This window comes from Sminthopsis crassicaudata, chromosome 4 (assembly GCF_048593235.1).
Source record: "Sminthopsis crassicaudata isolate SCR6 chromosome 4, ASM4859323v1, whole genome shotgun sequence".
Taxonomy (NCBI): domain Eukaryota; kingdom Metazoa; phylum Chordata; class Mammalia; order Dasyuromorphia; family Dasyuridae; genus Sminthopsis; species Sminthopsis crassicaudata.
The window spans coordinates 306,161,866-306,233,954 of record NC_133620.1 but is presented as its reverse complement, the minus strand read 5'-3'; the positions used below and the strand labels follow the sequence as shown (position 1 = coordinate 306,233,954).

The 72,089-nt window shown below is 35.2% G+C and overlaps 1 protein-coding gene across 2 annotated transcripts; it reads right to left on the bottom strand.

Moving 5' to 3' along the window:
* Positions 1 to 20,828: 20,828 nt before the first annotated feature.
* LOC141541021 (uncharacterized) lies at positions 20,829 to 40,491 on the bottom strand. Of its 2 annotated transcripts, none has more exons than XM_074265077.1 (2): positions 40,340 to 40,491; positions 20,829 to 22,232 (listed from the first exon to the last, which is right to left on the bottom strand). In XM_074265077.1, the coding sequence occupies exon 2, from the start codon at positions 22,160 to 22,162 to the stop codon at positions 20,978 to 20,980; it is 1,185 nt and encodes a 394-aa protein (XP_074121178.1). In that variant the 5' UTR covers positions 22,163 to 22,232; positions 40,340 to 40,491; the 3' UTR covers positions 20,829 to 20,977. The 2 variants fall into 2 exon arrangements, with proteins under 2 accessions (XP_074121178.1, XP_074121179.1); XM_074265078.1 differs by having other exon boundaries at positions 40,044 to 40,359.
* Between the last annotated feature and the right edge of the window lie 31,598 nt (positions 40,492 to 72,089).

The following is a 72,089-nucleotide window of genomic DNA, read 5'->3' as shown; positions in this document are numbered from 1 at the left end:
CAATACTGCTTATAATGTTCCACTGTACTTTTCTGTAAGATTTTACAAAAAATTTTTGTCTATTAATATATCAGTTTCATTTTTGTGATGTTATTTGGTACATGCTATGTCCAGTGAAGAATCTGTGCATAAACCAAGAGAACAATGTGCACAGTAACAATGAAATTACGTGATGATCAATTGTGTTGGACTTGGCTCAACAATGTGAAGATTCAAGGCAGTTCCAATAGACTTGTGATGAAAAGTGCCATCTACATCCAGAGAGAGAACCATGGAGATTAAACATATATCGAAGTATTTTCATCTTTTTGTTGTTATTTGTTTGCTTGCTTGTTTCTTTTTTCTTTCTTATGTTTTTTTCCCCTTTTGATCTGATTTTTCTTGTGCAACATGACAATTTACATTTAGAAGAATTGCACATGTTTAACCTATGTCAGATTGCTTGCTTTCTGAAGGAGGAGGAAGGGAAGAATAGAGGGAAAAAATATGGAACATGAGTGTTAAAAATTATATTTGTGGGGGCGGAGCCAAGATGGAGGAGAAGAAACACACGACTCTGTGAACGTCCTCACTCCCTCACAACCAATTAGATAAATTAAGTCTCAAAATAAGCCCAGGACTGATAGATACCACAAGGACTGGAAGCACAACTTACCAGCTGAAGAGAATCTGGAGTTTCAACAGAAAAGGTCAGTCCACAGGGGAGGAAGAAGAGAGGCCAGCACAGACGGCTGGGTGCTAGCATACTCTGCCCATTGCGCTGGGAAGGGCTCTGGGATCAGAGAAGCCACTGAGGTAAAGGAATCTGGCACAGGCTGTTAGCTCTTCTCTGCTAATTATTTAGCAGTTCAGAAGAGAAAGCCAAAATATTTTAAAACTCAGATTAGATTTTCCCCGGACCCTGGAGGTGACTCAGCAGATCTCGGCACCAGGGGGTGTGGCCTCAGCTACCACCTGAGAATAGTTAAGAGATTGACAAGTGGGTGGATACGGCCCAAGGCAACACACACTGCCTTGTTTAGCTGGAGGGAGTGGAACTCAGCTCCAGGAAGTCCCAGAGAAGCGGAACCTTTGAACTAGGGACCTCGGTTTCTGGCAGACACTTCCAGTTTGAGCACAGGGGCTTTTCACGTCACCTGCTGCAGACATCCACTCTCCACCCGGACACATAGGCTGGGCTTTGTGCTGTCTTTACTGTTCAACGCCCTCCAGCACAGCAGTGCTAATCACCTTTGAGGCACTTCCAGGGAGGGGGTGGGGAACTCTCTCCCAGAGCTCTATCTTAGCTCAGGCGCAGGAGCCGCTGCATCCATCCGGTCTGGGAGGAAGCTGGTAAAGAAGTAAATAAATAATTTCCTACCCCAGGGACAGACCCCAAAAGATTTTTTAAATATGAGCAAAAAAGCCAGAAAAACTATAGATTCCTTCTATACAGAGAAAGAGCGGGTATCCAACCCTGAGGAAGTTAACAGCAGAGAGACAACAGATAACAACCTAAAGGGGAACGATTCCTGCCCCCCATCACATAACTCTCTCCTAGAAGAAACTCTTAAAAAATTAAGGGAGTTTGAAGAAAAATGGGGAAAGGAAAGGGAAGCTATGATAGAGAATAACAACGTCCTGAAATTGGAGTTGGAAAAAATAAAGAATTCACAGGAGATGCAGGGAAACAAAATTTATGAATTAGAAAAGGTTAAAAAATCACAGGAAAGTAGGATTTCTGAATTGGAAAAGATAAAAAAGGCTCAAGAAAATAGAATTTCTGAATTGGAAAAAGAAAATAATTCTCAAAAAAAAATTAGGGAAATGGAAAAAAATTCAATAGAGCAAAATAATTCATTTAAAAACGAAATTGGGCATTTACAAAAAGAACTAAAAACTGTGAAAGAAGAAAATAACTCCTTAAAAGTCAGGATGGAACAAATAGAAATGAATGATTCACAGAGAACCCAAGAATCAGTCAAACAAAACAAAAAAAATGAGAAGCTGGAGAACAACGTCAAATACTTACTGGGAAAATCTATAGACCTGGAAAATAGATCTAGGAGAGATAATCTGCGGATTATTGGACTTCCAGAAAACTATGACCAAAAAAAGAGCCTAGATTCTATTTTACAGGAAATTATCAAAGAGAACTGTCCAGAGATAATAGAAACAGAAGGGAAAGTAGATGGGGAAAGAATTCATCGAACTCCTTCTGAAATAGACCCTAAAAAAAGAACACCACGGAATATTGTGGCTAAGCTGCAGAATTACCACACAAAGGAGAGAATCCTGCAAGCAGCTAGAAAAAAACAATTTAAATACCAAGGTGCCACAATAAGGGTCACCCAAGATCTGGCTGCCTCCACATTAAAAGATAGAAGGGCCTGGAACCTGATATTCCGAAAGGCAAAAGATCAAGGACTGCAACCAAGAATGAACTACCCAGCTAAGTTTAGCATCTTTTTCCATGGAAGAAGGTGGTCATTCAATGAAACAGAGGAATTCTATATGTTTCTAAGAAAAAAGCCAGACTTAAACAAAAAATTTGATCTACATCCACAAGACTGAAGAGAAACAGAAAAAGGTACACAGAACCCTTGAGAACTGTAACTCTGTTGTGGGTATATAAAAAATACTCAAGGATAATTTGATTTTACTGATATAAAAGAAAAAAGGGGGGTGTAGTAAAGGGAAGGAGGTTGGTTCAGAAAAAGGGGAAGGAGTGATAAAAAGAGGGAAACTACATCCCAGGAAGAGACATAGAAAATACACCATATCTGAGGGAACTTAGTGAGGGGGAGAATCATTGTGTGAATCTTACTCTCATCAGGAGAGGCTCAAAGAGTAAATAATTAACATATTAGTTTTTCAAAGAATTTTCTCTCACCTCATTAAAAGGGGGGAGAGGAAAAGGGAAAAGGAAAAGGAGAATAAGTGAAGGGACTTGGAGGGAGGGGGGAGGGATCCTAAAAAAAAAAAAAAGAGGGAGGGTTGCGCGTCACAAGGGGGGTCTGTAAATTAAATATCGGGGAGGGGGATCAGGGGGGTCAAGGGAAAAAAGCATAATCTGGGGATAATACGATGGCAGGAAATACAGAATTAGTAATTTTAACTGTAAATGTAAATGGGATGAACGATCCCATCAAACGGAGACGGATAGCAGATTGGATCAAAAAGCAGAACCCTACAATATGTTGCCTACAGGAAACACACTTAAAGCAGGGAGATACATACAGAATAAAGGTAAAAGGTTGGAACAGAGCCTATTATGCTTCAGGTAAAGCCAAAAAAGCAGGGGTAGCTATCCTTATCTCAGATCAAGCAAAAGCAGAAGTAGATCTCGTTAAAAAAGATAAGGAAGGAAACTATATCCTGCTGAAAGGTAGCATAAATAATGAAGCCATATCAATACTAAACATATATGCACCAAGTGGTATAGCATCTAACTTTCTAAAGGAAAAGTTAAGAGAACTGCAAGAAGAAATAGACAGTAAAACTATAATAGTGGGAGATCTCAACCTTGCACTCTCAGATTTGGACAAATCAAACCACAAAACAAACAAGAAAGAAATTAAAAAAGTAAATAGAACATTAGAAAAACTAGGTATGTTACACCTTTGGAGAAAACTGAATGGCAATAGAAAGGAATATACTTTCTTCTCAGCAGTTCATGGATCCTATACAAAAATAGACCATATATTAGGACATAAAGATCTCAAAATTAAATGTAGGAAGGCAGAAATAATAAATGCGTTCTTCTCAGATCACAATGCAATAAAAGCTACATTCAGTAAAAAGTTAGGGGTAAATAGACCAAAAAGTAATTGGAAACTGAATAATCTCATCTTAAAGAATGACTGGGTGAAAGAGCAAATTATAGAAACAATTAACAATTTCACCCAAGATAATGACAATGATGAGACATCATATCAAAATCTTTGGGATGCAGCTAAAACAGTAATAAGGGGAAATTTTATATCTTTAGAGGCTTATTTGAAGAAAATAGAGAAAGAGAAGATTAATGAATTGGGCTTACAACTTAAAAGGCAAGAAAAAGACCAAATTATAAACCCCCAACCAAAAATTAAACTTGAAATACAAAAATTAAAAGGAGAAATCAATAATATTGAAAGTAAAAAAACTATTGAATTAATAAATAAAACCAAGAGTTGGTTTTATGAAAAAGCCAATAAAATAGATAAACCTTTGGTAAATTTGATCAAAAAAAAAGAAAGAGGAAAATCAAATTGATAGTCTTACAAATGAAAAGGGGGATCTTTCCACCAATGAAGAGGAAATTAGAGAAATAATAAGGAGTTACTTTGCCCAACTTTATGCCAATAAATTTGATAACTTAAGTGAAATGGATGACTTCCTCCAAAAATATAGGCTCCCTAGATTAACAGAGGAGGAGATAAATTGCTTAAATAGTCCCATTTCAGAAAAAGAAATAGAACAAGCTATTAATCAACTCCCCAGGAAAAAATCCCCAGGACCAGATGGATTCACATGTGAATTCTACCAAACATTTAAAGAACAATTAGCCCCAATGTTATATAAATTATTTGAAAAAATAGGGGATGAAGGAGTCCTACCAAACTCCTTTTATGACACAGACATGGTACTGATACCTAAACCTGGTAGATCGAAAACTGAGAAAGAAAATTATAGACCAATCTCCTTAATGAATATTGATGCTAAAATCTTAAATAAGATATTAGCAAAAAGACTTCAGAAAATCATCTCCAAGATAATACACTATGATCAAGTAGGATTTATTCCAGGAATGCAGGGATGGTTTAATATTAGGAAAACTATTAATATAATTGACCATATTAATAATCAAATTAATAAGAACCATATGATCATCTCAATAGATGCAGAAAAAGCATTTGACAAAATCCAACATCCATTCCTACTAAAAACTCTTGAGAGTATAGGAATAAATGGATTATTCCTTAGAATAATCAGGAGTATATATTTAAGACCGTCAGTAAGCATAATATGCAATAGAAATAAACTGCAACCTTTCCCAGTAAGATCAGGAGTGAAACAAGGTTGCCCACTATCACCATTACTATTCAATATAGTACTAGAAACGCTAGCCTCGGCAATAAGAGCCGAGAAAGAGATTCAAGGAATTAGAGTAGGAAATGAGGAAATTAAACTATCACTTTTTGCAGATGACATGATGGTATACTTAGAGAACCCCAAAGACTCTGCTAAAAAGCTACTAGAAATAATTCGAAATTTCAGCAAAGTGGCAGGATACAAAATAAATCCACATAAATCCTCGGCATTTTTATATATCACTAACAAAATGCAACAGCAAGAGATACAAAGAGAAATTCCATTCCAAACAAATGTTGAGAGTATAAAGTATTTGGGAATCCATCTACCAAAGAAAAGTCAGGAATTATATGAGAAAAATTACAAAACACTTGCCACAAAAATAAAGTCAGATTTAAATAATTGGAAAGACATTCAGTGCTCTTGAATAGGCTGAGCGAATATAATAAAGATGACAATACTCCCCAAACTAATCTATTTATTTAGTGCTACACCAATCAGACTCCCAAGAAACTATTTCAATGACCTAGAAAAAATAACAACAAAATTCATATGGAAGAATAAAATGTCGAGAATTGCAAGGGAACTAATGAAAAAAAAACTCAGAGGAAGGTGGTCTAAGTGTACCTGATCTAAAGCTATATTATATAGCAGCAGTCACCAAAACCATTTGGTATTGGCTAAGAAATAGTCCGGTAGATCAGTGGAACAGATTAGATACAAAGGACAAAAAAGGATACATATATAGCAACCTAATCTTTGACAAACCCAAAGATTCCAACATTAGGGATAAAAATTCATTATTCGGAAAAAACTGTTGGGAAAACTGGAAATTAGTATGGCAGAAATTAGATATGGATCCACACTTAACACCATATACCAAGATAAGATCAAAATGGATCCATGATTTAGGCATAAAGAGGGAGATAATAAATAGATTAGAGGAACAGAGGATAATCTACCTCTCAGACTTGTGGAGGAGGAAGGAATTTATGACCAGAGGAGAACTAGAGATCATTATTGATCACAAAATAGAAGATTTTGATTACATCAAACTAAAAAGTTTCTGTACATATAATACTAATGCAAACAAGATTAGAAGGGAAGTAACAAATTGGGAAAATATTTTTAAAAACAAAGGTTCTGACAAAGGTCTCATTTCCAAAATATATAGAGAACTGACCCTAATTTATAAGAAACCGAACCATTCTCCAATTGATAAATGGTCAAAGGATATGAACAGACAATTCTCAGAGGAAGAAATTGAAAGTATATCCACTCATATGAAAGAGTGTTCCAAATCACTACTGATCAGAGAAATGCAAATTAAGACCACTCTGAGATACCACTACACACCTGTCAGATTGGCTAAGATGACAGGAACAAATAATGATGAATGTTGGAGGGGATGTGGGGAAACTGGGACACTAATACATTGCTGGTGGAGTTGCGAAAGAATCCAGCCATTCTGGAGAGCAATCTGGAATTATGCCCAAAAAGTTATCAAACTGTGCATACCCTTTGACCCAGCAGCGCTACTACTGGGATTATATCCCAAAGAAATACTAAAGAGCGGAAAGAGAAATATATGTGCCAAAATGTTTGTGGCAGCTCTTTTTGTTGTAGCTAGAAACTGGAAGATGAATGGATGTCCATCAGTTGGAGAATGGTTGGGTAAATTGTGGTATATGAAGGTTATGGAATATTATTGCTCTGTAAGAAATGACCAGCAGGAGGAATACAGAGAGGCCTGGAGAGACTTAGGTCAACTGATGCTGAGTGAAATGAGCAGAACCAGAAGATCACTGTACACTTCAACAACAATACTGTATGAGGATGTATTCTGATGGAAGTGGAAATCTTCAACATAAAGAAAAACCAACTCACTTCCAGTTGATCAATGATGGACAGAGGTAGCTACACCCAGAGAAGAAACACTGGGAAGTGAATGTAAATTGTTAGCACTAATATCTGTCTGCCCAGGTTGCATGTACCTTCGGATTCTAATGTTTATTGTGCAACAAGAAAATGATATTCACACACATGTATTGTACCTAGACTATATTGTAACACATGTAAAATGTATGGGATTGCCTGTCATCGGGGGGAGGGAATAGAGGGAGGGAGGGATAATTTGGAAAAATGAATACAAGGGATAATATTATAAAAAATATATATATAATAAAAATTTAAAAAAATTTATATTTGTATAATTTTGGAAATATACTATTAAAAAAAGAATCTGTGCATAAGGAAAATTAATTTGGAAGCAGTGTGGAATATATATTGAGCAAGAACCAAGGAAGGAGGAAACATGGTTATTTAGCACCTCCTGTGTGTTAGGCATTGTGCTGAGTACTAAACAAATATTATTCCATTTTATCCTCACAACCACAGGAGGTACATAACTTAGTGAGAAAACTAAGACAGAAAGAAGTTAAATGACACACCCAAGATCACATAGCTAGCAAGTGTTTGAGATAAGATATGAACTTATTCTTCATGACTCCCAGCTTAGTGATCTATCTAGTGCCTCTATTATTATATTAACTGTAGGATCAATTAGTGTGCTATTATAGTAGTCCAAATTAAATGAGCACTAGATTAGGGCAATATTAATGGGAATAATGAGAGGAGCTAGAATTTAGAGAGATTTTTGGAGTAGAAGTTAAGATACTGTATAACTTTGTATGTGTGAGAGAATAGAGATGGAGAGGACTGCAAATGATATGGTGTCACAGAAATTGGGAAGTTAAGATAGGAGTAGGTTTTGGAGAATAACAATAATTTCAGTCTGGTTTGTATAGTACTCCAGGTGGAGATGTTCTGCAAGCTATTTGAAGTATGACTGAAGCTCAAGAGAAAGGTCTTAGATGGAGATAAAGATTTGAAAATCTCATAGTTTATTTAATCTATCAAAATAAAGATTAAAATGGTAAGTTTTAGAGAAGATGGCTTAAGAGAGAATTTTGGAAACTCTTAATATTAAGGGATTTAGAACAGGAGAAGGAGCAATTAAGGAGAAATGAGGAGAATCAGAGATGATGTCTTGAAGGATTAAATAGAAGAGAATATTCAGTTGAGAGGGGGGGTTCCACGGTAACAAAGCTTATAAAGAGATCAAGAAAGATGAATACTAAAAAGAAACTATTTTATTTATCTATTTACACATATTTGTTGTTTAGTCATTTTTAGACATATCCAATTTTTGTGACTGTATTTGGAGTTTTCTTGACAAAGATACTGAAATAGTTTGTCATTTCCTTTTCCAGCTTACTTTACAAATAGAATAAAACAGGTAAACAGGGTTACATGACTTGCAAAGCTAGTAAATGTCTGAAGCTAGAATTGAACTTGGGTTCTTCTGACTCCAGGCCCAATGTGTTATTCACTGTACTATGTAGCTGCCCCATTTATCAGTTGTGTTTTAAAGAAAAAATTCAGGAGAGATTATAAGGAATTGAGGAGGGAATAAGTGGCAAGGAATTAGAGATATAAGTACAGAGTTGGGGGGGGTTGTTGGTTGTTTTTTTTTTTTTAATTTGGCTTTTCAGTGCCCAGCTTAGCCTTATAAAATATATGAATGGATAGTTTTGCCACAGGTAATGTACTTTTATCTACTGGATAATAAGTAAGAGCTAGAATGATTGCATACAATGCTGGGCACTGAAAAGGCAAATCTTTTCATATCCTTCTTATTTAGACAGATAGAATAGAAACAATTCTTAATGTCTACAACCCAAAGAGGCCATTCTCTAGGCTATTGAGTAGGAGATAGAAGTCCATGATGAAGAGTTTCCATAGTTTCCATCTGTTCATTTACTTTTCTTAAATCAGTCAACATCCTCCATTTTCCAGATTTATTTCTTACAACAAATACAGGGAAATTCCAAGGACTTAGAGAAGGTTGTAAGTGTCCTTGCTCAAGGTGCTCCTGTATTTTATCTAATAAGGCCTGAATTTTATCTTTGGCTAAGGGCCACTGTTCTATGCACACTGGTGTATCAGTTTTCCATTGAACAGGTGAGAGCGTTGGCAGTAAGAAAAGCATTTCCAAAAGTAATATTATTCCATTATACGGATGATATGTTGGGATGTGCACCTGAGGTGCAAATGTTAGAAACATGTCTACAAAAGACCATAGAAACACTAAGAAACTAAAAATTGCACATAGCTCCAGAAAAAATTCAAAGACATGCTCCTTTTCTATATTTAGAATATGAAGTATACCCTAAGTACAAAAACTTTCCCTAAGTACAGAAAAGCTAAACACCTTAAATGACTTTCAGAAATTGATAGAGGATATCCAATGGATGCATTCAGTGTTGGGCTTGACTACTTATCAATTGCAAACATTATATGACATTTTAAGGGGAGACAGTGCTTTACACTCACCACATCAGCTTACAAAAGAAGCTCAAGAGGCTTTGAGAGAAGTTGAACTGGCTTTATCCAATGTGGTTGAAAGAGTCACTCAGAAACAAGCAAAACTAGGAGATCATTATACACTTCAACAATGATACTGTGTGAGGATGTATTCTGATGAAAGTGGATATCTTCAACATAGAGAAGAGCTAATCAAATTCCAATTGATCAATGATGGACAGAATCAGCTACACCCAAAAAAGGAACACTGGGAAATGAGTGTAAACTGTGAGCATTTTCTTTGTTTTTCTTCCCAAATTATTTTTACCTTCCAAATACAATTCTTCCTTTGCAACAACAACAACAAAATTTGGTTCTACCCCCAACCAAAAATTAAACTCGAAATACAAAAATTAAAAGGAGAAATCAATAAAATTGAAAGTAAAAAAACTATTGAATTAATAAATAAAACCAAGAGTTGGTTTTATGAAAAAGCCAATAAAATAGATAAACCTTTGGTAAATTTGATCAAAAAAAAGAAAGAGGAAAATCAAATTGATAGTCTTACAAATGAAAAGGGGGATCTTTCCACCAATGAAGAGGAAATTAGAGAAATAATAAGGAGTTACTTTGCCCAACTTTATGCCAATAAATTTGATAACTTAAGTGAAATGGATGACTTTCTCCAAAAATATAGGCTCCCTAGATTAACAGAGGAGGAGATAAATTGCTTAAATAGTCCCATTTCAGAAAAAGAAATAGAACAAGCTATTAATCAACTCCCCAGGAAAAAATCCCCAGGGCCAGATGGATTCACATGTGAATTCTACCAAACATTTAAAGAACAATTAGCCCCAATGTTATATAAATTATTTGAAAAAATAGGGGATGAAGGAGTCCTACCAAACTCCTTTTATGACACAGACATGGTACTGATACCTAAACCTGGTAGATCGAAAACTGAGAAAGAAAATTATAGACCAATCTCCTTAATGAATATTGATGCTAAAATCTTAAATAAGATATTAGCAAAAAGACTTCAGAAAATCATCTCCAAGATAATACACTATGATCAAGTAGGGTTTATTCCAGGAATGCAGGGCTGGTTTAATATTAGGAAAACTATTAATATAATTGACCATATTAATAATCAAATTAATAAGAACCATATGATCATCTCAATAGATGCAGAAAAAGCATTTGACAAAATCCAACATCCATTCCTACTAAAAACTCTTGAGAGTATAGGAATAAATGGATTATTCCTTAGAATAATCAGGAGTATATATTTAAGACCGTCAGTAAGCATAATATGCAATAGAAATAAACTGCAACCTTTCCCAGTAAGATCAGGAGTGAAACAAGGTTGCCCACTATCACCATTACTATTCAATATAGTACTAGAAACGCTAGCCTCGGCAATAAGAGCCGAGAAAGAGATTCAAGGAATTAGAGTAGGAAATGAGGAAATCAAACTATCACTTTTTGCAGATGACATGATGGTATACTTAGAGAACCCCAAAGACTCTGCTAAAAAGCTACTAGAAATAATTCAAAATTTCAGCAAAGTGGCAGGATACAAAATAAATCCACATAAATCCTCGGCATTTTTATATATCACTAACAAAATGCAACAGCAAGAGATACAAAGAGAAATTCCATTCCAAACAAATGTTGAGAGTATAAAATATTTGGGAATCCATCTACCAAAGAAAAGTCAGGAATTATATGAGAAAAATTACAAAACACTTGCCACAAAAATAAAGTCAGATTTAAATAATTGGAAAGACATTCAGTGCTCTTGGATAGGCCGAGCGAATATAATAAAGATGACAATACTCCCCAAACTAATCTATTTATTTAGTGCTATACCAATCAGACTCCCAAGAAACTATTTTAATGACCTAGAAAAAATAACAACAAAATTCATATGGAAGAATAAAAGGTCAAGAATTGCAAGGGAACTAATGAAAAAAAACTCAGAGGAAGGTGGTCTAAGTGTACCTGATCTAAAGCTATATTATATAGCAGCAGTCACCAAAACCATTTGGTATTGGCTACGAAATAGACCGGTAGATCAGTGGAACAGATTAGATACAAAGGACAAAAAAGGATACATCTATAGCAATCTAATCTTTGACAAACCCAAAGATTCCAACATAAGGGATAAAAATTCATTATTCGGAAAAAACTGTTGGGAAAACTGGAAATTAGTATGGCAGAAATTAGATATGGATCCACACTTAACACCATATACCAAGATAAGATCAAAATGGGTCCATGATTTAGGCATAAAGAGGGAGATAATAAATAGATTAGAGGAACAGAGGATAATCTACCTCTCAGACTTGTGGAGGAGGAAGGAATTTATGACCAGAGGAGAACTAGAGATCATTATTGATCACAAAATAGAAGATTTTGATTACATCAAACTAAAAAGTTTCTGTACAAATAATACTAATGCAAACAAGATTAGAAGGGAAGTAACAAATTGGGAAAATATTTTTAAAAACAAAGGTTCTGACAAAGGTCTCATTTCCAAAATATATAGAGAACTGACCCAAATTTATAAGAAACCGAACCATTCTCCAATTGATAAATGGTCAAAGGATATGAACAGACAATTCTCAGAGGAAGAAATTGAAACTATATCCACTCACATGAAAGAGTGTTCCAAATCACTACTGATCAGAGAAATGCAAATTAAGACCACTCTGAGATACCACTACACACCTGTCAGATTGGCTAAGATGACAGGAACAAATAATGACAAATGTTGGAGGGGATGTGGGAAAACTGGGACACTAATACATTGCTGGTGGAGTTGTGAAAGAATCCAGCCATTCTGGAGAGCAATCTGGAATTATGCCCAAAAAGTTATGAAACTGTGCATACCCTTTGACCCAGCAGCGCTACTACTGGGATTATATCCCAAAGAAATACTAAAGAGCGGAAAGAGACATATATGTGCCAAAATGTTTGTGGCAGCCCTTTTTGTTGTAGCTAGAAACTGGAGGATGAATGGATGTCCATCAGTTGGAGAATGGTTGGGTAAATTGTGGTATATGAAGGTTATGGAATATTATTGCTCGGTAAGAAATGACCAGCAGGAGGAATATAGAGAGGCCTGGAGAGACTTAAATCAACTGATGCTGAGTGAAATGAGCAGAACCAGAAGATCACTGTACACTTCAACAACAATGCTGTATGAGGATGTATTCTGATGGAAGTGGAAATCTTCAACATAAAGAAGATCCAACTCACTTCCAGTTGATCAATGATGGACAGAGGTAGCTGCACCCAGAGAAGAAACACTGGGAGGGGGATGAAAATTGTTAGCACTAATATCTGTCTGCCCAGGTTGCATGTACCTTCGGATTCTAATGTTTATTGTGCAACAAGAAAGTGATATTCGCACACATGTATTGTACCTAGACTATATTGTAACACATGTATAATGTATGGTATTGCCTGTCGTCGGGGGGAGGGAATAGAGGGAGGGGGGGTAAATTGGAAAAATGAATACAAGGGTTAATATTATAAAATATATATATATATATAATAAAAAAAAAAAAAAAAAAAAAAATTTGGTTCTGCACATATATATATATATATATATATATATATATTGTACCCAGGATATACTATAAGATATTTAATATGTATGGGAATGCCTGCCATCTAGGGGATGGAGTGTAGGGAAGGAGAGGAACAATTCGGAACAGAAGGGATAATGTTGTAAAAAAAATACCTATGCATATGTACTGTCAAAAAAATGTTATAATTATAAAATTAATTTAAAAAAAAAGAAAGACTCACTCAAAAAACCCTTGGAAATATCAGTTTTTGCTACACAAGAGTGTAGCCATAGCAGTCCTTCATCAAGGAGATAGTGTGATAGAGTGGGTAAACCTCCCAGCACAGCCACAACAAAGCCTTACTCCTTACCCAGTGCTTGTGGCTAGAATTTTATTAAAGGCCATTATGCCATCAGTACAATTATTTGGGATAAGACCTAACAAGATATACACCTTTTATACTAATTCACAAATTAATGTATGCTGTGAAACCATCCCAGAGTGACAAATTTTATTGGCCATGGTTCCAAATTTTACACATGGGTCTCCATTAAAGATAAGCAGATTATTATATAATTGGCAATGGATTCTTGAAGAAAAAGTTTCTGAAGTTCCTCTTAAAGGACCAACTATCTTTACAGATGCATCAAAACATAATATTTGTGCTGTATACTCTTGTGACTTAACTATAAAGAGAGTAGTCAGAACTTCATTTCAGTCCATTCAGCAGAATGCATTGTATGCAATCATTCTAGCTCTTACTTGTTATCCAGTAGATAAAAATATAATATTTGATTTGGTGTATTCAGTAGATATGATACAAAGAATTCCCACAGCCCAAATAAAATTTGTAGCCTCTATTATATATCAGCTCTTTAAGGAACTTCAAGAGGAAGTAAGAAAGCATCCAGGTAAGATTTATATCTTGCATGTCCACTCACATAGTGGACTTCTAGGTCCTATTTTTTTATGGTAATTCAAATGCAGATAGCCTTCTAACCACTTTGGCCAACATTCCTTTATTTCAGGCAGCCCAAAAATCTCATTCTAAATATCATCAGGCTGCTTGAACTTTACTTTTGCAATTTGGGATAACAGAAGAAGAAGCTAGGAGCATAGTAAAGCCTGTACAGTTCCACTATCTTTAGATAATCACCAAGTGATGTGGAGAGATCCAGAAAGTGGTGAATGGAAGGGACCAGATAGGTTAGCTGCTTGGAGGAGAGGGTTTGCTTTTATCTCTACAGATGGAAAAGGAGTCAGATGGGTGCCAACCAGCAGTATTCACCTTGTCCATCAGAGAGAGATGGAGTAGATCCTTGAAACAAAGAAGACCCAAGAAACATCCATCACTGACTGTGCCCACCACTGAAAGAGCATGGCAGTTATGGCAATTGATTCATGGACATCAAAAAAATTTAATGAGATTGATGCAGGACTTCAAAACCCTCAGGAATCATTGGATTCTGTGAGACACGATAAGATTGTTGCAAGACTTCAAAATCTGTAGGAATCACTGGATTCCCTAACATAAAAAGACTGTTGCAGGACTTCAAAAACTTGCAGGGATCATTGGATTCCCTGACATGTGAAGCAATGGACAATAGATTGGTTTTGGACTATTTCTTGGCTGCTGAAGTGGGCTATGTATGATTGTTATTTACATACCCTCCTTCTAGGACTTCTGTAAATCTTTTACAATATCATGTTGATTCATATTGTTTGTTATATCACTACTTTTTTTTGTACATATCTGTTTTTATGTTGTCTCTAGTAAGGTAAGACAAAACATAAAGGGAACAAGAAGAACATCAGTGTGTTTGGAGCTAGCGGCTGGAAAGTCAGATTGAAGCTTATTTATGAACTAATTGGTGGAATGTGGAATCAGATCAATAAAATTCTTTCCCTTTTTTTTTTTTTTTGATCAGAAAGCCAGTCACGGTGAGGCATAATTGTCACTTTCATTACCTCTATTTGTACCCACTTCTTTTCTTAACTTGCACTTTCATTGATAATCAAGGGTGGGAATGTAAATTCCTTGGGAGCAGGGATTGACTTTTGTAATCAGGTGTGATGATCTGAAATTTGAAAAGAATCTTTTCATACATATCAAAATAATTTTAGGATTACTTTTTATAAGGTATGAGGCAGCTAGGTGGTATAATGGTTAAAACCTGTTTAAGCATAGAGGGCATAGAATCAGGAAAAACTAAGCTCTTATTTGCTTTGTGACCCTGGGGAAATTGAGGTATACTGTGTCCCCTTTATTCTTTGTGAAAAGGGTGCTTCTGAGACTCAAACCCTCCTGGCCTCTGGGAGGAGTCCCACCTGAGTGGCCAACCATTCATGAGAGAAACTCCCAGATAAGTATAATCTCATTCAATTAGAAATCTTGGCCTGTGGCATGGCCAAGGCACTCTGGTGAGTTGAAGATTAGTCTCTTGTTCATCAGGAGATTGGCTCCTGGCAGGGAGCCAAAGTGATCCCATAAAATCACATGCTATGTGCCTATATTTTTGCAAAATTATCCTAAAAGGATTTTGCCCACTAAGAAACTTTGGGTTTGTGAATTCTTTCACAATGAATCTGCTGCATTGACCAGGGGGATCTCTCAACCCCCAATTCTCACATCTCAACAAAATCACTTAACTCACTTTCCTCATCTGTAAAACAATAATAGCACTTCTCTCCAAATATAATGTAAGGATCAAATGACATAATTGAAAAATGTTTAGGATTGTTGAGGAAAAAGACACCCCAACAAAATTAGGGAACTCCTAATTGGTGTCATGGGTTTGTTACTTACTCATAAGCATGAATTGATGAAGAGTGAAGCAAGCATAGTTAAGGAATAAATAACAAAGGAATCATCACAAAACAATCAAAAGTAAATGTTGCAAAATTACAATAAATAAGCATAACCTCAAAAAAATGAAAATATATTCTTTTCTAACTCTTTTGAAAAAGTGAAAGGTACATAGCTGTGGAACATAGCTTAGATTTTTTAGATTTTTAAGATGTATTGGTTGGTTTTGCTGATTTTTTTCCTTTTCTTTTTTCTTCAAAAATAGGTTATATGGGATGGTTTTCCAGGATGGAGGATATGTGGAGAAATTTTGGTCATATGAAAACAAAAGATTTCAATAAGAATTTTCTTTTAAAAAATCAGTCTTTCATAAGTATTTTCTGCCAGAAGCAGTCAGATTGTAAAATTCCTAATGGTTCTTGCCTGCTCGTAATGCTTGTAATTATCTTTCTTAAAAAGAAAAGGCAAGCATATAAAATTCCCAAAATTTGTCAAATTTGATGACTAATAATTTATATTGATTCATGTGGTCACAAATAGGTTCCCAAAGGAACCTACTATTGCTAAATGTAACAAAGCCTTAGGCAAGAAAATGAACAATTTTTTCTAAAAGCCTGTGGTACAGGTCATTTGAGTGCTGTGAGTTTTGTATGCTTTTGGGTCATTGTAATAACTTAAAAGTACACAGAAGAAAACAAAGTTCAGAAGTAAGCACAAACAGGTCAGTTTTGAAAGTAATGTATAGAATTTATTATGTACTTTAAGCAAGCAGTATTAAATGACAATTCAGTTTCATACGGAATCATTCTTGTGTTCTGCTATATAAATGGTGTTTTTGGTTTAAAATATTTTTAAGACAATAAAGAAAACACATTTTAAAAATTTCAAAAGGTTTAGCTAATGATTAGATGTAGATAATGAGAGAATTCAAAGATAAGGTTGGGATTTGGAGCCTAGATGGCAGAAGGGAGTTTGGGAGAAAAGATTAGGTCATTTTCAATAATCTATCTTTATCTTTTTTTCTCAAAATGACTATTCTGTGGTTTTTCACACCCTTGAAATACTTGACCCTCATACAATTTAGAAGAAAAGGGAGAGAAACAGCAAAAATGGAAAACCTGACTCTTGGAAAAATGCAAATTGACAATGGCTTACAAGTCTCAGACTAACTAGTGATTCTAATGAGCCACAATATGACAAATTAGAACCTCTGAATCACCTGAGTTTCACTTATAAGGCTAAAATATATGATTTCTGTATTTCATTTTCTGTAGTTCACTTTCTACTAGTCCCATGAGCACTTTTTCTTTGCCCTTAGTCTTATCAATTTCCATTAGCTTTTATACTAAAATGGGGATATTCCTGCTTTTCATACTACTATAAACAGATCCCAAAAAGCATATGAATGAATTCCCCCACCTAAAAAGCATGAGGAACATGAAAATAGGACACTCCGTGGATAGAACTATTATTTTTATACACAGTCCGGAGAATGTCCCCAGGGCAGAATTCGTCCCTACAATTCAGCTGCCTTCCACCATGTGGTGGTGAGTGAAATACTAGGCAGCTACCATGATGAATACTAACTCTCCCCAATATACTCCATTTAGCTTTGGTTCCATCTCAAATCTATTGGCTTAGGAGGTCTAGAATCATTCCATTTGTGAAGCAAATTCTGGGTTGATCTGGGCAATGTGCATCTTTGGTTTGAGTCACTTTTCATAATTCTTCAAGCTGGACAGACAGAAGGTTTTGCAATGGACCAAAAGAACCCTATGGTAATAGACTATGCCAAAAACACTTCCCTTGCAGCCTCCAAAGCCTTATACTACAAATTATTGCAACTAAAATTCTCTTATATATTTACAAAACATCTATTTTCAATCAATTTAAGAAGATAGGTGAGATATATTTTTCCTAATACAAGGTCATGGGCTCTCTTCCCCAGTTCTAAAGTACAAATTCTTCCAGGGGTTCTTTTTGTTTGTTTGTTTGTTTTGTTTTGTATTTGTTTTTTTAATAACTTTGTTGATTTGTTGACTCTCACCTACCTAGAAGCCTTTAAAAAAATTCACAGCAGAACCATCCATATAGATTACAAGGCTGAAGATCATTCCTAGGGGATACAACTTCAGATAAATGACACTTTAGTCTCTCTTTCCCTCCAACTTCCCAAATTATGATCTAAGCCTGAAAAGATGAGGGCCACAGAACTTGCTACATATATGAATTATGAAAATAAAGTGAAATATGTGTGAACTATGTAAATGACTGCTGTCATTGTTATGATTATCTAGTATACCAGAAGAAAAATTGTGAAATTTATTCTTCCTTCAGTCCTCAAATTCTGTCAATTTATGTCATGGTGATAAGAGAAATAGAGAGTGACATATTGTAGTAAATGGATCCATAAAACATATTATTGAGGTGTGCTGTTATCACTTTTTCAGCTGAGGAAGCTGAGGTTGAGAAATGCTAAATGGCCTGTATGGGGTTCCAAATCTATTAAGGTACAATTTATACTCAAGTATTACTGACTCCAAAATCTACCTGGCTGTCTTGATGACTGCTGATATTATTTCCCATTTCCCTTTCCCCTAGACTCTAAAATTCTTAAATCCCCAGATGATTTACAGTAATACTTTACCACAGTATAAAACAAATTCATTGGTGAAGATGGCAGTGTTTGCCTCATTAAAAAGAATTGCTTCCACCCATAAAGCAATAGACTTCTGACTTTAGTAGAGGTAAAGTCTAGGGTCTAGATCTTTCAGCAGAAGTGGTTAAAGAAACTAAAGTCACAACCCTGTAGAACTCACAGTTAGGCAGGGTTGAGAACCTAAAAATCATTCCTAGGATATACAAGTTCTAGTTGGAGGCTAGGTGCACCCTCCCTTGATGTTGGGACTTCTAAATATTAAATGGGTCCAAATCAATGGGAACATTAGGCAAAGGTTTAACTGATGTTCAGAATAACAGTGATCATCAGATGGTTTAAAATCCAGCTCTTTAATAATAGAGGGAGAAAGGTAAAGTCTAAGGTACCAACTATGATTAAAAATATCTCAAAGATTCTATAGAGAAATCACCCTACACTGATTTTGAAATGTTATATTCTATTAAAATATATCTTGATATAACTATTATCTTGGTAACTCCAAGATTTTCAATAGAAAGCTGTTTTCTAATCAATGCTTTGAATTAGAACTGATCAAAAAGTTCAGTTTCATATTGTGTATATGTGATGTGCAGAGCAAATAGCAAATGGAAATGGAAAAATGGGTCCTAAAAAAAAGTCAGAGGGAAATGGAACCAGGGGAATTTTTTATATAAAACTAATGAAAGATGCTCAAGCTATGTTTCATTTGATTCTATTCTAGTCTGTAGGCCTGAGAACAGATTAAGATCAATGAGGAAGCTACTACCTTTTATCAAAATATGATATATTTTTCAAATGGTGTATCTTACATAATGTTCTTTAAAGTTAATGGTTCACTGTTTTAACAGTTATGTTAAAAATATTATGCATGTAAATAAAAAGCCAACTTCAAAACCAAGAAAACCAGGATTCAAGTCATACTTTTGACATAGATTAGCTGTGTGAACCTGGGAAAATCACTTAATTTCTCAGTTTCCTAGGCAACTTTCTAAAACTGTAAGCTGCAATAAAAATGCCAACTTGAATTGGGAGAAGTTCCTCACCTGTGAGTTTCCTATACCAATTAAAACAAAAGTGCAAAATTTAACCCTGTTTTAATAATAATAATTTAACAGAACAGGATACTATTCAGTTTTAATCATTTCAAAAGGGATCTGGATAAAATGATCTAGACCCTGAACTCATGAACCAAAACAAAACACTACCATAGGCTCACTTTAATTGAAAGCCAAGTATGTAAGAGGAAATAAACCATTGTAAGAAAACCCTCAAATTTATAAAGCCCACTATGATACATGTCACATAGGATAGGACTAATATTAGGTCCTTAATATTTATTAAGTTCCTATTCACAAAATCATAGAATCGCTGACTTGGAAGGAACCTCAGAGGTCTTCTATTTCAACCCACATCTAACTAAGAATTCCATAAGTGGTTTGATAACAAGCCTTTGCTTAAAGACATCAAGTGAAGGGCAAACCCAGCATCTTTTTAGGGAGCCAATTAGACTTTGGTACAGTGCTTTTGGTACAACAAATTTGACACCAAATCTAAATCTGCCTCTTAATTTTTATTTATTGCTTTTGAAATTTCCTATTTTAGAGATGCTCTTCTAGTCTATACTCAGCACTGTTAGATCCTTAAGGAGTCTATAAATAATCTGTACAAACAATTCATGAACAACCATAACTAGCACAGCAGATATAGATCTCAATTGGCTATAGGAATGATGAGACAACAGTTGGAAGAAAAGATACACCTCCTGAATCATGGCTAGTGATTGTAGTATTTACAATAGTAACATAACATAGAGAGAAAGCAATGGAAGCCAAGACTAAGAAAATTAAGGGGTTTGTTAAAATATTAGAGACCAGATATTCTAATTGAAAGTAAAACACTGCATTAGAAAGCAGACAGATAAGCATAATTAGAGCATATATCTCAGGATACCTGAGATCAGGGAAGACCATTAGGGTAGGGACCAAATACATGAGTAAAAATTAAGGCATACACAGATAAAATAATATCAGAATCTCAATAGACAGGCAAATGAGAACCAAGACACAAAGATCAGGGGCAAAGTGTATAATTAAAAATTTGGGTGGGTATGCAGGCAGACAATCAAGAATCAGGAGATGTAAAGAAATCAAAGGAATAGGAAAAGATAGGAAAAAAAAAACAAATATATACATATATGTGTGTGTGTATGTGAGAAAGAGAGAGAGAGAGAGAAAGAGAGAGAGAGAGAGAAAGAGAGAGAGAGAGAGAGAGAGAGAGAGAGAGAGAGAGAGAGAGAGAGAGAGAGAGAGACAGTCAGATAGACAGACACAGTAATAAAGAGATCTTGTTTCTGATATACCTATTCCAGTTAGGAGGCTTTTTATTATATTTAATGATGGGACTGAAATCCAAGCAATAGGCCTAGAAGTAAATGCTATTAACAGCAAGTGTGTGAATGGAAAATTAGGAAAAATGATGAAAAACTTCCTTCCCCAAATTTTTATATTAACAGGATTATTCTATGGTATGAAGTTGCTGGTGTCGGAGCAGGACTGAGCTATTACCAAAGGCTTTTCCACATTCGTTACATTTATAGGGCTTCTCTCCAGTATGAATTCTGTGATGTTGAATAAGGTGTGTGCTCTGGCTAAAGGCTTTCCCACAATCACTGCATTCATAGGGCTTCTCTCCAGTATGAACTCGCTGATGTTTTGTAAGTGATGAGCTTTCAGGAAAAGCCTTCCCACATTCACTGCATTCATAGGGTTTCTCTCCAGTATGAATTCTCTGATGTTGAGTAAAGGTTGAGTGTGCAGTGAAGGCTTTTCCACATTCATTGCATTCATAAGGTTTTTCTCCAGTATGAGTTCTCTGATGTTGAGTTAAATGTGTACTACGGCTAAAAGCCTTACCACAATCATTACATTTATAGGGTTTCTCTCCAGTATGGATTCTCTGATGTTGAGTGAGAGATGAGAAATCACTAAAGGCTTTCCCACATTCATTACACTTGTAAGGTTTCTCTCCAGTATGAATTCTCTGATGTTGAGTAAAGGATGAACAATCACTGAAAGCTTTCCCACATTCATTACATTTATAGGGTTTCTCTCCAGTATGAATTCTCTGATGCTGAGTAAGAGATGAACTCACAGTAAATGATTTCCCACATTCATTACATTTATATGGTTTCTCTCCAGTATGAGTTCTTTGATGTTCAATAAGGGATGAGCTCTGACTGAAAGCTTTTCCACATTCCTTACATTTATAGGGTTTCTCTCCTGTGTGAATTCTCTGATGACGAATAAAGTTTGAGCGGTCACTAAAGATTTTTTCACAATCATTACACTTATAAGTTTTCTTCCCTGGACACATTTTTTGACATTTAATTAATTCTGAATGTTGTTTGTAGTTTCTTCCAAATGTGTCAAAACTACTAGATTTCTCTCCTATAGTAATTCTCTGATTAGTAATAAGTTTTGACTTCAGTGTAAAATTTTTCCTAATTTCATTAGATTTGTCATCTCTTTCTTCAGTTGGCATATTTTTTGTTACTGCCAATTGCCTGAAACCTTTCTTTTTGGAAAAGGATTTTTTCTGAATCTTGCTTGCAGGGTTTTGCTCCTGCCTCCCTAATTTGCTTTCCATTTCACATTCTTCAAAAATGGAAACTTGTGTAATGTCCTCACTGATTTTTTCCATTATTGACCTGGTGTAAATCTCTTTCTCAGGAAATATTTTTTCAATTGTCTTCCTACCTTGGTGTCCAAATCTAAAAAAAAAAATTGATAAAATGCAAATGTCATTTATTTTGTTTTTAGGGGAAAAATACTAGGTCAGTGGGAAGAAGATTGTATATGTGTACACATAGATAAGTTAATTTTCAATATCGAAATTAACATATGCTAGGAATGCTTTTCCAGAGAACTAAAAAGTCAGCAAAAATGACATAAAAAGGAAAATGATAGTTGTTAAAGGGGTGGAAAGTACTTTAGAACTGCATACAAAGAGATAGTAAACTATCTATACTCTTTGATCCAGTTATATCACTCCTACATCTTTATCCCAAAAAGATCAGAGAAAGAGAATAAGGAACCATATGCACAAAAATATTTATAGTAACTCTTTGTTATAACAAAGAAGGAAAATGTCTATCAATTAGAGAATAATTTAATATATGATATTTGAAATTAATGGAATAATATTGTACCATGCATGATTTGAGAAGACTCATAAAATTATACAGAATAAAGGAACAAAACAAGGAAGGCAATTTATTATGGTAACACTGAAAAGAAAAATAATTTTGAAAGATTTAAAATTCTGATCAATGCCATGATAACACATTATTTCAAGACCAATGACTACTCACTAACATACAATAATGGATTGAAGATTTTAGACATTTTTAAACATAGCAATTTGTTTTGCATGAGTATGCTATATTATGTTTTTTTGTTTTGTTTTGTTTTGTTTTGTTTTCCATTGGAAGCAGGGATTTTCCGGGAAGAGGAAAACTAATAGTGATAATTAAAAAGAAAAAGATCAAGGAAGTGTTTTTCCCCCACAAAGGAGAATAGACATTCAGAAGGAAACAGAGAGGAGGAAAGCTCTAAAAGTAACATGCAGAATTTATTTTATACTTTTTATACACCTACTGGTGAAGTATCATCAAAGTGGTTTTCATTAAAGTCTATGTCACTCCTCTATTCAATAAAGTTCAGTCACTCTTTTTCACTTTCAGGATATAAAACATTCTATTTGATATTCAAAGCTTTTTAAACCTATCCCCCTCCCTCATTTTCTAGTCTTACACATTCTACACGATGTGATTCTTGACATAGTAATTCTGGCCTCTTTGCTATTCCTCCAGCAAGACACTCCATCTTTTAGCTCCAAGTATTTTCTCTGATTGTCTCCCATGCCTGTAATGTTCTTCCTCCTCCACTGGTTTTCTTTTAGTTCCATATAGAATTAAAAGTGCCTTCCTTCTGTTAATTACTTCCTACTTATATACAGTTTACTTTGTATATATTTGTCTGCATGTTGTTTTCTCCATTAAAATATAAGTTTCCTAAGGGCAAGAAATATATTTTCATTTTTTTTGTGTCCCCAGCACTTAGCACAGTACTTCACACACAGTAGATGCTTAATAAATGTTTATTAATAATTTTAAGTGAGCTGTATAATAGAAATTCATAATTTCACATATAATTCTCTTTGTTCTACTTTCCATTTTCATTTTTTTATGTGTTAAGTTATATAACATAAGTTATATAACATTGTTAAAGAGCTAAAATAGAATTTCAGCTAAAATGGGATGGATGTTTAGAAAACAGCTTTCTTTTCCAATTCAAGGAAAATGTGTAGAGAGCATTGTCAGACTTATGAAAAGCCAAGGTTTGATTATAATTTGGGAGCAGATCACTGAACTTTTAGAAACTGTACAGTACACACCTCTTTGGTTCTCTATGGAAAAAGAATTGGATCTAGAGGAATGGAAACTAGTAGGAGAGCAACTACGTCAATTCTACAATGAAAATGGACCTGATTCAATTTCCAAAGATACACTTTAATACATATAATTTAATACAATTGGCTTTAGGAAATTATATAAGCTATAAGAAGAAAGAGCAGGAGAGGGAGAATCAAGTCAAACTAAGTGAAAAGGATGAAGAATCAGTTAAGAATGGAGTTAAGTACAATTTTAAGTATGGTGCTTCACATCAGGAGAAATTAGGTCATTCCCCATCCCCTGACCTACCTACTGAATAGGTGTTCAGATTTTCACATTCCTTCTTTGTCTGTCATAGGTTATATGCTCCTATACTCCCTCCAGGGAAGAACCCTCATGGTTTGAGACCTGATGAAATTTGGCAAATGGATGTGACCCATTATAAATCTTTTGGTCGTCTGTCTTTTATCCATGTTGTGGTAGATACCTTTTCAGGATCCACTTTTGCAATACCAGCAGCAAAAGAGAATGCCTGAGTGGTCACTGAATTCCTTATACAAGCATTTGCAATTATGGGTGTGCCACAAGCAATAAAAACAGATAATGGACCTGCATATACTTCTAAACATTTTGCACACTTTTGTGCACAGTACAAGATTTTGCACACTACTGGCATACCCTTTAGTCCTCAAGGACAGGCAATAGTAGAGAGGAAAAACAGAGACATTAAGATGCTCCTCCAAAATCAAAAGAAAGGGGGAGCCACAGGTAACCCTAGAGAACTTCTAAATCTAGCTCTTTATACTTTCTTGATAATTTATACTTTCTTTATAATTTCTTTTATTTATAATTTCTTTATACTTTCTTTATAATTTCTTGATTTTTGACAAAGATGCACTAGCACTGGCAGACAGGTTTTATAACCCACCTGGAAGGGCAGTGTCCAGTGCAAGCAGTTCCACTATCTTTAGATAATCACCAGGTGATGTGGAGAAACCCAGAAAGTGGTGAGTGGAAGGGACCAGATAGGTTAACTGCTTGGGGGAGAGGGTTTGCTTCTATCTCCACAGATGGAGAAGGAATCAAATGGGTGTCAATGAGCCATATTCACCTTGTCCATTGGAGAGACGGAGTAGACCCTTGAAATGAAGAAGACCCAAGAAATATCAGGTGGTTCCATCTGACTGTGCTCACCACTGAAAGAGCCTGGCAGTTATGGCATTTGACTCATGGACATCAAAAATTGTTGAACTTCAAAACTCTCAGGAATCATTGGAATCCCTGAGACATGAAAAGATAGTTGTAGGACTTGAAAATCCTCAGAAATCATTGGATTCTCTGAGACATGATAAGTAGCACTTGAAAGCCCTCAGGAATCATTAGATTTTTTGAGAAATGATAAAACTGTTGCAGGACTTCAAAAGATGCAGGAATCATTGGATTCCCTGACACGTGAAGCAATGGACAATATTTTGGGTTTTGGACTATCTCTTGGCTGCTGAAGAAGGCATATGTGTGACTGTTGTTTACTCCCCTTCTCCTCATCCACAGCCAAAGTGACTCTGGCCATTCCTTTCACTTCTCCCCTTACAGACCAAGAATAAAGAATAAGGACTTTTGTTTATCCTGACTTTGGCTGATTCTAAAGCATCCAGGGTGCTAACCCAGACTTCACACTAAGTAAATGGAACTTAGGAGTTTAGCATTGGTTTAATCCTACAACAAATGATGGTTTCCTAGTGATATAATGATTGGTGTATTCTCAGTGTGGAACATATAGGGAGGAGCTGTCAGGGCCAGAAAGGACAAGTGCACTAGAAGCTTTCTGAGGCTGAGACAGATTCATTCCATCATCCACCTTTGTTGTGGCTGGAGGCTCAAGCACAAACCTTTGGGAGTCAAGGAGATTCAGAAGCCAGAGAAAGCAGTCGGGCAGAACTAAGGAGGACAGAGAAGTGGTGACAGACTGTCCTGTGGAGAACACTGAAACATAGATCCAGAAGGCCTCCAGAAAACTAGCTGAGCACCAAACGAAGGAGATAAGACTTGGAAGGAGACAATAAAGGATTTGGACTTCTAGGGATTATTGAACTGAGACTGCCTCCAGAAGCCCCCCCCCCCTCCCAAGAACCCTGCTCCCAGAGAATATTACATTTTAGAGAAGAATATTACAAGTTTCCTTATCTGTAAAATGAGCTGGAGAAGGAAATGTCATGCTATGCTAGTACTTTTCCCAAGAACTCCCTCCACCAAAAGGCATAATAAAGAGATGGACATGAAAGAAAAGACCACTAATTTGTATATCAAATCTCCAAAACTCAAAGAAATAAAAAAAAGTACATTTGTATAATTGAGGTCAGAAACTGTTTCATTTTTCATCTTTGTATCCAGACCACCATCATAATTACCACCAGTGTACTAAACATAATACATGATTAATAAATATTTATTGTCATGAATTGGTAGAAATGTGTAAGGATAATTAATTAATTAGAATTAACAATTGGAAAAGAAAACTCATCTGAAAGAATGGAAGGTGTTAAATTAAAATAAAGTGAATGAAGATGAATTTATATCTAGACAAGGAATGGAGATGGACTATAAGAGGGTTGTGATAATGAGAAAAGGAAAGATCTAGTGGCTTTAAAACATCAAATGTTAAAAGTAACATAGAGATACCTTTACTCAGAAATAACAAACAAAACAATGAAAAAGGAGAAAATATTGTTCCAGTCTCTCTTCATGTTAATCATCATCCCAGCAAATTGGAAGAATATTGAAGAGGATATTTGGATCAAAATTTTAGAGATTCTACTGTACTGATCACTATTAAGTACTAACTATATGAAATGTCAAGAAGACTGACCATTTTCTCTTTCTTTGTGCTAGAAAAGTTATAAAATCCCAAGAAAATAAAGCTAGAGAATACAAAGCAATGAAAGAGACAAATTTTACTTGTATCTAGATACTGTTCTAGATACTCTTCTGTTAACATCAACTATCTAAATGTCTAATAGCTAGAATTCTCCCCTCTTCTTCCAAATGGAAAACCATCTCTGTCCTGGAAACTGGTAATATCAACAAATAACCTTCTAGGTTCAAATCAAGTTAAAAAGCATTTATTAAGTAATTACTATTTGCCAAGCATTGTACTTCAAAGATCTTTCAAAGAAAGTTCAAAAACAAAGCAAAAAAGAAAAATTTGCTCTCAAGAATATTAAAATCTGATAGGAGAGAAAACATGCAAACAGCTATGTATAAAGAAAATATTCACAGTATAAATTAGAGACAATTTTAGACAGAAAGTATTAGCTTTCTGTCTAATTCTTTGTTATTGCCTTTTAATGCTAATACTTTTCATCTAAAAGAAGCCAATAAAAGCTTCTTTAAGAAAATGAGATTACTAGCTAATATTTGAAGAAAACAAGGAAAATTTGGAGACAGAGATGGGGAGAGAAAGAATTCCAGACAGGAGAGACAATCAGTGATAATGAATGTAATTGAGAGATAGGAGTGTCTTTTTGAGTAATAGAAAGGAAGCCAGAATCACTGGATTGTAGAGTACGCTGAGAGGAGAAAAGTTCAAGAAGCCTGGAAAGACTTTTATTTTTTTTTTATTTTTTTTTTTTGAGGCTGGGGTTAAGTGACTTGCCCAGGGTCACACAGCTAGGAAGTGTTAAGTGTCTGAGACCACATTTGAACTCAGGTCTTCCTGACTTCAGGGATAGTGCTCTATCCACTGTGCCACCTAGCTGCCCCTGGAAGGACTTTTAAAAAATAGAATTTTATATGGAGAGTCACAGAAGTTTGTTAAAAGGAAGAGAGGCAGGAAATGATATGATCATACCTGAACTCTAAGATAGATCATTTTGATAACTGAGAGGAGAGAAAGACTTGAAGCAGGGATATTTAACAGCAGATTATTGCCATAGTTCAAGCTTGAAGTGATGAAAGTCTGTACCAGAGTGGTAGAAGTATCAAAGAAAAGGAGAGTGAATATATTAGAGATATCACAAAGAGAGAATTAACCGGACTTGGTAACTGATCCTATATGTTTGGATGACATACAGATAGTCTGTATAGGTAAATGGAAGGATTATGGTGCCCTTAATTATTAGTCAATAATCATTTATTAAACATTTACTATGTACCTGAATAAGAAATTAAAATTTCATATTAGAATTGTAAGCTCACTCAAATCTAACAGGCCTGAGCTTCTAAATTATGGGAATTTGACCATTCCATGAACTCTATATGTCCTTGACAGTAGATACCAGGAAGTAGCCATTCCTGGGAATGTCTATGCTTAGGGCGGTTGGCTTCCTCCCTGAGCATATACAATTGATAAGGAAATACGTCAAGGTATAGACAATATAGAATGGGTCAAAACACCAGATGGTCATGTATTTTTATAGATGTCAAGATAATATATGGAGTAAGTCAAAACACTAGAAGGTCACGTATTTCTATACATGTATACGTGCCAGACTTCTTGGCTGAAAGCCCTCTTTGTTTAAGAGAGGTATATAAGACTGAGAATCTTACATCTCCACTGAGTCTCATCCGTGGGGAGGATGCTCCGCCCAGAAAAATCTTTACACAATTCAAGTTGATTGAGGCTGAAATGGGACTCCCAGCCATTTGAGTTTTTGAGGTTCCCTTGAATTGGTGATGTATTCTCTTCCTCTATCTGCTATAATTGTCATGTTGTCAATTGTTCTTCTTTCTATTTGTTTGTTTGTGTAAATCTAAATTGTCTGTACCTTGTCTTGTTTGATTAAAACTTTTTATTTTCATTTTTTAATTGAACTTGAGAGCATCATTTATAGGAGCAAATCCGAACTTTTCTTTAAAATCATAATACATAAATTGGCGTAGTCGGCAGGATTCGCTGTATAAATGCCTCTCTTTAAGAAAAATTGACCTCTGTGTCTGTCTGTATATTTGTCTGCTTTGAATTTTGTTGTTGTTGTTGTTGTTGTTGTTGTTCTGTGTTAAAAGTTAGCAAGCTCATAAGATAAGAACAGCTTCTGTGTTACAGGCTTAGAAAAATATCAGGCTGAATTGGGGAAATTGGAATTCATCCAGAATAGTAATTCTTTCAGAGTGGTCTTAAATCATGGAATATCTAGGCATTCCCTGGGAAGGCAGAGAAATGCATTAAAATGGGCTTTGAAGTTTAGAGAAGCTCTGTTTGGATTCTGGGAGGGAAGAATGTTCAAGGTGAAACAAACTTCTCTCTGGCAGCGGGGGTCCTAGGAAAAGCCTCTAGTTTGTTTTGGTGATTTAAGAGCTTTGTTAAGTTTTAAAAACAATGATTAAGAAATTTGGGAATTGATTATTTTAATGTTACTTAATATAAAAATTGTTTGTGATTTTAAACTTTTTAATCTGTTGTACCAATTTGTAAGTAAAAGAAAAAAAAAAAACTTGGCTATTTTAAACTGGTGGGGAAGTTTTCTCTGAAAAGCAGATTTTCAAAGTCTGCTGAAGAAGAATAACGGCAATACAATCTTATCCGCTTAATACCACCTGGGAAGCTTCTTACTAGTGGCCTTGAAGCACTCAGGCAGAAGAAAGAAAGAAAAAGAAAAACTATTTGGTTTGCTTCTGAAACATTGGGTAATTTGTTATCATAATGGGTTATGAATCTTAAAGTTTAAAGTTTAGAAAAAAAAAGGTGATTTAAAGAAGGATTGATTAGTGGGAGCAAATGATTTCAAGAAGAAATCAGCGGGGGAAAAGAAGGAACTGGTTGGAAAGGGGAGTCACGGAGAGATGACTGTGAGACAGGATGTGTTTTTGCAGGGGGAGAGCAGCAATAGGAAGCTGCAGCTGTTTTTGGTTGAAGAAAACAAACTGATAAAGGGTCAAGCTGCTCTTACAAGATGTTAATTTATTGAACATTTGTTTCCTTAGATATATAATGGTTTTTGTGTTTAAAGAATATGATCAGAAATGTGATATATAGTTTGAAAGGGTTATTTAAAAAAAAAAGTTTAATTGATATTTTTAAGAACTTTTCAGATACTTTTATGTGAAAATAGAAGTTTTAATTAATTGTATTGATGCCAATTATTTAAAGGGACTCCAAGTATAATAGTTCTTGCCTTTGTCCTTTTGAAAATGTTTTTGTTATGACAATATGTAATTTGGGATTTTTCTGTGTATTGGGTATTTTAAAAGCAAAATAATTGGTATAATGTTCAACTTATAAAATATCTACTTGGGTATATAAGAATTGTGTGAACATTCTGGGATAAATTTCTTATTGTTAAAAGTCTTACAAAATGTAGATGATCTTTTTGTGACAGGAAAAAAAAGAGTGACCTTGTCCAAGTCACTATCAATTTGTTAAATTATTTAGGAGCAGAGGGATTGAGAATTTCTTAAGACAAATTGCAAATTGTGGAACATGAGGTAAAATATTTAGGCCATTTTACAAGCCTAGGGAAAAAAGGAACTAGATCCTGTATAGGTGGAGGGGATTCTTCAAATTACTAAGCCTAAAACTAAAAAGAGTCTCCAGAGATCTCTAGGATTGGTGGGGTATTGTAGAACCTGGATTGATGAATATGCATTATTAACTAAGCCTTTATTAACTCATTTGTTGGAAGAGAAGCCTGATATAGTTCAATATGTAAATACAGTAAACAATGTGGCTTTAGGAGTATTATCACAATTAAAGCGAGGCCAGCCACAGCACTTTTGGTAGAAGAAAAGTGAGAAATTAACCTTTGGGTTAGTTTAATAGTGAGTGTCCTGCACCAGGTTCAATCAATTCTGAATCAAAGAGGCCAGGAGGTGGCTAATTGATTCAAGGATTTTAAAATATGAAACAATATTATTGGAAAGAGATGATTTGGCACTCTCACCAGACCATAACTTTAATCCAGCCATGTTCTTATCTGCTTCCCCTGGGGAACATGTGTCCCTTGAACATAATTGTCCAAATGTGATTGATTACCAAACTAAGATTAGGGAAGATTTGTAGGAAGTCCCTTTGTTGAAAGGCACTGAATAGTTCTTAGATGGTTCCTCACAAATAGTTAATGGGAAAAGGAAAAATGGTTATGCTATTGTTAATGGGAAGACTTGACTCTGGTTCAAGCTGGATTCTTGCCAAAAGAGTGGTCAGCTCAAAATTTGTGAATTATATGCAGTAAATCAAGCCCTAAAATTGCTTGAAGGACTGATTCAAAATGTGCTTGGGGAATTGTTCATATATTTGGGAAATATGGGAAGAAAGGGGAATGGTAAACAGTAAAGGAAAGGGATTGGCACACAGGGTTAGGGTCACTGAAATTTTGACTAATCTTATGTTACCTAAGAATGCTGCAGTGATTCATGTGCAGGGGCATCAAAGAAGAGATTCATTTGAGATAAGGAGAAACTGCTTTGCAGATGAGGAGGCAAAGCGGCCTGGAGAAGAGGAATCTGTAAGTACAGAGGAGATGATGGTGCTAATTCTGGCATTTCTGCCTCTAATGCCTCCACTTTCCCTTACCCCAGAAGAGAAACAGAACATATAAAGCCTTGGTGCTCAGGAGGATAAAAGAGGGGCACTGGCTCCTCCCTAATGGCAGAGAGGTACTGACCACAGCAGATATGAGACATGTACCCCAACATTTACATCAGGGAAGTCATTGGGATGTCTGAGACCTGTGTGATGTGGTGCTGACCAGGTCTGTGGCACTGGCTTATACACAATAGCAGGCAACTGGTCAGTGGGTGTCCTGTTTGTCAGAGGATGAATAGGACGGCCCAATAACAAGCCTAAAAGGAAGAAAGCCTCCTGGTATCAGGCCTTTCCAAAGCATACAGGTGTACTTTACCGAGCTGCTGTCAGTGGGGTGTCTCAAATAGTTGTTGGTCGTAGTGGACCATCTGACCTTATGGATGGAGGCCATTTCCCCTTGCCTGGGCAACAGCCTCAGTAATTGTAAAAGTACTTCTTGAGCATATCATTCCAGGGTATGGGATGGTGGAGCAGGTAGATTCAGGCCAAGTTACCTGTTTCACAGCTAAGATCCTCCAATCTGTGGCCCAAGCTCTAGAAATATGATGGGACTTACACGCCCCATAGCATCTGCCCTCATCATGTAAAATGGAAAGGATAGATAAGGAAATTAAACAGCAACTGACTGAATTGGCATTATAGACACAATTGCCCTGGACCAAGTGCCTTCCCCTTGCCTTATTAAGAATTAAAACAAAACCCCTGAAAAGACGTGGAATTGTCACCTTATGAATTATTGTATGGTCACCCTTATCCAAAAGGGATTCAAAATTCTTCCTTGTATCCAATATTTGAAACCAAGGATTTGTTTTTAAGGAAATATGTTACGTCTTTACTGTAACATCTGAAAACTTTACAACAAAACAGGCTTATTGCTCAGACCCCTCCTTAGGATTCACAGTGCATGAGTTATAGCTTGGAGATGGGGTCCTGGTTCAGACATGGAAGGAGGACAAGCTGACCCTGAGCTGGAAAGGACTGATCCAGATCCAGATACAGCAGTGCTACACTGGAAAGAGAGTGGACTCAGCATACCAGAATTAAAGGACTGGTGGACTCCGAGGGTGTGGACTTCCCAACTGAATGCAGAGAACAAGCTGAGACCAACATTGAAAAACAACTGATGGACTATATATGTAAAATCTTGATAGCGGTATTGAAGCCTCACTATTAGATAAAATATCTATTACTGACACCTCCCCCTCCTACAAAACATCCTCCATCAATCATAAGAGTTCCTAAAAACTTGTACCAATAATGTAACTTTTCCTACTCTTATGAATTGTGTTAGAAAGAAAAGAACTTGGTATGATACCCTATTTGGTGGTGCTGGAACTGGTTTGGGTATAGTTAATTCAATAGACTTTGAAACTTTGGCCAGCAGACTGTGCAGTGCTGGGCAAGATGTTTCTCAAGCTTTGACTGTAAATACTCAATAATTGCCCACAACGATCCTACCCCACCAAAATACGTTAAAATGTCAAAGCCAATTCTTACAAGTTTTTTAATGATAGTATTATTACTAGTTTGGGTTTTACTGGAAAATTAGTAAATTATTTAAATGGACCAAATGCCCTTTACAAAATATGTATACCTTGATACAAAAAGAAAATGCTCAGAGATTGTTGCAATGTGGGATTATATGTTTAATTTACCAGAAGCATGGAAAAAAGAATGACCTGAAAATGCTATGTGTACTTCTTTTTGGTGTACTGGAACTATTGTGTATTGTCAAGTTAAGATATGGGCTGTTATGTGTCAATTTCATGTGTTACCTTTTGTCTTACCTAATTACTTTGCTTTACTCATATATATGGAAACTATATGGAAACTGTATGGAAACTGCATAGATTTGAATAATGTAACCCATACTTTGTCTGACTGTACTGCAACTGATATGGGGATTTTGTGGGATGATGTTTCGGCAGATGGAACCCTGCCTTCTCTCACATTCATCCAATTTGTGTGATTTAACATTGTACCCTGTGAATAACTTCTCCATGATATATGAGGTATCTTCGCAACAGCTTCTAATAACCTGGGTACCAACCTTCTTCCTTTACCCCATGTCTCCTTGTCACTACAACCTCTTGTGGATATCCTGAACAAGTTTTTAGTTATGAAGAAACTGTTAGAGTCTAATCAGCGCGCATTAAATGAACATCGAATATAGACTCATATAGCTGCATGACAACTTATTGAGGCCTCTCATTTAGTGACATCAGATACTAATCATCATTGGTATGACTTCTTATTTAGATCAGGTAGTGCTACCATTTATTTTAATAGTTTAGCCATACCCATATTATTATTATTGTTCTTTTTGTAATACTGTATGTGTAATTGTTATATGTATTGGAAGATGAAAACAATTTATTCTAATTTTACCCCATTAGCTCAGTCCTCTTATTATTTTCATGATCTTAAGGCCAAATGAATAAGAAATTAAGATTTCATATTAGAATTATAAGCTCACTCAAATCTAACAGGCCTGAGCTTCTAAATTATAGGAATTTGACCATTCCATGAACTCTGTATGACCTTGACAATAGATACCAGGAACTAGCCATTCTTGGACATGCTTATGCTTAGGGTTGGGTGGCTTCCTTCCTGTGCATATGCAATTGAGTGAGTCAACATGAATATATATATATATAAGTTTTGGCCAGGAGCCTTCTTTGTCTGAAAACATATAAAAAGCCTGTGTTGTAAGCCATAGTTGAATCTCATCTATGGGGAGGACGCTTCGCCGGGAAAAATCTTTACACAATTCAAGTTGATTGAGGCTGAAACGGGACTCCCAGCCATTTGAGTTTTTGAGGTTCCCTTGAACTGGTGATGCATTCTCTTCCTCTATCTGCTATAATTGTCATGTTGTCAATTGTTCTTATTTCTATTTGTTTGTTTGTGTAAATCTAAATTGTCTGTACCTTATCTTGTTTGATTAAAACTTTTTATTTTCATTTTTTAATTGAACTTGAGAGCGTCATTTATAGGAGCGAATCCAAACTTTTCTTTAAAATCATAATACAGTACCCCAAACTATGCTAAGTGCTGGGAATACAAAAAGAGGTAAAAAATAATCCTGTCCTCAGAAACTCACAATCTAATGGGGGAGACAAGTTAACAAATAAGCTACATACAGTATAAACAGGAAGTAATTAAAAGAGGGAATGAGTTAGAATTAAAGGGGTTGGGAAAAGCTTCTCATAAAAGATTTCAGTTGAGGTTTAAATTAAAGGAAAGCAGAGAAGTAAGTTGGGGGAATTGAGAAGGAAGAGAATTCTAAGCAACTGGAACAACCAAGTTTAAAGAGCAATTTTTAAAACGTCTGGAGCAAGGAGGAAGCTATGCATTGAAGAATATAAGGTATAAGGATTCTGAATGACAAACATATATTTTATATTTTATTCTAAAAAAAAAAAAGGGAGGCAATGGAGTTTACTAAGCATGACTAGGGTAGGATATATTAGACCTGCCTTTTAGGAAAAATCACTTTAGTAGTTGTCTGGAGGATAAATTAGAGTAAGAAGTGACTTAAAGCAGGCAGACTCACCAACAGACTATTGCTGTAGGCCAGATGTGAGGTGATAAGAATAGTGTCAGAGGACAGAATGGAATAAATATGGGAATATTTGAAAGTTGTTGCAAAGGTGAAATTGATAAGCCTATTGATTTGTCTAGATGGAATGAGTAAGAGTGAAGAATTGAGGTTAGGTTTTGAGTCTGGGGATCTGGGAGGAGAGAGTTGCCTTGAAAGTAATAGGGATGGTGGGAAAGAAGCAGGGTATGGGGGAGGGAAGGTATGGAATTCAATTTTGGAGATACTGAGTTAGGTATAAATTGAAAATCCAGTTTGAAATGTCTAAAAGACAGTTGAAGGAGAAAGATTGGAAGTCATCTCAGAAATTATGGCAGAATATGTGAATTTGAGAACCAATACCATAATTAAATCCATGGGAGCTGATGAAATCATCAAGTGAAGAAGTATAGTAACTCAACAGTAATAGCTACATTAGTAATAGCTAAGTGGGGAGAACTTGTGTGTGGGGGGGAGAAGATAATAAGTTCACTTTTGAATATGTGGATTTTAAGATGTCTTTAAGATATTCAGTTCAAAGAAACAGCTAGAGCTACAAGTTTAGAAGACTGGAGAGAAGTTAGTGTTATATACTTAAATCTGAAAATCGAATCAAGCATAAAGATGATATAGAAGCTGAGTAGAACATTAAGCATAACAATATAGAAGACAAGGAGGCCCAAGACAGAGTCTTTAGGGACACTCACTAAAAGTATGATTTGAATGAAGATCCAATAAAGGAGACAGAGTAGTTAGGTTGGAGAACCAAAAGAGAGCAATAAACCTAGAGAGGAGACTGCCAAGGAGAAGAATATTCACTCAAAGACTGAAGAGAAGTCAAGGAGGATAAACATGGGAAAAGACTATGAGATGATTGGTAACTTTGGAGATAGTTTCAGTTTAATGATGAGATTTGAAACCAGAAGTCTGAGAATTAAGAAACAAGTGAAAGGAAAGGAAGTGAAGATATCATTTTTTGACAGTCATCAAAAAAAAGGAAGATTTTGATAGCTAGGTGGGATGATAAATAAGTAAGTGAGTTAAAGGGAATATATATCTCTGAAGAACTAGAAAAGATGGTCAGGAAAGCTGTGTCATCTGTTAGGAGCCATGTTTCAGAGAGTACAAAATAGATGAAAGAAGGGAGAAAAAGGAAAAGGTTAAAAACAAAAGCATTCCAAAGATCACAATGGAAAAAGGGTAAACAGCTCTAAAGTGGGATAGTAAGGAGATCAGGGGTAGAAGTTGAGAGGGATGGATTAAGGAAGAAGCCAGTGAAAGATAGAGAATGAGATTTGAACCATGAGAGCCAAGGGTTCAGTCTTAGTGTTGGAGTCATTACAAGATTTCCGGACCTATCCTAGAAGTGGACAGGATCAGATTAGGAAACTGGTAGAAATAGAACTGTAAGAGGATGAAGAGAATGCAATGAGAGAACATGTAGGAAGGATAGCTCTCTGAGAGTGGGGTTAGTTTCCAAAAAAATTCCAAAAACCATGATCTTATTTTATCTTCATAACAACCATTGTCCTAAGCCCCTTGATCATTAGGAAAAATTTCAAAGAGGACATGATTTAAAAGGCTCAGTGGACTTTCAAATACTCAAAAAATTCTAAAGAAGAGTTTTTTAACTTTGTGTCCCTGAAGGGGACACAATGAGGAAAAAACACATCTTTTTTTTCCCATATAATTGGGCAGACCTATCTTTGACATAAAAAAAAATTAAAAACTCCCATTCAAAAAGAATTTCTTCCTTATGGACTTGAGAAGGGAGGAGAATTAAGGAGTTAATCTTGCACCAAATTCAGTTTATTTGATATGGGGAGAATCACTCTGAAGTGACTACATTCACTAATAATAAGTTAGAAGGAGCTTTTTGGAGAAGGAATAAAGTGAGGAACATTTCTTATGGAGTTTATCCTTTTTTTTGCATCAATATTCATTAGGGAGATTGGTCTGTAGTTTTCTTTCTCTGTTTTGGCTCTTCCTGGTTTAGTTATCAGTAGCATATTTGTGTCATAGAAGGAATTTGGAAGGACTCCTTTTTTAACCTATTTTTCCAAATAGCTTACATAAAATTGGAATGAATTTTTCTTTGAATGTTTGGTAGTATTTACTTGTAAATAGCCCTGGAGACTTTTTCCTTCTGGAGTTTTTTGATGGTTTATTCAATTTCTTTTTCTAAAATGGGATTATTTAAGTAACTTATTTCCTCTTCTGTTAACCTGGGCAATTTATATTTCTGTAAATATTCATCAGTTTGGTTAGACTTACTAGCACACAATTAGAAAAAATAGCTCCTAATTATTGCTTTAATTTCTTTTTCATTGGTGCTAAATTCATCCTTTTCATTTTTGATACTGGTAATTTGTTTTTTTTTCCTTTCCTTTTCTTAAATCAAGTTAACCAAATATTTATCTATTTTGTTGGGTTTTTTCATAAAACCAATTCTTAGTTTATTAATTAGTTGATAGTTTCCTTGGTTTTAATTTTATTAATCTCTCCTTTGAGTTTCACAATTTTTAATTTGGTATTTAATTGGGCAGGTTTAATTTGTTCTTTTTTAGTTGCATGCCAAATTCAATGATCTGCTCTTTCTCTATTGTATTCATGTTAACTATTTAGAGATATAAAATTTCTCCTAAAAACTGCTGGAATTTATCAATAGGAATGATATAATCAAATGAGATATTTATTTGTAAACTGCTTAACAGAGGATATTACTTAATATATGCTATATGCTAGAGACTTTTTCCTTATAGAGTTTTTTGATAGCTTATTCAATTTCTTTTTTCTAAAATGGGACTATTTAAGTAACTTATTTCCTCTTCTGTTAACCTGGATAATATGGTTAATAAATGCTACTTTTAAATTGAAAATATTTGCAGATTGCTTTAACTCTAAGTAGTGGAATGTACTGTGTGAAGAAGTTCTTAAAATGAAAGATTATTCTGATAATTGGTATGATATAGGCAAATGGAGAATATTAGCAGGCCAACTAATGGAGTATTATATCATCTCCCCAATAGTTTCATTAGTTCACATGGATTTAAGTATCTTCAGTACAGAAAAAACTTCCAGATGTACATATACATTCAGCCCTAATCGTTCTACTTAACTTCAGTTCTGTCTTCTAACACCTCAACCTCAACACTTCCAAAATAGTCATCCTATTTCCCTCTAAATTTCCTACTAATAATCTCAATTTGATTTTTTTTGTCCTTCCTTATTACCCATCCTTATAGATTACACTACCATAACACCAACTACTCTTCCTCTTCTCCCCATGTGCTTCACTACAATTATATCCCCCATACTACTCTGACTAATTCATTCCCCTGCCTGGTTTCTCCCAGTTCTAATCCATCACCCACAATTGTCAATTTTAGGAAAGCACAGGCCTGACCACCATATTCCCTTATTCAAAAACCTTCAAAAAGTCCCTACTGTCACTACAACAGCCTCAAATTCAAGGTCCTCTACAATGGAGCTTCCATTTATCTTTTCAGTTTTTTTTTTTTTTTTTTTTTTTTTTACAATATTTACCTTCCTACATTCTATGTTTCAGATTTCTCTCAAAATACCACCTTCTACCTCTAAGGATTTCACAAATAATTCTTCAGGGTTGGAATCTACTTTCTCTTCAATTTATGTGTTACAGAGTTCCTATTTGCCTTCAAAAAAATTTTAGGTGTCAACTCCTGTGAAGCCTTCCCTAAATCCCTCCTACCCCTCCCTCACTTATTAGTGCTCTCTCAGGCTTCAAAAATTCCAAGGCTCATTCTTTAATCTTTCAGTTGCTCTCTATATTCTTTATCTTTCATCTATTAGAAAATATATCCCTCAAGGAGTATAAATTCCTTGAGATTGGATTCTATTTGTGAGGTTTTGTTTTTATCTTTCTATCCTCGGAACTTAGCACAGTGCTTGTTAAAACATGCTTTTTTTTTTTTTTTTTTTTTTTTTTAAGTGAATGAGAAAGGTAGCATAAGCATTATTATTTATTAATATCTGATCACACAGATCAAGAAACATTAATAGAAGTCAAATGACTTGTACACAATAATATATCTATTAAGGAGCAGACACAGGAATAAAATCTTTTTTTTTTTTTTTTTTTTTTTTTAAACTATACCACTATGTCAAGTAATAAAAGCATCTACTGCTAAGCAGAGTACTTGGATTTTTTTTTCATCCTATATTTGTCACTAATTGGCAGCCTAACCAAAATTCATTTTACCCACTTTATTACCCAGTTTCCTAATTATAAAACGAATGTCTATTATATTGATTGTTTTTTGCCTCTATAGATGATATACTTGATTTAGGATTATATCCTATTTGAGAAAAATTGGAATCTGGGTGACTTGAGAAAATTACTTTCATATTTAATGTTAGTATTTCTTCAGCAAAGGCCTCATTAAAGGTTCAAGTCTGCATCCAAAGCAGGGAATGCGTATTCACACACAAACTAAACACTTTGCTAACTAAGCATTACTGCCAGCAGAGACACAGAAGATCTAGCAGGAGGTTTCTGACAGATTGAGTTACACAATTAATCGGGGGACTGTAAATAACAAGGCACCGAGTAAGCATTGGTGTCGTTTCATGGAAAGAGTACTGGTACTTCTCGTACAGAAATTTAGTTTCCATTTACCAGCTGTGTGACCTATCTCAAGTCATTTTATCTCTTTTGAGTTTCTTCATCTGTAAAAATGAGAGGGTTGTACTGCATGATGTTAAAGGTGCCTTCACAGTAGTCTTACAGTGAAGTTTGCTGTGGAAGCTTTTCCCGGATCCCTCCCTAGTCCCTCCCCACGTCATGAACTCTGCCCCCGCTCAAGTGACAAATGACAAGCAATCTCTGCCCAGTGGTTCTCCTTCCCTTTACTCCCTCCTCACACACAATTACTCAGGCAAAGAAATATGCCTCATGTTACAGATTTTTCCCTCAGGTTATAATTAAGGTATCCGACCTCCTCCAAAATAGAAAGAAGCCTAGGGAACCAGAGCCCAAGTCAGTAAATACCTGGAGATAGGATCCCAGGGACCGAAGTCCTACTCGAAACCAAGACTCCCAGAAATGGTGACGGAGCTGCGCACGCATCCTTGGCCTCCCTTCAAAAGGTCTCCTGCAGAGGCGGGCCTTGCCACTAAGCATCCCCAAAAATTTCGGGCTCAAGCTACTTCCGTTTGACAATCCAACAGCCACCTTCTTCCCCAGAAGTCGCAATATCCTCTCCCACCCCTGCTTTTGCACATTTCTCCTCCACTTTCCCCAGCACTTCCTACCCCTCCCTGTTCCTCCAGGCATCCTACACCTACCTCTCAGAAGGCGCAGCCACAAACCGAGGGCCTTAAGCAAAACCTCCACTAGATCACCATCGCGCATGTCACTGGAGTCGGAGCGAGGATACTGTTAAAAGCTTCATCTGTCCAGAGCTTTTTTCGACCATCTACTGCTTGAGAAGCTCCTCCCGCCCAGCCCCTAATATGCCTGTGACCACAAACGCTGTTTACGTATTTCCTTTTAAATTTTAATTTCCTTTTATTTTTTGTTATGAAATAGACTGAAATTAATAAATACCAATCTTTCTACATACAAAAAATAGGAAAAAAAGCCTTATGAATTGTGAATTTGTATTTAGTACGTGTTGTTTTTAAGAAGAATATCTAGGTGTTGGTGGATCAACTGGAGTATGCATATATCTTAACTATGCATATCATCTTTACAAAAACTGGCCATGTAAAAGAACATAAAAACCTTACACATTCAGAAAAGCAGACATATATTAAGCCCATGCTTTACTGACCACAATGAAATAAAATATATTTAATATTTTAAATATTAATATTTGTTAATTAATATTAAATATTCAATTAAATATATTCAACAATAATATTGAATAAAGCATTCGAAATTAATTGGAGACAAAATAATTTAATCTTAAAGAACTAGTGGACCAAAGAAAGAGTTATAGAAACATACATGATTTCACTCTCCCCCCCAAAATATATATATATATGACAACAATTTATCAACATATCAAAATTTGTGAATTTCAGCCAAAGCAGTTTTTAGGGAAATTTTTATGTTTTTCATTAACAGAAGATAGAAAGAATAGACCAATGAACTACTTATTCAAATAATGTAGCAAATAAGCCTTTACTATCCCAGAGCTCTTTTCTACTGTCATACATACACACTCTTTTAAGTTCCATGGACTAGTGCTTCAGTTCTATTTAATCACTTAATGTTGAGTGGTTTTAGGGTTTTTCTTCTTAACAAAAAAAAAAAAAAAGTTTACTTCAAAAATATAACATGAACAAAACACAAACATTTTCCTTCAAGTAAGGACCTATTCTGTCTTGTCTAGAGGAGGGGGGGAGGACCAAAACTTTGCTCAGTTCTTAACTACTGCTGAGATGGAATCCAAAAGTTTAATTCTTATTCTTCAGGCCATCAATGCTGTACTGACTTTAGAACTTAAACTCTGTAATACCAGGATTCGGAGTCATTCTCAGGACCTTTCAATATGAATGAGATACCAAAAACTTCCAAGAATAAGACAAATGGAAAGATTACTGAAACAGTTTTTAAATTTTTTTCTATGAAAAATAAAAAATAAAAATTCTTCTATGGCCAGTCAAGTAGCTTCTTCCTTAGCAGTTAACTGACCACAACCAGTTATAAAATGTCCATGCATACTCTACAATTTTTTCAAGGCATTTTCCTTACATAACATGCTTTTCCTAGAAGTAAATTCCCTAGCCTCTCCACTTATACAGATATTGTCTTAGGTGCTATATGCATGCATTAAGTTGTCATATACATGTATAGGTAGGTATATTTTTATACACAGTTATACATATACATACATTCACATTTATAATCGACATATATATGCATATATTTGTATGTGTGTACACACAGGCGTGTGCACATGCACACACACACACACACACACATACACAAGAATTTCTGGGTCAGGACACTTCATTTCCCCTGTCTCTTTGATAAGACTATGATGGGAAAGAAATATCTAACTCAGATTCCTTTTCACCATTATCATATGAAGAGGACACTTCTATTTCTATTTTGAGCCTGTAGGCCTCAAAGTTTAAAGGTACCTGTAAAATCTAGGATATAAAAAACCATAGCTCCTGTTTTGACCAGCTAGCAGATCTTCTTATCTTCCCCTTTCTGTTACTTTTCTTCAAACATATATCCTCTCTTGCTTTTTGTAAAATTCCATTGTTTTATGCTGCTTATTCATTCATATCATTCATATAATATGTATTTCATTATATTTCATATAGGGTAGCCAAAGCTGTTGATAATATAATATATATAACATATATTATATTATATATAATAATATAATATAACTATTACCTATATGTTGATTCAGTGATTGTAACAGTTTCTGATCAATGGACCCCTTGAGCAATTTTATCTTAGCATATAGATATGTGTGTATGTATACAGCCATTTATATATACATGTGTACATATATAATATACTCAATTTATCATATGTTGAGTGGAATTAGAATGAATGGATTAAATGACAACTCCACCTGAAATAAAGGATAAGATAAAATATATTGAGAATAAATCTTGATTATTTACTAGGTATGGATGAGTCCTTAGGTACCTTTTAGGATCTGTATAAAATCAGGAACTAATTTGCAGTTAAAGACTTAAGTATCTTGTAGAATAAAGAAGAGAGAGTAACTACTGAAATATTCACATAACATAGAGAGAGGGCTACAGTCTCAATGTAAGTCTATTCTTCCTCCTACCATTAGCTGGCGAAGGATACTGTAAGCTTCAAAGAAGCTAGAAGATTTGGGACTTCCCATTGGCATACTAGCATTATGCCTAAATTAGAAGCAGTTGATGAACACAGTAAAGAAAGCAGATTCAAGGTTTTGTAAAGAGTCTAGACAAAAACTACACTAAACCTAAGGAGAATACTAGGCTACTATGTTTCTTTTGTTTCTCTATGTTGTATATCTAACTGTCCAACTGATCAAACTGTTTCTTTTTTAAAAATAAGCTTTTGTTGATATTTTGTTTCTTATATCACCATAGTGCCTCCCACAAAGACATTCCAAAAGACAAATAGTGATTTTTAATAGAGGAAAAAAAAGTCAGTATACATTGAAAAAGTCCAAAATCATGTGCAACATGCACCTATGGACCTCTCTTTCTACAAAGTTATGGGTTGTGGGTATCTTCACATAAGTTGTAAGTGACACAGTGGATAGAGTACTAGGTCTTGAAGTCAGAAAGACATCCTCAGAGTTCAAATTTTGCTTCAGCTACTTATTAGCTATATGACCCTGAACAAGTCACTTACCCCTGTTTGCTTCAATTCCTCATCATAAAATGAGCTGAAGTGTCATGAAGAGTGGGACTCAGTGTAAATGAATCAACAACACAAAGTTACATGTATGTGTTTTTTTCCAGAAAACATTCTTCAGTTCGTGTATATTTTTCCATGCTTCTCTGTAATCATCACATTTCATTTCTGATGGTACAATAATATTCCATTACATTCATATGCCATAACATTCTCCAATCAAAGAGCATGTAATTGGGCATAATAATTAATTAATTAATTAAGCATAATTGGGCATACTTCTTTTCATCATTTTCCTTGGTATTATAAACCTTTTTTTCCAGATGAATTTTATTAATATTTTATCAAATTCCATAAAACATCCCTTGATAATTTAATTGATATAGCATAAACATGTAAATTATTTTGGCAGTATTATTCCAATTCTTTATTATCACAAAAGGTGCTACTATAAATATATTGATGTAGATGGAAACTTGATTCTTATAAGTATTATAAGTATTCTTTTTTTTAAATTTTATTTTTTTATTTAATTTTTATTTTGTTTTATAATTATAACTTTTTTTTTGACAGTACATATGCATGGGCAATTTTTTACAACATTATCCCTTGCACTTACTTCTGTTCAGATTTTTTCCCTTCCTCCCCCAACCCCCTCCCCCAGATGGCAGGCAGTCTTATACATGTTAAATATATTACAGTATATTCTAGATACAATATATGTGTGTAGAACCGAATTTCTTGTTGCACAGGGAGAATTGGATTCAGAAGGTAAAAATAACAGTTTACACTCATTTCCCATTGTTCCTTTTCTGGATGTAGCTGATTCTGTCCATCATTAATCAATTGGAATTGGATTAGCTCTTCTCTATGTTGAAGATATCCACTTCCATCAGCATACATCCTCGTACAGTATCATTGTTGAAGTGTATAATGATCTTCTGGTTCTGCTCGTTTCACTTAGCATCAGTTGATGTAAGTCTCACCAAGCCTCTCTGTATTTCTCCTGTTGGTCATTTCTTACAGAACAATAATATTCCATAACATTCATATACCATACTTTACCCAACCATTCTCCAATTGATGGACATCCATTCATCTTCCAGCTTCTAGCCACTATGAAAAGGGCTGCCACAAACATTTTGGCACATACAGGTCCCTTTCCCTTCTTTAGTAGTTCCTTGGGGTATAAGCCCAGTAGTAGTATGGCTGGGTCAAAGGGTATGCACATTTTGATAACTTTTTGGGCATAATTCCAGATTGCTCTCCAGAATGGTTGGATTCTTTCACAACTCCACCAACAATGCATCAGTGTCCCAGTTTTCCCACAGCCCCTCCAACATTCATTATTTGTTCCTGTCATCTTAGCCAATCTGACAGGTGTGTAATGATATCTCAGAGTTGTCTTAATTTGCATTTCTCTGATCAATAGTGATTTGGAACACTCTTTCATATGAGTGGAAATAGTTTTAATTTCATCATCTGAAAATTGTCTGTTCATATCCTTTGACCATTTATCAATTGGAGAATGGCTTGATTTCTTATAAATTAAAGTCAATTCTCTGTATATTTTGGAGATGAGGCCTTTATCAGAACCTTTAACTGTAAAAATGTTTTCCCAATTTGTTACTTCCCTTCTAAACTTGTTTGCATTAGTTTTGTTTGTATTATAAGTATTTTTATAAAAAAACCCACAACTTTATTTTCAAAACACATACATAGATAAATTTCAACACTCACCCTTGCAAAACTTTTTGTTCCAAGTTTTTTTCTCCCTCTATTTCTCCCACTCCCTCCCCTAGATGGCAAATAATTCAATATACATTAAACATGTACAGTTCTTCTAATCACATTTCCACAATTATCATGATGCATAAGAAAACTCAAATCAAAAAGGGGGGAAATGAGAAATAAAACAAAATGCAAGCAAACTACAAAAAGGTGAAAATACTATGTTGTAATCTACAATTAGTTTCCTTTCCCTGGGTGTAGGTGGCTCTCTCCATTATAAAATTATTGGAACTGGCCTGAATCACCTCACTGTTGAAAAGAGCCACATTCATCAGAACTGATCATTTTATATAATCTTCTTGTTGCTGTGTACAATGTTCTTCTGGTTATACTCATAAGTGGATTTCTTGAGATATGAATCTAGAAACAGAGCCTCTGGTTCAAAGGATAAGGACACTTTGATCACTATATATAATTCCACATTCTACAATTCCAAATTGCTTTTTAAAATGGTTGTACCATGTCACAGCTCCTTTGAAAATCTATTAGTATGCATATCACTTTGTTAAGTTTGTAAAGGGGCCACAAAAGTTTGGGGTCACGGACTGGTGTCATGTGTAGAGGGCAAGTATTGAATAAGTCCATAAACAGCAAGAGTTTGGTCCAGGTCTTACTTGAGACTTACTTGTTGTTAGGGCTATGGATTCAAACTAACCATTCATCTTACCATCCTCCTAATAAACAATTATAAAGACAGACCTGGTAAATATTGATGGATGTGAATCTTGATACCTGCAACAGAATATACTTGGTAAACTTAGGACAGGAAAAGGCATTTAATTATACGATGAATACAAGACATTCTTAATAAATTTAGGATAGGAATCAAGAGTTTTAACTAAACAATGAATCAAAGACATACTTGAAGTAAGCACATTAATATGATCATTTCTACTTTGTATTCATAAATGAATGTCACAACTGTTTACAATTCTGTTGACATTGGTAAACATCACAACTGTGCTACTTGCAATTCTGTTCAGATAGGCATCTTGGTGTTGACAAAATGTCAAAAGGTGGATTGTGTATTGGTGCTAATGATATGGTGACACCAGACTGAAAAGTATAAAAACGCTGGCACTCAGATTAATAAAAGGAAGATTGCAAAGCATATCTTCTCTCTGACTTTGGATACTCATTCAAATTCTCAGTCTTTCACTGGAGATGGTCTCCAATAGTCATGAGCTGTTTCAAAAGAATTTGTAGGCTTAAACCCATTTCCTAGTCAAGAGGTAATGTTTATTGTAGTTGTAATGCCATTACAAATGGTCTAAGTTCCAAGAGAATTTAGCAAAGAAATAGAAGCAAGGAGAATTTATTTAGTTCTTCGTGTTATAAATATGCTAATTTTATGGCCCAGAAGTAGGACCAGGGAATAGTCTCTGGAGTTTGGTTCTCACTAACCAACAGATTATTTATCTGACAGTCAGCAATGGACTAAAGAGTGGTCTATTCACTATTTTCTCAGGAGGCCAGGAGACTTCAGAATCAGACAGATTGTTATTCTTTAGATTTGGTGTAGGAGCTCCCTGAAGCAGACTCCAAAGCCAGAAGATTTAGAATTACTGACATTGTTAGAACAGAAGCCCTATAAGATTTTCTTCTTTCTTTTCTTTTTTTAATTCAATGGCTTATCTATCTTGTGGTTTTTTTCATAAAATGTTCCTTAGATTTATTTATTAGTGAAATAATTTTAGTACTTTTGTTTGTTTGGGTTTTGCTTTTAATCTTATTGACCTCACCCTTGATTTTCCAGAATTTTCAATTTGGTGTTCAATTGGAGCTTTTTAATTTGTTCTTTTTCAGGTTTTTTAGTTGCATGCCCAATTCACTGAGCTGTTCTTTTTCTCATTTTATTGATGTAAGAATTTAGAGAAACAAATTTTCTCCTAAGTGCTGCTTTGGTTGCATCCCATAAATTTTGGTATGTTGTCTCATTTTTGTCATCTCTTTAATGAAATTATTTATTGTTTGTATGATTTGTTTTTTGACCCCCTTATTCTTTAGGATTAGAGTATTTAGTTTCCAATTAATTTTTAATCTATCTTTCTACTTTGTTAAATGTACTTTTGTTGCATTATTATCTGAGTAGAATATGTTTAATATTTCTTCCTTCTACATTTGATTTTGCAGGCTTTATGACCTATTATATGGTTTATTTTTGCATAAATGCCATGTGCTGCTGAGAAAAAGATATATTCTTTTCTGTTCTCATTCAGTTTTCTCCAAAAGACTGTTATATCTAATTTTCTAATAGTATACTTCCATTCAAAGTTTCTTTTGTTTATTTTTACTTGAATTTATCAAGTTCTAAGGGGATATAACTGAGTCCCCCATTTTAATTTTCTATCATTTTCTTCCTATAACTCATTTAATTTCTCCTTTAAGAATTTGGATGCTATACTACTTGGTAGATATATATTCAATATTAATATTGCCTCATTGTCTATAGTATCTTTTATCAAGATGGACTTTCCCTCCTTATTTTTTAAAATTAGATCTATTTTTGTATTTGTCAAAAATCAGAATTGTTGCCTCTGCATTGTTGTTGTTTGCTTCAGCACATATTTAGATAATGATAGCATCACTATTCAAAATAAGGTAGATCTGGCACAAAGCTCTGAACATGATCAATTTATTGATAATTAACTAATAAGTGAATCTCAGATCCTCAGTAAGCACAAAACATCACAAGGTAAGGCTTACTGGCCTTTATGTAGTTTTAGAAAATAGATGAGTACCAAGAATAGGAAGCATCTCAGGTAGAAAACAATATGGTTGGATAGAAGTTTGAAATCAAGGGATAGCAACAATTCCTCCTTCCATCTTATTACTAGGGGAAGCTCATTGGAGCTATCCACCTGCATAACTAGTTAGTATCATAGCAATAGAGACCAGAATTTCTTGAAAGACACCACACTCCAGACTCTTTGGCATTTACCTGCACCTTTCAAGAATAACAGATTTCTTCTAATTATACAAGAGCAACTAGTGATAGAAAGATAACAGTTTTCTTTCAATTAAAGTGATTGTTGGGAAACAATTTGTAAGCTTAACTCAAAGGGGAAAACTAAACTTCTGAATTCATGGACTTCTGAACTTAACTCAGAAGCAAAGGAACATGTCTTAAGCAGCTACAAGATAGAATCAATTATAGAACAAAACATACAAAAAAAGTAAAAGTGACAGGATGAAAACAAACTTACTATACGTCAAGTGAATTCCAAAAAAAAAAATCATGGTTCCAGTTTCTCTCAGGAATTCTATCTGCCCCTACCATTTCAAATAAATATCTCCCAGTACTCCCACAGCTTACCTACCTATATCCATTCACATACCATCTCTCTTTATCCATAGTTGCATTCATCAATGGAATTCCCTCCTACCACCAAAGGGCTCCCTTCTTATCCTTTTCAAATCCCATCTCCTACCCCATTTTCTTAGAGATTTTTCTCTTATTCAGACCACAAAGGTCATCTTTCCTTTTCATTTGAGCCCAACACCACAGATATTTTTTCATCTTCTTGCTCCCCTCCCTTCTTTCATATACTCTTCTATGTTGTAGTCCCTCCCCCATTCCCAAATATCAAGTCACCTATAGACAGTGTCATCAGGTTCAGTTCCTAATGCCCCAAGCCTGCCTCTTCTCTATCACCTAAACTAGATCTCTACCTACACCTTCGTTTCCTTTTGTAGACGTCAAAAGAAATCTTTCTCTTGATATCTTTGGTTGTTACATTTAATCATTCCTATATTTCTGTTGTCTAGGGTAATTGAGAAGCAACTAAAATCTTCAAGCATGGTTTTCTTTATAAAAATGTTTCTAAAAATTCTTTATTATTAAACATCTTTTTATTTATCTTTTAAAAATTTATGGCTAAGCTTAGATTTGAAAGGTAGGTCATTTTGGGCTGCATACTGAACTTCATTGCTCTTCAGGACACATTATTCCATTCTTTCCTATGTTTCATGGTTTGTATAGTTGAGCCTTGTGTTTAAATTTCCTTTACTTTGTATTGCTTGCAGATTGCTTGCTTCCAGAACTTGTTTAATTGAATTGTTAAATTTTACTATGTATTTTGTAGTTTGCAACCTGGGGGTGGTGGTGGAAGTGTCTAGGAATTTTTTCAACTGGCATTTCATTTTTTATGTTCAGAAGTTTGGGGAAGTTTTCTTTTATCATATCCTGCATTATTAATTGTTCAGTTTTCTTTTGTCCTATCATGTCCTTCTGGAAGATCTACTATGCTAAAATTGTCTCTACATATCATCTCTGTGGTATCAATATGTTTTGCTTGCATAGCGAGCAAAACATTTTATTTTAATGTTATTGGGGTTTTTTTTTGCTTCCCTTCCTCTAAATTGCCTTTCACTTATATTTATTTGCATTCCTAATCTGTTGTTCTCTCTTATTTCTTTGATGAGACTTGTCATTGCAGATTTTCAATTCTGACCATTATTTTCACTGTATAGGCCACAAACTCCACTTTCCTATTCTCATTTCTCTTTCAAACACTCAGGAATAATGTGTTGTGGTTCCATATTTCCCTTAGATTTTTACAGGTGTTAAATTGTTTCATTAGGTGTTAAGTTGTTTTGTTTTAGGCTTTTTTCAGTATTATTCATTGATGAAATTCACTTACTAGATTTAGAAGCCATATTTTCTTTGCTTGTTAATGTTTCTCTATTGATTTACTGCTTGCTTTCAAGGTCTGAGTTTTCATCTGCCTGAGCTTGTTGGTAATTTTAAGTTTTTTTCACCCTGATTTTCCCTAATGGTCCTTTTCTACTATGTCCATCTGATGACAATTGTTTAGGGGATTGGATTTCAAAGAAGCTCAGTCTCCTCCCAAGCTGGACTAGTGAACATTTTATGGTTACTAGTCTAATTCTCTGCCACAAGTAACTTTTGGGGAGACAGAATTGTTCCCAATTAGATGCTAATCTCTTTCCTTCACATTTAATGAAGTGCTACACAATCCCTCCTCAGTCTCTCTCTCACTCTCTCTCTCTCTCTCTCTCTCTCTCTCTCTCTCTCTCTCTCTCTCTCTCTCTCTTTCTCTCTCTCTCTCTCTTTTTCTCATAAATAAATACATGCACACAAGTTGAAATACATGTTAAATCCAATATATGTATACATATAAATATGTATCTTGCTGCACAAGAATATCAGATCAAGAAGGAAGAAAAAGAAAAACTGAGAAAGCAAAATGCAAGCAAATAACAACAGAGTGAGAATGCTATGTTGTGTTCCACACTCTGTTCCCATGGTGTGGATGGCTTTACTGCACAGGTGGAACTGGTTTGAATCATCTCAATGTTGAAGAGGGCCAAGTCCATCAGAACTGATTGTTGTATAGTCTTGTTGCTGTGTATAATGATCTCCTGTTTCTGCTCTGAATGTTAAATTTCTAGTCAGTTTTAGTCTTTTCATCAGGAATGCTTGAAAGTCTTCTATTTTAATAAATATTCATTTTCCCTTGAAGGATTATAACCAGTTTTGCCTGGCAGATTTTTATTGGAAATAATTCTAGCTCCTTTGCATCCTAGGATATCATATTCTGAGCCCTCTATTCTTACTGCTAAATTGTGTGTGATCTTTACTGTGGACTTCCGGCCAAGATGGCAGCGTGGAGGCAGACAGCTGCTTGAGCTCCTCGTTTTCTCTCAGAACTTACTTCATGACAAGCCTCTGACTTAATGCTTGACCCAGAAAGAAATCCACAAATAATCACCAAGAGAAGACATCCTTGAAAGTCGCCAGAAAAGGTCTGTGTTTGCTCGGGGGAGGGTCAATCAGACTGGGCACAGACTGAGGGCAGGCAGCCAGAGCAAGACAGGCAGCTCACACAGCTCAGACTGGAGGGGGAGGGGTGTGATCTCTGCAGTTTCTGTGAAAGGGCTTTTGCCCCAGTGTGGATGCTCCGTCTTGGCAGCAAGCCAGGAGCAGCAGAGAGGGTGTAAACACCAGAGGGGAAGATTAAAACCCCAGAAAGCCAGCGTCTCTCAGAGCCTGGCCACCCCCAACCTCCACCTGGACTGACTCGGTGCGTTCTCGGAGCCTCAAAGCACAGACTCAGTACAGTCATTGCTGTTCTGTTAGTGGCTGTCTGCTGCCCTACCACCAGTCTGTAGAGGAAGCCCATTAATACCATCCAGCCCCATCCCCCGCAAAACAGACCAATTGTTTCTCTTGTCATTTTGTTTTCTTTGATTCCTACTCTGACAAAATGAACAAAAAATTCAAAAGGGCTCTAACCATTGACAGCTTCTGTGTGGAGAGGGAGCAGACTTCAAATGCTGAGGAGACTAGGAACAGACTGTCCCCAGATGTATCCCCTGGGAGGGATATAAGCTGCTCCTCAATACAAAAGAACATCATAGAGGAAATCAAAAAGGCTCTCACAAGACAGCTGGAAGAGAAATGGGAAAAGGAAAGGGAAGCTTGGCAAGAGAGCCTGGAGAAGTCATCCCATGCATTCAAAGACAGAGTGGATAAAGAAATCAAATCATTGAGAAACAAGATTAGTGAGCTGGAAAAGGTAAACAACTCCAAGGAAAACAGGATTAGTGAGCTGGAAAAGGTAAACAACTCCAAGGAAAACAGGATTAGTGAGCTGGAAAAAGAAATCAGCTCTCAAAAAAATAAAATGGATAAAATGGAAAAAAATTCCATAGAAGATAAAAACTCAATTGGACAATTACAAAGAGATATAAAAAAAGTGAGTGAAGAAAATACATCATTGAAAATTAGACTGGAACAAGTAGAAATGAATGACTCAAGGAGAAACCAAGAGGTAGTCAAGCAAAACCAGAGAAATGAAACAATTGAAAAGAATGTCAAGTACCTTACCAGAAAGACAACAGACTTGGAAAACAGATCCAGGAGAGACAATTTGAGAATAATCGGACTCCCTGAAAAATGGGAGGAAAAAAAGAGCTTGGACACCATTTTCGAGGAAATTATCAAAGAGAACTGCCCAGACATTCTGGAAACAGAGGGTAAAATAGACATTGAAAAAATTCATCGATCACCTACAGAAAGGGACCCAAAAATCAAAATGCCAAGAAATATAGTGGCCAAGTTCAAGAACCATCAGACAAAGGAAAAGATATTGGAAGCTGCTAGAAAAAAGCAGTTCAGATATGGAGGATCCACAATAAGGATAACCCAGGATCTAGCAGCATCCACATTAAAAGAACGCAGGGCCTGGAACATGATATTCCGAAAGGCTAAGGAACTTGGTATGCAGCCAAGAATAACTTACCCAGCAAGAATGAGCATCGTTTTCCAGGGAAGAAGATGGACATTTAACGAAATAAATGAATTCCATCTATTTTTGATGAAAAAACCAGACCTACATAAAAGGTTTGATCTTCAAATACAGAACTCAAGAGATTTCTAAAAAGGTAAAAAGAAATCTTGAGAACTATACTTCTGTCAAAAAAATATGTAAAGAACGTATGTACAATTTGTCTTAGAAACTAGAGGTGGAAAGGAGATTATATCATAAAAAAGTGTAAAGTGGTGGTACTACATCTCATGAAGAGGCAAAGGTAACCTATTATATCTGAGAGAAAGAAAGGAGGGAGATGAACATAGCATGTATCAATAGACATATTCGATTTATGGTGAAACTTCTTCCACTTCATTGAAAAGTGAAAGGGAAGGAGTAAGCTAAGGGGAAGGGAATACAGAAATTGTGAGGAAAAGGGGTAAAATAAGGGGAGGATCTTTAAGGTGGGAGAGGGATCCTAAAAAGGGAGGGCTGTGAAAAGCAAGTGGTGTTCACCAGTTTAATACTGGATAGGAGGGTAAAAGGGAAGGAAAGGGGAAAAGCATAATCAGGGGTTAACAGGATGGCAAGCAATATAGAATTAGTCCTTCTAACCATAAATGTGAATGGGGCAAACTGCCTCATAAAGAGGAAGCAGTTAGCAGACTGGATTAAAAGTCAGAATCCTACTATATGTTGTTTACAGGAAACACACCTGAAACAGGGTGAGACATTCAAACTAAAAGTAAAAGGGTGGAGCAGAATCTATTATGCTTCAGGCAAAACCAAAAAAAGCAGGAGTAGCCATTCTCATCTCAGATCAAGCAAAAACAAAAATTGATCTAATTAAAAGAGATAAGGAAAGGCATTATATCCTGCTAAAGGGCAGCATCAATAATGAAGCAGTATCAATATTAAACATGTATGCACCAAGTGGTGCAGCATCTAAATTCTTAAAAGAGAAATTGAGAGAGCTGCAAGAGGAAATAGATAGCAAAACTATAATAGTGGGAGATCTCAACCTTGCACTCTCAGAATTAGATAAATCAAACCACAAAATAAATAAGAAAGAAGTCAAAGAAGTAAATAGAATACTAGAAAAGTTTGATATGATAGATCTTTGGCGAAAGCTAAATGGAGACAGAAAGGAATATACTTTCTTCTCAGCAGTTCATGGAACCTATACAAAAATTGATCATATACTAGGGCATAAAAACCTCAAAATCAAATGCAGTAAGGCAGAAAGAGTAAATGCATCCTTTTCACACAATCAAAATAACATTTAATAAAAAGCCAGGGGAAAATAGACCAAAAAATAATTGGAAACTAAATAATCTTATACTAAAGAATGATTGGGTAAAACAGCAAATCATAGACATAATTAATAACTTCACCCAAGAAAATGACAATAAGGAGACATCATACCAAAATGTGTGGGATACAGCCAAAGCAGTAATAAGGGGAAGTTTTATATCTCTACAGGCCTACTTGCATAAAATAGAGAAAGAGAGGGCCAACGAATTGGGCTTACAACTAAAATTGCTAGAAAAGGAACAAATTAAAAACCCCCAGACAAACACAAAACTTGAAATTCAAAAAATAAAAGGTGAGATTAATAAAATTGAAAGTAAAAAAACTATTGAATTAATTAATAAAACTAAGAGTTGGTTTTATGAAAAAACCAACAAAATAGACAAACCCTTAGTAAACCTGATTAAAAAAAGGAAAGAGAAAAAGCAAATTGATAGTTTTGAAAATGAAAAGGGTGAACTCACCACTAATGAAGAGGAAATTAGAACAATAGTTAGGAGCTACTTTGCTCAACTTTATGCCGATAAATTCGATAACTTAAATGAAATGGAAGAATACCTTCAAAAATATAGCTTGCCCAGATGGAGGAAGAAGTAAGTAGTCTAAATACTCCCATCTCAGAAAAAGAAATAGACCAAGCTATTAACCAACTTCCTAAGAAAAAGTCCCCAGGACCAGATGGATTTACAGGTGAATTCTACCAAACATTTAAAGAACAACTAACTCCAATGCTATGTAAACTATTTGAAAAAATAGGGATTGAAGGAGTCCTACCAAATTCCTTCTATGACACAGACATGGTACTGATACCTAAACCAGGTAGATCGAAAACTGAGAAAGAAAACTATAGACCAATTTCCTTAATGAATATTGATGCTAAAATCTTAAATAAGATATTAGCAAATAGACTTCAGAAAATCATCCCCAGGATAATACACTATGACCAAGTGGGATTTATACCAGGAATGCAAGGCTGGTTTAATATTAGGAAAACTATTAGTACAATTGACCATATTAATAATCAAATTAATAAAAACCATATGATAATCTCAATAGATGCAGAAAAAGTATTTGATAAAATCCATCCATTCCTACTAAAAACACTTGAGAGTATAGGAATAAATGGACTATTCCTTAAAATAATAAGGAGCATATATTTAAAACCTTCAGTAAACATCATATGTAATGGTGATAAACTAGAACCTTTCCCTGTAAGATCAGGAGTGAAACAAGGTTGCCCACTATAACCATTACTATTCAATATAGTACTAGAAACTCTAGCCTTGGCAATAAGAGCCAAGAAAGAGATTCAAGGAATTAGAGTAGGAAATGAAGAAATCAAATTGTCACTTTTTGCAGATGACATGATGGTATACTTAGAGAACCCCAAAGACTCTGCTAAAAAGCTATTAGAAATAATTCAGAATTTTAGCAAAGTCGCAGGATACAAAATAAATCCACATAAATCCTCAGCATTTTTATACATTACCAACACAATCCAACAGCAAGAGATACAAAGAGAAATTCCATTCAAAATAATGATTGATAGTATAATATATTTGGGAATATATCTACCAAAGGAGAGTCAGGAATTATATGAGCAAAATTACAAAACACTTGCCACAAAAATAAAGTCAGATTTAAATAATTGGAAAGACATTCAGTGTTCTTGGATAGGTTGAGCGAATATAATTAAGATGACAATACTCCCTAAACTAATCTATTTATTTAGTGCTATACCAATCAGACACCCAAGAAACTATTTTAATGACCTAGAAAAAATAACAACAAAATTCATATGGAAGAATAAAAGGTCGAGAATTGCAAGGGAACTAATGAAAAAAAAGTCAGAGGAAGGTGGTCTAAGTGTACCTGATTTAAAGCTATATTATAAAGCAACAGTCACCAAAACCATTTGGTATTGGCTAAGAAATAGACCAGTTGATCAGTGGCATAGGTTAGGTTCACAGGGCAAGATAGTGAATAAAAATAGCAATGCAGTGTTTGACAAACCCAAAGATCCCAAATTTTGGGATAAGAATTCATTATTTGACAAAAACTGCTGGGAAAACTGGAAATTAGTATGGCAGAAACTAGGCATGGACCCACATTTAACACCACATACTAAGATTAGATCAAAATGGGTCCAAGATTTAGGCATAAAGAACGAAATTATAAATAAATTGGAGGAACATGGGACGGTTTACCTCTCAGACTTGTGGAGGAGGAAGGAGTTTGTGTCCAAGGGAGAACTAGAGACCATTATTGATCACAAAATAGAACATTTTGATTACACCAAATTAAAAAGTTTCTGCACAAACAAAACTAATGCAAATAAGATTAGAAGGGAAGTAACAAATTGGGAAAAAAATTTTTATAGTTAAAGATTCTGATAAAGGCCTCATCTCCAAAATATACAGAGAATTGACTTTAATTTATAAGAAATCAAGCCATTCTCCAATTGATAAATGGTCAAAGGATATGAACAGACAATTTTCAGATGATGAAATTAAAACTATTTCCATTCATATGAAAGAGTGTTCCAAATCACTATTGATCAGAGAAATGCAAATTAAGACAACTCTGAGATATCATTACACACCTGTCAGATTGGCTAAGATGACAGGAACAAATAATGATGAATGTTGGAGGGGCTGTGGGAAAACTGGGACACTGATGCATTGTTGGTGGAGTTGTGAAAGAATCCAACCATTCTGGAGAGCAATCTGGAATTATGCCCAAAAAGTTATCAAAATGTGCATACCCTTTGACCCAGCCATACTACTACTGGGCTTATACCCCAAGGAACTACTAAAGAAGGGAAAGGGACCTGTATGTGCCAAAATTTGTGGCAGCCCTTTTCATAGTGGCTAGAAGCTGGAAGATGAATGGATGTCCATCAATTGGAGAATGGTTGGGTAAAGTATGGTATATGAATGTTATGGAATATTATTGTTCTGTAAGAAATGACCAACAGGAGAAATACAGAGAGGCTTGGAGAGACTTACATCAGCTGATGCTGAGTGAAACGAGCAGAACCAGAAGATCATTTTACACTTCAACAATGATACTGTACGAGGAGGTATGCTGATGGAAGTGGATATCTTCAACATAGAGAAGAGCTAATCCAATTCCAATGGATTAATGATGGACAGAACCAGCTACATCCAGAAAAGGAACACTGGGAAATGAATGTAAACTGTTATTTTTACCTTCTGAATCCAATTCTTCCTGTGCAACAAAAAATTCGGTTCTACACACATATACTGTATCTAGAATATACTGTAATATATTTAACATATATAAGAGTGCTTGCCATCTGGGCGAGGGGGTAGGGGGAGGAAGGGAAAAAATCTGAATAGAAGTAAGTGCAAGGGATAATGTTGTAAAAAATTACCCATGCATATGTACTGTCAAAAAATGTTATAATTATAAAATAAAATAAAAATTAAAAAAAAAAAGAAATAATTCAGAATTTTAGCAAAGTCGCAGGATACAAAATAAATCCACATAAATCCTCAGCATTTTTATACATTACCAACACAATCCAACAGTAAGAGATACAAAGAGAAATTCCATTCAAAATAACAGTCGATAGTATAAAATATTTGGGAATATATCTACCAAAGGAGAGTCAGGAATTATATGAGCAAAATTACAAAACACTTGCCACAAAAATAAAGTCAGATTTAAATAATTGGAAAGACATTCAGTGTTCTTGGATAGGCCGAGCAAATATAATAAAGATGACAATACTCCCCAAACTAATCTATCTATACCAATCAGACTCCCAAGAAACTATTTTAATGACCTAGAAAAAATAACAACAAAATTCATATGGAAGAATAAAAGGTCGAGAATTGCAAGGGAACTAATAAAAAAAAAGTCAGAGGAAGGTGGTCTAAGTGTACCTGATTTAAAGCTATATTATAAAGCAACAGTCACCAAAACCATTTGGTATTGGCTAAGAAATAGACCAGTTGATCAGTTGCATAGGTTAGGTTCACAGGGCAAGATAGTGAATAAAAATAGCAATCTAGTGTTTGACAAACCCAAAGATCCCAAATTTTGGGATAAGAATTCATTATTTGACAAAAACTGCTGGGAAAACTGGAAATTAGTATGGCAGAAACTAGGCATGGACCCACATTTAACACCACATACTAAGATTAGATCAAAATGGGTTCAAGATTTAGGCATAAAGAACGAAATCATAAATAAATTGGAGGAACATGGAATGGTTTACCTCTCAGACTTGTGGAGGAGGAAGGAGTTTGTGTCCAAGGGAGAACTAGAGACCATTATTGATCACAAAATAGAACATTTTGATTACACCAAATTAAAAAGTTTCTGCACAAACAAAACTAATGCAAATAAGATTAGAAGGGAAGTAACAAATTGGGAAAACATTTTTACAGTTAAAGGTTCTGATAAAGGCCTCATCTCCAAAATATACAGAGAATTGACTTTAATTTATAAGAAATCAAGCCATTCTCCAATTGATAAATGGTCAAAGGATATGAACAGACAATTTTCAGATGATGAAATTAAAACTATTTCCACTCATATGAAAGTGTGTTCCAAATCACTATTGATCAGAGAAATGCAAATTAAGACAACTCTGAGGTATCATTACACACCTGTCAGATTGGCTAAGATGACAGGAACAAATAACGATGAATGTTGGAGGGGCTGTGGGAAAACTGGGACACTGATGCATTGTTGGTGGAGTTGTGAAAGAATCCAACCATTCTGGAGAGCAATCTGGAATTATGCCCAAAAAGTTATCAAAATGTGCATACCCTTTGACCCAGCCATACTACTACTGGGCTTATACCCCATGGAACTACTAAAGAAGGGAAAGGGACCTGTATGTGCCAAAATGTTTGTGGCAGCCCTTTTCATAGTGGCTAGAAGCTGGAAGATGAATGGATGTCCATCAATTGGAGAATGGTTGGGTAAAGTATGGTATATGAATGTTATGGAATATTATTGTTCTGTAAGAAATGACCAACAGGAGAAATACAGAGAGGCTTGGAGAGACTTACATCAGCTGATGCTGAGTGAAACGAGCAGAACCAGAAGATCATTTTACACTTCAACAATGATACTGTACGAGGAGGTATGCTGATGGAAGTGGATATCTTCAACATAGAGAAGAGCTAATCCAATTCCAATGGATTAATGATGGACAGAACCAGCTACATCCAGAAAAGGAACACTGGGAAATGAATGTAAACTGTTATTTTTACCTTCTGAATCCAATTCTTCCTGTGCAACAAAAAATTCGGTTCTACACACATATACTGTATCTAGAATATACTGTAATATATTTAACATATATAAGAGTGCTTGCCATCTGGGCGAGGGGGTAAGGGGAGGAAGGGAAAAAATCTCAATAGAAGTAAGTGCAAGGGATAATGTTGTAAAAAATTACCCATGCATATGTACTGTCAAAAAATGTTATAATTATAAAATAAAATTAAAATTAAAAAAACAAACAAAGAAAAAACAATATCACTACTAAGCATGTATCTCAAAAGATAATTTTTTTTTAAAGGAAAAGGACCTATACATACAAAAAATATTTATAGCAGTTCTTTTTTCAGGACAAATAATTAGAAATTGAGGGAGTCTCCATCAATTGAGGAATAGCTGAATATGTTGTAGTATGTGTGATATAATACTATTGTGCTATAAGAAATGATGAGCAGGATGCTCTTAGAAAAATCTGGAAAGATGTTAATGAGCTTATACAAAATGAAATGTACTCTATAAAAAGTAACAGCAATATTATAAGATGAACAGGTATGAATAATTTTGCTATTCTCAAAAGTTTCAAAAATAAATTGTTTTATACATAATTTGGAGAAAATAAAATATTAAATAATTTTTTAAAAAGAAAAAATAATTTAAAGAATTCCTAAGCTAACATGGACAAGCATCAAACAAGATAAGAAGCAATGGAATAGGACAGGATAAGAAGAAATCTCCATGAAACTCACAGATGTCCTGAAATATTCAAGTATTTAATATGTTGTGGCTTTAAAAGAGAAACAGGCTAATGACTGAGACTGATGAGGAAACCCCAAAACTCTGAACAATCCCTAAAAGAGAAAACCTCCTTAGACTCTGCCTCAGGGTAGGGACTCCACCCCAAGCATAAACAGTTTCATCTTTTTATCTGGCTCAGTCCTGAAACCCATTGAATTCAATTCATATTCTAACCCTGGCTGAAACCTAGCCAGTAGCCAACATGGGACTTTACCCACAGGCCCCTTTAGCTAAATCTCTCATTATAAAAGAGCCAAGCTGGAGCTCTCTCTTTGCAGAGGTCCCAAACATGGCAGCCTTACACCTGGCATGTCAAGGATCTCTGTCCACTGGAATCCTGGTTCTGGTGCCCTTTTATTTTTATCTCTACTTTCAACTTTACTAACTAGGCTTTACTTCCAAACCTCATAATAAACCTCTTTTATCAATCTTAAAAAAAAAAAAAAAAAAAAAAAAAAAAGATCTTTACTGTGGCACCAGAATATTTTAATTATTTCTTTCTCAATGCTTGTAATATTTTCTCTTTGAATGAGGAACTTTATATATTCTTGGAAGTTTTTTTAGGGTCTTTTTCAAGAGGTAATTAATGAATTCTTTTGATTTTTATTTTCCCTCTGGATTTAATCTATTGCAGCAGTTTTCTTTTATAATTTCTTGAAAGTTGATATCTAGGCTCCTTTTTTGGTTGTGGCTTACTATTATCTCTTCTTGATCTCTTTTCCAGGTAAGTTGTTTTTTCCCAGTCATATACTCCACTTTCTTCTATTTTTTTCCATCTTTTTTTACTTGGTTTTATTGTTTCTTGATGTCTTATGGAGTCATTAATTTCCACTTGTTAATTTAATTTTTAAAAGCTTTTTATTTTAAAAACATATGCACAGATAATTTTTCAGCATTGACCCTTGCATAACCTTGTGTTTCAGATGAGCTTTTGTACCTACTTATTCATTTGGTCTACTCTGAATTTAAGTTCTTTTCTTCAGTGAATCTCTGTGTCTCTTTTACCATTAGGCCAATTGTATATTTAAGCTGTTATTTTTTTCCCAGATTTTTTGTGCTTCTTTTGCCAAGATGCTAATTCTCTTTTCATAATTTTTTTTTGCATCACTCTCATTTCTTTTCCCTTTTTTTCTCTTCTAAGCTACCTATTCTTTTTCCATTTTTTTTTAAATTCAGAAGATTTTATTTCATTGTAGCTTGTAGTCAAACCATTCATTTCTCTTAGGTACTATTTGTTCTGAAAGTGATTCAGTTCATAGCATATTGCTATTATGTCCAGCATTTTCTTCTGTTTAGTCATTTTTCCTTTCTCAGTTTTTGGTTTTAAACCTTTATATTTGGGTTAGACTCCATTACCTCTTGTACTCTTGAATAGAGTGGTCAGGTCCCTGGTTGATCCTTAACCTATGGTCAGGATGCCGCTACCTCTGCTAACCTGCATATTCCTCCCTCTTCAAGATTCCTTAGCTCAATATCTTTGTAGCCTAATTTGGATTTTGTCCTTGTTCCCCTTTTTGTCTCCTTTTTGAACAGTATTGAATCAGGAATTGATTCAGTGGTTGAGGTGTGTCTGGGTTCTGACCTAGTTTTCTCTTGTTATGGGATTGTACCATTTGAACATCAGAGCTCTCTGAGCTGGGTACTTTTTCTGTTTTTGTGATCCCATATTTAAATAGCATTTTTATTTTTATGAAGTGCTTTTCTTAAAAGTACTCCAGAAAGCAGGTGAACATTGCTTGGGGAAAAATTTACTTTCTGCATTCTCAGAATAAGCTCTATCCAAGCCTTAGAATTAATCCCATTCTTGTTCATTTTTTAAAAAAATTTTGCTGGTTTCTGGGCCACTTAGACAGATCCTGATTTAGCAAATTGCTCCACCAGAAAAGAGACGGGAAAACCCTAAACAGAGTAATATCAGTTTTTTCTTCTCTAGCCACTGGAGAGGAAGGAGGGATTCCTTCTGTCCTAGTGGAATTGTCTGGGATGGAGGGGAAGTTGCACAGGGAAAAGATTAACTTTTGTTCATTTAAAATGTTCATCTTCCAATTTCTAGGTAGTCAGGGGAGTCTTTGCTCAAAGATCTCTCATCCTCTCAACCATGGAATCTAGCGGATGCAATTGTCACCACAACCAACAGGAACTAGTATCCTCAGGATTGAAATAACTCCCTCTCAATTACTTTAAAAAAAAATTCATTCTCCTTCTCTTCCTCTGCTTCTCTTTTACACGAGGTGGTGACATCTCAGGCTATCTCAAAGATGCTGTTATGGGCTTGTAACAGGTAGATTGTGGTGCGGTGTACCAATTTAAGAAACTTAGTAGTCCAACAGTTCCTCATTTATAAAACTGAGACACACTGGAGAAGGAAGTGGAGAAGGAACTCCAGTATCTTTGCAAAGAAAATATTCCTACTCATGGAAGTGAAAATTGGAGTGAGGAAGAGAGAAAAGAGCTTCAGCAGAATATCATTTTTGAGGAAAAGAACAGAAGCAGGTATAATCTTTAAATACAAATAATATAAAGGGTCAAAGATAAATTCAAGTGAGTAATAAATAATGAGGAAATAAATGATGAAATGCTTACATTTTGCATGAAATGCTCATTTTGACAGAAGAGACAAGTGACCCCTTACAATTACATTGTCTTCCATGACCACAGAGAGAATAAAGACTGACACAGGATTTGGGAGGCTGTTTTGGTTCATAATACAAATTTTAAGATTGAGGGAAGAGGTAAGAATAAAGAATGAATTATTAAAGAAAGGGGGGCAGGGACAAAGAATGCTACTGCTGCTGATGATGATGACTAAGACATCTTCAATACTCCGATTTCAGAAAAGTAAAAAAGGTCTAGGTGTAAGGAACTACCAAAGGAAAAAAAATCCTGGTTCTAAATGGGTCCACAAAAGAATTCTATAAAATTTTTAAAGATTTGCTTGTCTTCTCAATGAAGTAGGGAGGGCAGAGAAGAAGAAAGAAAACTTGGAATTCAAAATTTTAAGAAAACAAGTGTTGAAAATCATTTTTGCATGTAATTAGAGAAAAATAAAAGATTAAATAATTCTAAAAAATAAAAAGAGGATATTTACTCTCACCAAAAAAATCCAAAACTTTTAAAGAATAATTAATATCCATACTTCATAAATTATTCTCTGAAATCAAGAAAGAAGGAATCCTTTTTATGAGACATATGTAGTCCTCATACTTAACTATACCAAATTCTTTTTATGATAAAAAATATATTTTAACAAGTTAACCTGGGAAAACAAAATCAGAGGAAAAAAGGACAGAAAATTTCCATAATGAATCTCAAAGCAAAAATTTTAAATAAAATACTACTTAGGAGATAACAGCAATATATCACAAAATTATAAACATGAATTCATGGTTGGTTCAATATTAGGAAAATACGAGCATAATTAACCATTCAATAAGAAAAATTCCTAGACCTTTCTTAAAATAATAAGTAACATCTATCTAAAGCCAAGAGCAAGCATCAATAATAAATAGGATAAACTAGAGACCTTCCCAGAAAGGTGAGGGGTGATTTTAAAATGTTCATTATTACCACTGTTATTCAATATTTGCAGATGATATGATGGTATACTTAGTTCAATTTAAAAACTGAAATAATGAACAACTTTAGCAATGTTGAAGGATATAAAATACACCTAAATAAATTACCAGCAGTTTTCTATGTTACCAACAAAACCCAGTAGGAAAAAATTAGAGAAATTCCATTTAACATAACTGCAAATTAAAAAAAAAAAGGCTTGGGAGTCAATCTGCCAAGGTATAACAAGGAACTATATGAACAAACACTCTTCACATAAATAAAAACAAGGATAAAGTGAACCAACATAATAAGAATGACAATTCTACTTAAGTTAACATACTTATTTAGTGACATGGCAAACTACCAAAAGTTATTTTATAGAGCTAGAAAGAATAATAAAATTCTTTAAGAAGAAATAAAGGCCACCTACATCAAATGAATCTATAAAAAATAAAAAGTAAAAAAGGGATTTCAAACTATATATCAGGTAATGGCTAAGAAATAGAACAGTGGATCAGTGAAATATCTTAGTACGCATACACAGTAGTAAATGAACATAATCTAAAATTCCAAAGATCCAAGCTTGGGGGGTAAGAACTTACCATTTAACAAAAGTTGCTGGGAAAACTGTTGTTTGGCAAAAAGTAGACATAGACAAATATATCATACTATAAAGTCAAAATATATAAATGATTCAGACAAAGCGTGAGATCATAAGTAAATTAAATGACCATGAAAAAAAATTACCTGCCAGAACTATGGATGGGAAAAAACATTATGATCAAATAGAGATAAAGAGGATCACAGGAAATAAAATGGATATTTTTGATTACATGAAATTAAAAAGGTGTAGAACCATGTGTAACATGTTATATGTGTAACAATGATCAATTATGAAAGACTTCACTACTCTGATCAAGATAGTGATTCAAGACATTTCCAAAGGAAATTTGCCTCCAGGGAGAAGAATAAATAAAAGAATGCTACTGCTGCTGCTGATGATGACTAAGACATCTTCAATACTCCGATTTCAGAAAAGGTTATATCAAAACATGCTTTTTTCATTTTCTTTACTTGTAATGTATATTTTCTTTTGCAACATAACTAATAAGGAATTATGCTTTGCATGACTTCACATGTATAATTGATATCACACCATTTGCTTTTTCAAGGGATGGAGAAAAGAAAGGAGGGAGAAAGAATTTGAAACTCAAAAAAATTTCCAATGAATGTTAAAAAATTTTTGAACGTGATTGGCAAATATTTAATAAAATAGTAAAAAAAAACTTTTCAAATACATACTATCTTTTGACTATATAATTGATATTATCAGTAAGACTACTATAATAAATACTGAGTTATTCACTCAGTAGTGCACATAGTCTTCTTTAGTTTATTCATATAGTTACCTAATGAGTTTTCTTCATTATGTGCAATAACTAGCTGCACCTTGTTATTGTGGAATGTTATTTGTATGTTGGCTATCTGACCAATAAAAATATCAAAATTGAGTGTTGGAAGGGCTAAAAGAAAATCTATATATTAACAAAAAATGTGAATTAGGCAGTAAGTTACATATACTGCTACTAAAATTAGTACCTTTTTAAAAAACAATTTAAATGACAACCTTTGCCTAAATCACACCAAACTTATACAAAGCCTTGTGATCTAGAAAATTTTGTTCATATTCTTCCTTCACAAGAGAACAAGGGTTTTTAAGTGAAGTGTTTATAGGTAGATAGAATTTGTGTTATCGTGTTTCCAAATTATAATTTTTTGTGTGTGATATTGGGGATTGGAAATTTCCATCTATAGAGGACCGCAGATGTTGGGGAAATCTGAGAAAAGTATACTTGAAGCAAAGATACTTACAACAGGGTGTTGACTCAGTGTGATTGATGAGATAATGATTCTCTAGTTCATACATATTTAGTGTACTGAAATGATGTAATCATACATACATATTTAAGGGCTGAGAGGACTGGAAATAGAGACATTCCATCTTTGACCATTCTCCTGGTGGCTCTCCTGCCTCCTGCAGCCCTCCACTAAGATCAAGGCTGATCCCCAGATCCTCCAGAGAGCTAGCTGGAAAATATATTTTGGTGCCTAATGTGGGGCATTGAAAGAAGCAGACTATATTTTGAGGCTCTGGACGTAAGGACCTATGTTATGGGCTAGAACTCTGAACTTGAAACAAAGGATTCTTACAAGGTACTAAGTCAGTGGAATTTCTAGAGGCAATGGTTATCTAATTTAGTTCAGTATGATTGATTTAATCCTACTACAAATAGTGGTTTCCTAGTGATATAATGATTGGTGTGTACTCAGTGTGGAGTATATAAGCAGGGACGGAGAGCCACAAAGGAGAACCTTTCAGAGCCAGAGAAGACAAGTGCATTAGAAGCTCTAGGAGACTGAGACAGATTCATTACATCATCTCCCTTTGTAGTGGCTAGAGGGTGAAGCACAAACCTTTGGATACAGGGTGAGGAGATTCAGAAGACAGAGAAGAAAAGCTGGAGCCTCTAAGAAAGCTAACTGGGCCCCAGGAAAGGAGACAAGACGTTGAAAGAGACAATAAAGGATTTGGACTTTAACACCTGGCTACACTTGTGGTGATTACTCTGATTGAAACGAAGGCTGCTCCCAGAGACCCCAAGAAAACCAAACCAAAAGAGAACATTACATTTTGGTGCCTAATGTGGGGCTGACATGATTCTGATTTCACTGGAAAAGTCTCCCTGACCCAGAAATTAGGGTGAGCACAAGAAGGAAAGTTTGTAAAGGGCTAAAGTAGCATTCCTGTTAAAATGGGACAAATGTTTAGAAAGGAGATTTCTCCACTGCAAGGAAAAATTGTCAAAAGCTTGGTTAAACTCATTAAAAGCCAAGGTTTGATTGTAATTTAGGAGTAGATCATTGATCTTTTAGAAACATTACAATACACATTTCCTTGCTTTTCCAAGAAAAAAAGAATTAGATCTACAGAAGTGGAAATTAGTAGGAGAGCAACTATGTGAATACTATAATGATAATGGACCTGACTCAATTTCTAAAGAAACACTTTATACATATAACTTAATACAATTGGCTTTAGGAAATTATATAAGTTATAGAATAAGGAAAAATAAGAAAGTACAGGAGGGGGAGGAAATTTATAAACTAGGTAAAAAGGATGAAGAATTAGACAAGAAAGGAGTTAAGTACAATTCTGAATGTGGTGCTTCACAGAAGAAGCCATTAGGGCATTCATCATCTCATGACACTCTCCTCTCAATTAACCCTTCATGGGTGAAGGGAGAAGGAGGGGGAGAGGCAGTAACACAATCAGCACCACCAATGAAGCAACCTATGGCAAGATTACAAAAGGCACTCGATAAGGCTAAAAAAGAAGGACAGGATATATCTGATTTAATAAATGCATACCCTATGATTGAAGAATTTGATTCTTCAGGACAACAAAGAGAAGATACATTTCTTTTTATCTGGAAAAAAACTAAGGATTTGAAAAAGGGTTCCACTCTTTATGGGGCTACATCATCTTATGTTAAGATGTTACTAGAGAATTTGTCTTGTGAAATTTTAATCCCTGGTGATTGGAAATTCATAGCAAGAACATGTTTAGAAGCTGGACAAAACTTGTTGTGGCTTTTGGAGTATATATAGTGAATTATGCAGTATACAAGCCCAACTCAATAAGCAAACTGGAGTTAATATACAAATCATCTTTGACCAACTATCAGGTGAAGGTCAATGTGCAGACAATTCAGCACAGATTAATTACCCCATAACAGACTGTTACAGAACTTTAAAACTAGCAGGAATCATTGGATTTCCTGGGATGAAAAATTGCTGATGATTGCAGGAATTCAAACTTGCAGGAATCATTGGATTCTCTACATATGTGAAGTAATGAACAATTGATTCCTTTTGGACTATTTCTAGGACTTATGGAAATGTATAAACCCTCATGTTGATTCATATTGTTACATCACTAATAGTCACTGTTACTATGTGCTTATGTAATTTATGTAAATATGTGTAATATCTCCCATATTGATGGATTTATGCATACCTGTTTCAAATGAGACCCTTCAGAAACCCGCTAATCTGATTTGGTGTGACCACCTCCTTTTTTAGGTGTTTTCACTCCTTTTTTGAACAGTCAGGGAAGGCATGATCACCTCCTTTTTTTGGGTTCTAACCTCCTTGAGAGTCAGGGAGAGTGACTACCTATGTTCTAAAAACAAAAGAAAGAGGAGATGTTATGGGCTAGAACTCTGAACTTGAAACAAAGGATTCTTACAAGGTACTAAGTCAATGGAATTAATAGAGACAATGGTTATCTAATTTAGTATGGTTCAGTATGATTGATTTAATGTTACAACAAATAATGGTTTCCTAGTGATATAATGATTGGTGTATACTCAGTGTGGAGCATATAGGCAGGGACTGAGAGCCACAGAGGAGAAGCTCTCAGAGTCAGAGAAGTCAAGCTCATTAGAAGCTCTCAGAGGATGAGACAGATCCTGGACTTAATATACCAGTCACTTTTGATCAACTAGCAGATTTAGGTATGCAGATATGTTAGCACAGATTGATTATCTTGTAGCAGCATATGAGCAAATTACTTCTGCTGTTATCAAAGCATGGGACATCCTCCCAGGAAGACAAGATAGAGGGGAAGCCTTCATAAAAATAGCACAAGGTCCAAATGAGCCCTTTGCTGATTTTGTGGGACATCTGCAGACAGCTGTCATACAACTATTGATGAAAATGCAAAACAGAAATTATGATAAGACAACTTGCTAGAGAAAATGCTAATGAGGTTTGTAGAAGAATTATACCTTTTATACCCAGGGTATGATATGGACTTTTCAAAATCTGAACATAGAGGAAAAGGTCCCTTTTGGCAAAGGACTTCCAAAGAGACTTGTCAATGCTTTCAATGTGGTAAAGTAAGGCATCCAAAAGCTCACTGTTGGCATGAAAAGCAGGCTGGGAAAACAAGACCTAAAACCCTGTGTCCAAAATGCAACAAAGGCTTCCATTGGGCACCAGGATGTAGATTGACTCAGAGAAACAGGAAGCAGGACTCTGCTCCAGGACCCCACGCAAAAAAGCACTTGGAGCATGATGGCAGCTGATGTTACACCCAGAGAATTTTTAAAAGTTCAGACCCATCTTGGCTGATGATCAATCAGCCAAGAAGCAACTTCAAGAGATTGCATTTGGGGAGAATAGAGTTGCATGGAGCTGGGAATACTGAGATATCTCCTGGAGAGGTGAAATCTGTCCCTGTTTGGCCTATAGAGCTTTTGCCTCCAACCACAGCAGGCTTGACCATTTCACCTACTGAGAGTGTTTACAAAACAGTATCTATCTTATCCCACTTATGTGGGAAACTGGGGAAAGTATAGCTTATATCCCTATCACTAATACAGGTAGACAATGTGTGACTTATCACCCAGGAGTAGTAGCATCAGATTTACTGATATAATACTCCTATAGGCAATTTGGTGATATTTGCTCAGATTTTGACTCCCAGCAACAGAATCCAGGAATATCCTAGACTGCAGTTGTTACAGCTGACCAGCCTATGCTCACTATCTATGTAAATGGCATACCATTGAAAGGGTTAGTAGACACAGATGCAAATTGTACAGTCATTGGAGAAGACAATTGACATAGTCATTGGCCAAAGATTAAGGCAGACACCTATATGTCTGTCATAGGAGAATCAATAGCAGCTGAAGTCAGTACTACCCCTTTGAGATGGATATTTGAAGGTGAAACAGAAGTTTGTATTCCTTTTGTAGTTGAAAAAATCCCCATCAATCTGTGGGGAAGACATTTTACAACAATTAGGGTTACAAATGAGTATTTTGGCTTTTTAGCAGTTGAAGGCCTCCCAACACTTTCACCTGTTCCTATTCAATGAAAAACTGATACACCAGTGTGGATAGAACAGTGACCCTTAGCAAATAAAATTCAGGACTTATTAGATATAATATAGGAGCAACTTCACCAAGGACACTTACAACTTTCTCTAAGTCCTTGGAATTCTCCTGTATTTGTTGTAAAAAAGAAATCTGGAAAACGGAGGGAGTTGACTGATTTAATAAAAGTAAATGAACAGATGGGAATTATGGGAACTCTTCAGCCTGGACTTCCATCTCCTACTCAATTGCCTAGAGAATGACCTCTTTGGGTTATAGACATTAAGGATTGTTTCTGTTCTATCCCTCTAGATAAGAAGGATATGAAAAGATTTGCCTTTTCAGTACCCAGCACTAATTTAGCTGAGCCTTATAAAAGATATGAATGAACCATTTTGCCATAGGGAATGAAAAATAGCCCTACTATGTGTCAAATGTATGTTGCTACTGCTCTTACTCCAGTAAGAAAAGCATTTATGTTAGAAGCGTGTCTACAAAAGACCATAGAAACACTAACTGCATATAACTCCAGAAAAAATTCAAAGGTATGCTCCTTTTCAATATTTACGATATGAAGTATATCCTAAGGTGTTTACAGTGTAAACACTTTCTTTAAGATCAGAGAAGTTGAACACCTTAAATGACTTTTGCAATACCAGCAACAAAAGAGACAGCCAGAGTGATCACTGAATTCCTTATACAAGCATTTGCAATTATGGGTGTGCCACAAGCAATAAAAACAGATAATGGACCTAAATATACTTCTAAACATCTTGCACACTTTTGTATACAGTATCAGATTTTATACACCACTGGCCTCAAGGACAGACAATAGTAGCAAGAAGAAACAGAGACATCAAGACTCTCCTCCAAAAACAAAAGAAAGGGGGAGCCACAGATAACCCTAGAAAACTTCAAAATTTAACTCTTTACACTATTAATTTCTTGATTTTTGATAAAGATGCACTGGCTCTGGCAAACAGGTTTTATAACCCATCTGGAAGGGCAGTGTCCAGTGAGAGCAGTGTCACTATGAGATCCAGAAAGTGGTGAATGGATGGGACCAGTTAAGTTAACTCCTTGGTGTGATAGGGTTTGCTTGTATCTCTATAGATGGAGAAGGAATCAGTTTGGCGCCTATTGTGGGCCAGAAGTCTGAAACAAGGATTCTTAGGTGTTAAGTCAGTAGAATTGATGAGACATGGTTATCTAGTTTAGCATGATCCTTAATAGTTCTCTAAGTTCAGTATGATTGATTTTATCTTACAACAAATAATGGTTTCCTAGTGATATGATGATTGGTTTATACCCAGTGTAGAGCATATAACTTGAGACAAATTCAGCCAAGGGAGATAGAGACAGATTCATTCCATCTTTGTGGCTGGAGATTGAATCACAAACCCTTGGATTCAGATTCACTTCATCTCACACTACCATGGTGGCTTATCCTCCTGCATTTTCTCCACTGAAACCAAATTGCCTTTGAAGGCCATGAGAAAGGTAGCTGAGCACCAAGGGAAGGAGACAATAAAGACTTTTGGACTTTTAACACCTGGCTATTCTTGTGGTGATTACTCTGGCTGAAAAGAAGGCTGCTCCAGACACCTTCAGAAAATCAACCAAGATTATTACAGGTGCCAATGGGCTGTGTTCACCTTGTCCATTGGACAACAAACAAACAAACAAAGAAAACCCAAGAAATATCAGATGGGCACACTGACTGTGCCCACCCATAAAAGAGCATGGCAGTTATGGCAATTGATTCATGAACATCAAAAATTGTCAGTGAGACTGTTGTAGGACTTCAAAATCTGCAGGAGTCATTGTATTCCCTGACACATGATCATACTGTTGCAGGACTTCAAAATCTGCAGGAATCATTGGATTCCCTGACACATGAAATAATGAACAACAGATTGGTTTTGGACGATCTCTTAGCTGCTGAAGGAAGTGTATGTGTGATTGCTATTTATATATCCTCCTTCTAGCATTTATGGACATGCATAATTCCTCATGTTGATTCATGTTGTTTGTTACATCATTAGTAGCCTGTGTTATATTACTAAGTGCTTGTATAATACCTCCCATGCCTTTTATCTATTATGTATTATGGATTATGTATGCCTGTTTCAAGTAAGACTCTTCAGCCCAGAGGAAACCTGCTAACACTATCTGATTTGGCTCCTCATTTCCCTTTGGTGTTCTCTCCTCCCTTTCCTCAGGTAGGGAGTGGCCACCTGTATTCTAAAACAAAGGAAAGCAGGAGATTTAGAGGACTGCAGATATTGAGGAACTCTGAGAAAAGAATACTTGATGCAAAGATACTTACAATAGGATATTAATGCAGTGTGATTGATGAGATAATGGTTCTCTAGTTCCAATATACTTAGTATGGTGATATAATGTTCTCTAGTTCACACCTGTGTTGTAATGATGTAATCATACTGAGGTATTTAAGGGCTGAGAAGACTAGAAATAGAGAAATTCCATCTTTGACCATTCTTCTGGTAGCTCTCCTGCCTCCTGCACTCCTTCACTAAGATCAAGGCTGATTCCTAGATCCTCCAGAGAGTTAGTCCGGACATTACATTTCAACAGCTCATTTACTAGTAAGTTCAATGAATTTTTCTCTCTATAGCTGGATTTCTGACAGGAAAATCCTCCTGGTCTTAGATAATTTTAATAATAGGTTTATATTGAAGTTAAGACATTGTCTGGCTAGTGATTGAAACTAGAAAGAGAAAAAGAAGCTTCACTAATTTAAAGAAGATCAAACC

Bases quoted from the DNA above. Each gene is read 5' to 3' on its own strand.
- LOC141541021 (XM_074265077.1), bottom strand. From the start codon at position 22,162: ATGGAAAAAATCAGTGAGGACATTACACAAGTTTCCATTTTTGAAGAA.